The 72,089-nt window shown below is 46.1% G+C and overlaps 2 protein-coding genes and 2 pseudogenes across 2 annotated transcripts; 1 reads left to right on the forward strand and 3 right to left on the reverse strand.

Moving 5' to 3' along the window:
- The first annotated feature begins 13,619 nt into the window (after positions 1 to 13,619).
- On the forward strand, positions 13,620 to 15,054 carry LOC136467817 (E3 ubiquitin-protein ligase RZF1-like; annotated as a pseudogene).
- Positions 15,055 to 15,259: 205 nt separating this feature from the next.
- LOC136467819 (uncharacterized) lies at positions 15,260 to 21,604 on the reverse strand. The gene is made up of 12 exons (XM_066466609.1): positions 21,446 to 21,604; positions 20,966 to 21,025; positions 20,821 to 20,874; positions 20,678 to 20,738; positions 20,524 to 20,600; positions 19,905 to 19,954; positions 19,460 to 19,542; positions 18,307 to 18,377; positions 18,085 to 18,229; positions 16,414 to 16,556; positions 16,245 to 16,337; positions 15,260 to 15,628 (listed from the first exon to the last, which is right to left on the reverse strand). The coding sequence occupies exons 1-12, from the start codon at positions 21,482 to 21,484 to the stop codon at positions 15,548 to 15,550; spliced, it is 957 nt and encodes a 318-aa protein (XP_066322706.1). The 5' UTR covers positions 21,485 to 21,604; the 3' UTR covers positions 15,260 to 15,547.
- A 1,071-nt stretch (positions 21,605 to 22,675) lies between these two features.
- LOC136466178 (uncharacterized) lies at positions 22,676 to 32,181 on the reverse strand (annotated as a pseudogene).
- A 3,755-nt stretch (positions 32,182 to 35,936) lies between these two features.
- Positions 35,937 to 37,215, reverse strand: LOC136467820 (ethylene-responsive transcription factor ERF014). The gene has a single exon (XM_066466610.1). The coding sequence runs from the start codon at positions 37,053 to 37,055 to the stop codon at positions 36,312 to 36,314; it is 744 nt and encodes a 247-aa protein (XP_066322707.1). The 5' UTR covers positions 37,056 to 37,215; the 3' UTR covers positions 35,937 to 36,311.
- Positions 37,216 to 72,089: the final 34,874 nt, after the last annotated feature.

The raw sequence follows: 72,089 nt of genomic DNA on the forward strand, positions 1-72,089 counted from the left end.
CCCGAGACGGATCTCAAGCTAGCCATTTTCTCGAGTTGCTTCGGAATAGCGGTTCTGGGCCACCCTCCACTCTCGGAGAAAGCGCCGGGCATCGTCGCCATTGTACGAGTTGGAGGAGTCCGATGACGAGGCCGATAAAAGGTCCTTGTTTGGTTTTGGTAATTGAGTGACAACTTAGGTGGACTAATTGTGTTTATGTGAGATACACAGGTGATTAGTCCACAGGTACATGTGTGTGAGCAACATATGCCATGAAGGTGAAAATGGCTTGGAGATGTTGCAAAGCTCACATATGTGATGATGAAGGAGCTTATTGCACATGAGACATGACATTGAGTCATGTGATCAAGGTGGAGAAGATCAAGACAAGACTTGGCTTGATGGACCGGTTGCAAGCGTGAAGGGCAAGTCGAAGGCTTTGGAGTGATGGACCACGTGGCGGTGAAGCTTGAGCAAGACTTGGCGCCGATGGACGATGGCAACGGCAAAGAGCAAGTAGAGTCAAGATCGATGAACCAATATGATCATGTGATGATATGAAGTGGATCATATCATTGTTGATCGTGTTGGTGCATGTGTTGCATCGACATTGGAGGAGATGGAATGGAATGCGCAAGGCAAAGGTATAACCTAGGGCATTTCATTTCACCGGTCATAGGTGTATAGAGAAGTTTATGGCCAGGTTTAGGATAGATGGCCGTACTATCAAGAGGGGCAAACTTGTTTGCATATCGGTCATCTAGTGCCACTCGAGTGATCTAACTTTGCATTGTCGCTAGGATCGAGTGGCGTGGCAAGTTGAGTGGATAACATCCTTTAGGAAATGATTGTGAAAATGCTAACACACATACACATGGTGATGTACACTTGGTGGTGTTGGCATATTTACAAAGGCGGTGGTGTTTGCAGGGTTGAGATGGGTTTGGGGATTCGGCGCTTTCGGGAAAATAGAATGTCTATTTTCTATTACACTGGATGCAAATTCTGGTGGTTAGCACATTGGTGCAAGGGTGAAGAAGTTAGAGTTGAAAACGAGTTGGTCGCGAAGATGCTGGTGTCGGTCAACTGACCGGACGCTGGATCTGAATGCACCGAACGCTGGAAGGCTGCATCTAGTCAGGCTGACGTACGGTGACGCAGTAGCTGGAGTGTGACCGGACGCTGGCTGCGTCCGATCGCGTTTGACCGGACGCGTCCGGTCATGCTCGGGAGCTTACTGGAAATGACCGGACGCTGGGGGTTCAGCGTCCGGTCAGTTGAAGTTGCTGCGTCCGGTCAAGTCAAGTGACCGTTGGAACCGGGACACGTGGTCATCTACGAGCGACCAGACGCTGAGGTCCAGCGTCCGGTCAACACGACCGGAGCGTCCGGTCGGCCCGACCGTTGCCCAGTGAAGGGGTAACGGCTAGTTTAGCCCTTGGGGCTATAAATAGAAGTGGCCTTCAGCCATGGCTGGTGCTGAGCACCTCAAGGGACTTAGTGTCCATGCTTGTGAGTGCTTGGGAGCCCTCCATCACACATATACTTGATAGTGATCATTCGATTGTGTGAGTGAGCGATTCTAGTGCGATTGCATCATGAGGTTGCATCAAGTGGCACTAGGTGATCGAGTTGCAAGCCGGTGGTGCTTGTTACTCTTGGAGGTTGCCACCTCCTAGACGGCTTGGTTGTGGTCTCCGTCGAAGCGCGCAAGAAGCTTGTGTGGCGCTCTGGAGAAGTGCTTGTGAGGGGCATTATGCTCGCCACGCAGGAGCCGCGAAGAGCAACTCTAGTAAAGCGTGTCATTGAGCTACCCTCACTCAAGGGGTAGGTTCTTGCGGCGCCCAACGTGCGGGCTTAGTGGGTGATGCTAATTAGCCGCCGAACCACCAAGTGAGCGGTCGACATAACGGGGACTAGCGTGTTGACAAACACGTGAACCTCGGGAGAAAAATCATCATGTCAACCTTGTTCTTCCCGTTGGTTTGCATCCCCATTACACAAGCTTGCAATTATTTTTATACATATTAAGCTTGTGTAGTTGCTCTTGTAATTAGATAGCTTGTGTAGCTTGCTAATTACCTTCTTGCTTGTGTAGCATAGAAGTAGCTCCCTTACGTGGCTAATTTGGTTTTAGTAACCTTGTTAGTCACATTACTTAGTTTGTGTAGCTAAGTAATTGCGCTCTCTAATTTGGCATTGGTCGCCTTGTTATTGAGCATTGCTAGTGAGCTTAGTTAGCTTTGTGCTTTTGCTTACTAGCATGTGTAGGAGCTCCCTTGTTGCTTAAAGTACTAGCGGCATAGGTTTGTGTGACCTTGCTTCTAGAATTGGTTAGGAGAGCTCTATCTAGCCCGGCACCATTGTTGCATAATTGTTATCTTTGCAAGGTGCTAGTGAACATATATAGTGGGGTATAGTCTTGGCTAGACCGATAGTTTTAATTCCGTATTTGTATCGGTTAGCCGACGCGATTAAGTTTTAGAAAAGGCTATTCACCCCCCCTCTAGTCGCCATCTCGACCCTTCAGCCGACGCGAAAGATACAGCGTCAAAGGGCCCACTGGACCTAGGAAGAGGACGAAGAGTGTCATTCACAACAAACCTGTAGGTGAGTCAGAATAGTTCATCATCATAAACGGGAAATATCAACCTCACCTCATGCGTCAGAGACGCTGATTCATCAGCATATTCCCCTCTGGGAGCTCCTCTGCTGCTCGCTTGCCACGGTTATCCTTGCCGACCATGTATTTGACTGGATCTACAAGAAGGGAAGGGAACCGCTATAGTGTTTTGGAAGGCAAAGAAGTGCAAAAGAACAATTGCAAGTGGAGATGTGTTCGAGGCTAAAACCATCGGCTGGTATTTGAAGCCACGAAGCGAAGAGGTGAACACCTTGGGAAGTGCGGTAGACAACCACAATTAAAAGAAGGTGAATCATCGCCTCACTAATGCCAAAGAGAATACGGTGTTGCGCGACTGAAGGCAGAAAATCGAAGGGTTCCCTTAATGAAAGTCATGTTTTCAGACTCAATTGGAATAAGATCAGAAGTCTGAGATCGGCTATTTTAAATCGGCTCTTTAGCCAAAAAAGAAGATACAACGAGATAGCATGAAAGTATGGTTATCGTAAGTTTTACAAAGATACATATGTTAACCTATGGATTACAAGTTCAAAACATCCTGGATAATTTTCAATATTTCTAGCCGGACAACATCAACTTCTGCAATCTTTTGCTCATATTCTTTGGTTGTTCTAGGAATGTTCTCAGGACTACTATGGATGGCTCTACTTCCTTTTACTTTGGCAAACAGTTCATGTTTCTTCTGTTTGATGGCATCAGGTATTTGGGCCAGAGTAGACTTGCGATGATCAATAGCAGCCTTCATGTTTTCCAGTTCCTTCTCAAGTTCAGCACGTCTGATTTCTAGTTGGAAAGCTCTAGGTCGGTCCTGAGGGAAGAATTTTTCAAATCATCAATCAGTCGCATCAACTCTTTAGCCTCTTGCCTGTTAGAGTTATCCTTGGCCATCAGAGCTTCACGATTGGACTGGTTCCTCTAAGTCTTTTTCACCTTCAGGGCTTGATCTTCAAAGGTAGACAAATATGACAAGACTCTGGAGAGGGCTGGAGATGGATTGCCCTTTATAGCCAAAAAGACTCTCTGCATTGAATTAGTATCTTAGACCAAATCAGCAACGTTCTTCTCAACCAAGGGACATTGACAGTATGCACTGGTTCATTCTTTAGTAATTGAGCAGCCACCTGGTACATTAGATGATAAGCAGCCCCTAGCAGATATTTTCTAAGAGGGATATCCTTGCCTAATGCTAGGTGCTCTGCCATAAGTTTGTGATTATAGGTTGGACCACAAGATGACCCGTAGAAAATAAATTTTTCCAACCATATGTTCAGAAAAGCCACGTATTCCCTTTCACTTACAGCTGACCCATCTTCAACATGGTTTAGAATGTAACCGGTCCATCCTGTGTTATCTACTATTTTGGCTAATTTCTTGGAGCCAGCACTCAAGTACTTGTAAGGCTGCATTGGTCCGGTTATTCTGAGGCCGGTCAACATGTAAACATCGGCCAGGGTAATAGTCATTGGGCCATGTCCAAAGATGAAAGCATTCAGGGCATTGGACAAGAAATAAAATGCAGCAATAAGAAGTGAGTTATTCCTCTCCATCCTAGACAATAAAAGAGTCAAGCATTGATTCAGATCATAAAGTTCCCAATCTGCACCCTTTTTCCCACACATCCCGCAGAACCAATTTCTCCATCCCTTAAGCGTCTTTGGCCAATTTCTGAAGAAAGTTTTGGTATTCTAAGAAGACAAATCACTATAGAATGTTTGAAGGGGATTTGGTTAGTTTCTTGGCAAATGAAATCGGATGGGTCAGGATCACCCATAGGCCCAAGAAAATAGATGTTGGGGGAAACGACTGATGGAATCAAAATTTTGTTCCTCATTTCCTAAGAAATCAGACAAAATAAGTTCGAGGAGAAAAGAAATACAAAGTAGTGCCCGATAATTGGAGAATGGAAACTTGGAGACATACCTCAGGGACGTGGTCGATGGTCTCCATCATGATAAAAAATTGGTTTAAATCTGGCGAGGATCGCCTGGATGATGGCTTGTTAGAATATGTTGTTTGCTAGGGTTTGGGGCCTTGGCGATGACGACATCGGCTGTTAAAGTTGGCTTAAGGAAGAAGGAGAAAGCGAGCAGGCCGAGTAGGTTACAAAATATACTGTTGGGATGATTATATAAAACTCGGGCCAAAAAATCAGGAGACATGCATATATCTCGGTATAGTACAGTTGTGGCATGGTGAACCGATGAACTGGAATTTTGGGATAAAATGATTTTATCCCAAAATTGGGGGGCATGTGTTTATACCAAAATTTGGGAGAAGAGCGCGGGAACTACAGGCTTCCAAGATTGTGCTAATCAAGAAATCAATTGAGTAGGGATTGATATCTGCCGGGTCGAATGTGACACTGGGATCGGTTCTCTCCAAATGACGTCAGTAGATAACGATGACGAGATATGATTGGCATCGAGAAGATACATATCGAACTCTACAAAAGGGCAAGATTAGAGTCCAAATTACCTTAAAATAGGAATGTTCTCTTTGTATCAAAAATTGTACTGAGTCATACTCAAGTAGGATTCGTTTTTAGGCTCTGGGTATAAATACCAAACCCCAGCTATTGTAAAAGATAACAATCAATCCAATATACAAGTCATTTACTTTTTTGGGTTCGACCACCCCTTAGGAGTAGGAGTAGAGTAGATCTCAACGAGTTCTTTAGCAAGTACGACTGCATCGATCCGGTCGACCTCTACTGCTTGTTGTAAGTACCATCATGGCTTATACCTTTGTTCATACGGCTGCATCGATCCAGTTGACCTCCATTGTGACTCTGGTATAAGTTAGTTATCGATTCCTACCTAGTTCAAGTATGGCTGCATCGATCCGGTCGACCCCCACTACATGAACTAGATCAAGGTCAAGTTATCGGCTCTACCTTAGAATGACAGTCTTTGGTAGATTAATTAAGTTACTGATATTGCTTATTGCTTTCATTATTTATCTAAATTACAACAATATCTCTCTGCCCGATTGGAATTGATTTAGATCAGCCTTATATCCTTTTTAGCCCATCATTTGTTAATTTAGAACTGATCTAATCTGTACATTAAATGATAAGTTATGTTTTATCGGTTGTGTTTACATCAATCTTGATCGTGCATAGCGTGCGGTTAAAGCATGTCGCGTCTTGAGTAGATTTATTGGCTAACGAAAACTGTTCCATGTCCTGTTATCACGGTCTGTGTGATTCTGCCTCACACCCTACTGTTAGCACCATGGAGTGGGGATCGTTATTCGGTAGGTCTATTCTGGATAAGGCATGATTTTAACTATGCGCTATACCTGAATCGGCTGTTTTAGCCAATATCGAGTGCTTTCATGAGCAGTTCGCATCACGAGACCATTGAAGTAAAGATAGGTTGAAAGATGTGTTAGCCCCATGATCTTATTATTGTATTACGGCCTACATGATTCTGCCTTGTGCCCCACTGATATTTGTAATGAGTTAGGGTCATTGAGTCTATTGTTATTTCTATGGCCTACACGATTCTGCTCATGCCCCACTAGTCATAGCGATAGATGAGATCTAACATGTTTATTAGATTTATCTTTATTAAACGGTTAAATGGTGTTGAATTGTTTCTTTATATAAAAGGGGTTCGGTTGCTTGCAATCATTGGCTCAGCATAAATCAATCATTGTTGACATCTTATTGCCATTGATTAGTATCTGCTCAAATAACGACATTTATCTTGAATGATAACCGATTCTTCTTATACAACCCAATGAGCTTTAACTGATTTATTCTCATGAATATGCTGGAATCGACTATTTAGTCGATCTCCTTTCATATCGGCTCACAGAGCCACACATTTGGGACTGTCTGGAAACACCGATAAGTTCCGTCCTTAATTACTGATAAGCTTTCTCTCCTTATCAATTACAGGGTTAAATTGACTGCACATCTCGGGAGGAGTGCATAGGATCGACCATCCTCGTGCTGAAGCTAGACGGATCTACAGCTCCATCGAGCAGACCCTTCTGGCTTGCTGCATGTGTCCTTGGCACGGAACAAAAATTCTATGTCGATAGCTCCGAATTATTCATAATTTCAACACTATTGGAGCCACGGAATCCATCTCCATAGTGCACTTGCACAGCAACAGGGGGCATATCCACATTATCAGGAATATCTCCTGCAACATAAGTAGAAAAAATGAGGAAAGAATGAAAAAATGGATGTAAGGAAGGGGTAAGCTCCCAATGACCATGCGGATAAGACACTTATTCGAATGATTCTGTGTTAAAGGGATCTCATGAGAAAGATCTGCCACAACATCATGAGTCTAACAAGCATCTCCAACTAGCTCATTAGGGGCAGATTGACCATCGGGAACCATAGGTGCAACCTGCACATCCATATCAGGTTTTGGGACAGGAGGGTCAAAGTGTGTCTACCGACCCATTGGTGGGAAAAAACATGAGGGATGAGATCAACTAACACCCGACGCACAACCACGTCCAAACTTTAGAACTGGCACTTCATAGCCGATCTCATATAGTTCTCCCACTAGTCTGCACACCCAATTGGGATCATCTTCCTAAGGATATTGGGAGGAAAACCTAGGTGAAGTACACCCTCAATTGCGATGCCATCATCATGGCAATATAGCTCCTCCTGAGTCCTTGTAACCAAATCACTAAATGAAGGCTTCTCATTGAATAACACAGGCACGCTTTGCATGTCAACAAACTCAACATATCCGTAGCGATCTCTTTCCACGGTGCCTCCATGATATATGCTCACTAGGTTGTCCATCTATTTCATACACAAATCCAAACACATTTTGTTTAGTCCAAATTACGTGCGAACAACTACATACTAGGTAACTGCTAGCTTTGCAAATAACATAATATCTAGCTCCATACATGTCCAACAACTAGGTTATCACCTTATTATCACTACATCACCAACTGATTAAACTAAATAGGTTATCATAACTAACTAAGTAGATAGCTAACTAAGTAAATAGTCTAACTAGGTTATCACCTAATCTCTAGATCACCAACTAATTAAACTTAATAGGTTATCACATTACCATCTTAAGTACATGAATAAACTAACTACTACACCACAATTCAACCTCACTATCTAACTACATTGCATATACATGAAATTTACCTATCCAACGATGGTAGTGCACGACGCGGTGGAGAGCAAGAGGAGGTGTCGGGCGTGGTGGAGGGCCATGGGACGAGGTGGCGGAGAATGACCTACATGTCCGGCCGGACATGGAGGACGGAGAGGCAGCAGTGCCTGGCCTAGCACCGCGGGACGGGCAGGGCTCAGTGGCTGCAGCAGGGAGGCCGCCTCGAGCGAGGCGCGGCGACGGCTGGGGCGGTGGGGCAGTCGGCCAGCGTAGCGCGGCCGGGATGGGGGTACGGGACGCGGTCGTCGGGCCAAGTGGCTATGGGTAGAGCGGTGGATTAGTCGGCCGGCGCAGCGAGGCCAGGACGGGGGCGCGGGCACGGACGCGGCGACCGGGACAGGGACGTGGGGCACGGTGGTGGGAGGCGTCGAGTGAGAGAGAAGAAAGAAAGAGAGGAAAAGGAAAGGAAGGAAGAGAGAAAGAAAAAGGACCCACCTGTAAGGCCGGCTCGGCGCCAGGATCTGTGGTGCCAAACTCGACGCCAAGCTTGGCACCAAGATCCACGACGCCGAGGTGGCTGCCATGTCATCCCCGGCTCTACTTTGATGCCAACGTGGCCCCCCGACCTAGGTGCTAAACCCTTTGGCGCCAAGACATGTAAACTCGGCGCCACCATCGATGATGCCGAGCTAAGGGTCCATTTTTTGAAAGCATACCTCTAATGACATATTTGTGATTTTTAAAAAAAAAAGAGGGCCAAAAAATAAAAAATTCAAGGCGCGGGCGTGGGCTAGATGCCTCTATGGCCCTCCCAGTAGATCGGGCCGCCTGATTGATCGACCATTCGACCAACACTCCAACAGTCAGGTCCATGGCCAATTTGTGCGTCGGTCAATCATCTCCTACAACTAAAAAGAATAAAGCATGGACACTTTTTAGTGCGACGTTTGTTTTGGGTCTGCCCCTCTCCGTACGATCCCATGACATCTCCCACATGCTGTGTCCTTTTGGTGCGATCCCGCACCCCTCGCTCTATCCCGTCCACCCTCACTGCGCCACCGCCGCACGCGCCCGCCCGGCTCCTATGCCCGATCGCAACTTTCTTCGTGCCCGTGCGTTGATGCAGTTGCTACGGGATACATCGGTGACGAGGTCGGCTCCCTCCACACGCGCCTCACTAACGTTGATCCAGGACGCCCGCGCCAACGCCCATGCCTCCAATATCTTCATGGGCCACCGCACCGCTTGGATGGATGCCGAGCATCGTCTCTAGGTTCACGCCGCCACCACCGCCGCCTCCCTCCACGCGCGCCTCGTCGACGATGAGGCCACACCATGCATCCTACCTACGTCGCACAACACCAGGCTCAAAACCAAGGTACACACTGTGTCACATTCCCCGCGTTCAACAAAAATATCCAATCAATTCGCCCATCTCAGCTCAACCCTATATGAATCGCAGACTAATTATGCTTCTGTTTCCAATTGCCCAAGCAGAATCGCTGATCGAGATGTTACAGAAGCCACGGAGCTTGAGCCTCCACGCGCGACCAGCGACTGTAGTTGCGGTGGAGTGACGGCCCCCTCCCAATCCCCCGCCCCCCACCTTGGTCGTGCGTGCTTGCATCCTTCTCTTCTTCAGCGAGACGAGCCAGCGCCGGTCGGCTAGCCACCAGTAAGGTTCATGAGCGGTCGCTTGAGGAGGACATTGTTGCGACAAGGTGATGCGTTCTTTCTCTCAGCTCGCCTATTTTCCTTGCCAGTCTTCATCTGGGCGTTCAGTGCAATCGGTTGCTCAGTTATGTGTGTTCTTTTTTACATCGGTGCTGGTGGTATTGCAGAATAGTGTATTTGAATGTTCGACCATGCAAATCAGAGAATCACTAACTAATGAAACATTACGCATCTGACACTATGTTTTGGGGGTTGAGATACAAAATAAGGTTGGGCACTTAATTATGGATCAATGGTACCCAGCTTATATATTTCTGAATCTAAATTGTAGGTTCATATGTCAGTGTCATGAAATTGAAAACTGATAGTTGTAGCATAGGAGTAGGCAGGATCATTTTCTGACTTTTCTGCTGCTATAGGTCACTTGATTATTTTTCCGTGGCATTATCCGGGCATAGATATTTATTTATTGGTTTCATTTTTGCCATGTAGGTAGATTGATGGCAATGGAGGGGACCTGTTTTATGCCGTCCTTCGATGCAAGCGGAACGGCCTGCTGCTGTGGTGATCAACAACTCCCTGACCAAATCTGGGCAGTTTGGGACTGCATTATTTGGTGCTATTTCAAAATATAGAAACATTTCTAGATTCATTTCTCCCATCACAGCCATCTACAAAGAACATAGGTCCATGTTGGAGCTTTAGCTCGTCTTTCTGATGACAATGGATACATGGCTGGGAACTTTAGCGAGAGTGATGAAGATTTGTTAATTCTATTGTGCTAGAAGCAGGTAATTCTTCACACAAGGTGGTCTGCTTTTATATGGAGAATGCCATGCTACATTCAAGTTTTACTTAGGATTTGTTTATTTGTTATGCTAGACTTAATTTTCTGATGTGATCAGTTGTTTGACTTCTATGTTCTGCTTGATTAGCACAAGTATCTTACTATGTGAATAAAAAATCTGGCTTTCCATTGTAGTTTGTAGTTTATATTATAACTATACTGAAATTTGAAGCCATTTTTTTATTGGTTTGTATTTCAAAACCCACTATTTTTTTCTCAAGAGTTGGAAATGACAAATGTATTTGAGCTGGATTTGGAATTCACAAATTTGGATATGGCAAGGACTCAATTCGTTCGGATATGGCCTATCCGATTCTTTATTTGGTGTCCTTTCTAGATGCGGCAGATACCAAACCAATAGAACACTAATTTTAGAAAGAACGATTGGAGTAGTCAGTCAAACACAAATATTTTACCACCTAGATTTAACATGGTGATTCAGCTAACTCAAAAAAAGCCTGACAATTGATGATTCCTATATTGCTGATGGTCTACAACTATTCAATAGGAGTACATCATTTTCTTTAACTACTCTGTATCAGCCATCTCAAATATCACTAAGGCACTAGTCACCACTCACCAGTATTTGATCTCTGAAACTATTGCCTTTCAGACTGCAAATGGAAGGCACAAGCATGGAACATTTGTGTTAGGTCATTCTTTTTTTAAGACCACAAGACATGTCATTCAACTGCAAGTGCAGTGAGTTATATTAGGATGTACTCCTCTGTCCCAAAATAGATGACAATTGTCTAGATTGTAGATTCATAGCTAAAGTGTCATCTATTTTGAGATGGAGCGAGTAACTTAGTTGTCTGGTAGCTTGCACTTGAGTTTAAACTATACTTTGCAAGTATCATGAGGGCATGTTTCAAAAAACTAACATGTCATTGTTTCTGAATTACAGGCTACTCCCAGGGCTGAGGATGACCATGCAGTTTCTTTGCACCCATACAACTTCCATAAAGCAGTGAGGTCCTAGGATCGTGCGACTGGAAGGTCATATAGTGTGGAGGGGATGATCAAGGAGCAGAGCTTGTTTACGAGGGGGGTGGTCGAGCATGGGATGATGCTTTGATGATGTTGAAAACTTTAGACATGTAGAGGTTCACTGGAACTGGATGGTGGTCGGGAGGTAGTAAACTTGACAGCCATCAACCTCAATGAAGAGTTGATTCTTTTCTTTGCCAAGCAAATTTAAAACCTATGTTATAAGGTGGACAAAACTTGATTTTATGGTTTCATGAGAAGATAGTTTTCCTTGTGATATGGTTTGAAGTTTACCCCAGAAAATTTCCGCTGAAATGGCATTATTTACTTTACATGTGCGTTTATTTCCATGTGTATTAACATTTGCTTCTATTTTTATTATAATCCATTTATCTGAACAATGTTTGAGGTGAGGGCACGGTTATAGTTTTTAGTAGCTTTGCGATATTGTCCGAAGCTATGAGATGATTGATGGTTTGCAATGATCCTTTCATTAATTTATTTTTCTATCTATGTTTAATTGTTTATTCAGTCTATTTTATAGGCACGCCGGTAGATAATGGATGACAAAATTCAAGCATCTATAATTTATCTCTTTGACTTTGAGCATGAGTTTTGTTTTATTTTTTAATTGATATATTGTCCTTTTGTTTTTACCATAGCGTTAGCACAGACATGTATGAAAAATAAAGATGTCTTTACACTGCATAAATCTTTCAAGAACAACATGCATAGATTATTCTTGCATTGAATATTATATATATACAATCACCTAAATATTCTAATTAAACTACAAAATTTTGAATTATGAAACGAGGCAAGACATGCAAACAGATATTTCAAAACTACCTGTAGAGTCCAAAGAACTTAATAAATAAATCCTTCTAGAGGCTATGCAAATCTCTCTAATCTTTCATTTGGTGTAGTTAGTGTTATCATAGTACCTGCATGTATTCATGAAAAATAAATCATATTATTAGGACAGTACAAGGCTTCCTTCAAAGATCAGGCAACTCCTTCAACCCTAGAAATTATATTAACTGATTGCTGAAGAGAACGATGTAAGATAGAGATGCTAATATCCTTGAGGTAGATCACATAAAGGATGAGAGTCCCTCTATGAGATTGCTCATAAAAGACTCAAACTTATATGTGATCATAGTAATGTTGAATTGCTTCGCATCAAAAGCATCAACAATGATAAACGGGACGTAGATTTTAGTATGCATAGTGGAGAAAAACTCAACCTTGGCCTTCTCAGTAGCTTTTTCTGAGCCTTTACAGTGCTAACTTGTCTTTACTCAGATAGTCAAAAGGTACACCGTAAAATTATGCACCACTAAGAAAAGTATCACTATTGGTTGCCTTGACCTGAAAAATATGTCAAAATTAAGAATTACAACACCTAATTCAATATCTTGGATCAGACACTCAAGTGGATACCTTATTCTATAATATATGTCTATGTGTAATAGTCCTAAAGCCACACATATTTATACGGTGAGTATAACATACTTTGTTTTAAGATTTTATGAGAGATTTTTTAAGGCACGCAGTATTATCCATATGACAGGCACTAATATTTATATATATACTTGAACATGTGTCTACATGATTATATAGAGATGCAGCGGAACTTATTCATAGATTTATTGGCGTATGAAAGAAATAGATATCAGAGAATTCTTTCTGCCGATATAAAATATTATCTTAGTCATATCACGGGAAAGTCTATACAGTAGAGTTTGTAAGTCTACGACGTCGAGCTCTCTGTGACTGTGTTAATTTCACAAACTTTGCTTTTTGAATTAAATGTCACTATAACGTTGGTATTTAATTTTACAGTATTGTTATCTTATCGTACGATCCGTGTGTTTTTAATATAAAAAATTTAATTATCTCGTAGCAACGCACGTACACGCTAAATTGCGCCCTATTGCGACTCAGCAAAAAGCAGGAGAGAACATCAAGCGTTGCTTTAGGAGGTGTGCAGATTGCAACGAACCCCTAAGCTGAGTGGACCTTTTCCAGCCCAAACTTGATTATCTGAGAGTCCACCAAAAAAAAATGGCCGAAACTGCTTCGGCCCTATAACTCCTGCTCGGGCCAGGCCCATCACCTGTTCTTCGTGGCTTCCCTCCAACGCCCAAACCAGCCGCCGTCCACCGTTACTTTCCCCTTCGCGCCACTTGCCCGCCTGGCCGCCTCCATCACCTCCTGGCCGGCAAGCAACCCGCCCTTTGGCGCCACGCACAAGTCACCGTCGCCAAACACCGCACGCCCCCTACGTACTCACCTCACCTCATCTCATCTCAACTCGCCACAGAATCGCTTTCGTCCTCCCGCGAAGCATTCCTTTCCCACCCGTGCCTCAATTTCCGCGTCCCAAACAATCAAACCTGCATTCGCTTTAAAACCAGCGTCGTCCCATGCAAACTTCCAGAGGCGATCCTCCGAGAGCTACAGCTGCTCAGGACGCAGGCACCAACAAACCAACCCGACGCAAGGAACCGAACCAACCACCGTCCCGCCGATGTCGGCGACGACGGCGCACGCGCGCCACCGGACGTGCCGCATGTACTGGTGCTACCAGTGCGGCCGCGCGCTCCGCATCATCTCCTACCCGTCCACCGACGTCTTCTGCCCGCGCTGCTTCGGCCGCTTCCTCCACGAGATCGACCCGCCAGCGCGGCCCGCGTTCCCGCCTCCGCACTTCCTCCCGCACCCGTTCCACCCGCAGCACCAGTACGACGGCCACCCACGCCGCTGGGTCATATACGGCGGGGAGCCGACGACGACGGTACCAGGCCGCGCGTTCCGCCAGCCTGCGCCGGCGCAGGCACCTGCCACGCCTCCTGCTCCGGCACCTGCGGCGCCGGTTCGACGGCGCGTGCCCTCCCCGCCGCCAGTGCCGCGGCGGCCGTCCACGCCCCCGGCTATCGACCCCGGGAACTACTTCACGGGGCCAAACCTGAACAACCTCATCGAGGAGCTAACGCAGAACGACCGGCCGGGGCCGGCGCCGCCGTCGGCCATCGACTCGCTGCCGACGGTGCGGATCACCGGGGCGCACCTGTCGGACGGCTCGCAGTGCCCCGTGTGCAAGGAGGACTTCGAGCTCGGGGAGGCCGCGCGGCAGCTGCCGTGCAAGCACGTCTACCACTCCGACTGCATCGTGCCGTGGCTCCGCCTGCACAACTCCTGCCCGGTCTGCCGGTACCAGCTGCCGGGAGCCGGGTCCAACGACAGCAGCCTGCAGGCCGCACCTCGCGGCGGAAGCAACGGCAACAACGGGGAGAGGGAGAGAGAGCCCGCGACGTTGGTGCGGTGGGGGCCATTCTCGTGGCTGTTTCCACCGCGCGGGATGGACGACCCCGACGACGCGTGGGAGCACGGGCGGCGCGGCAGGCACGACGCGGCCGACACCGGCGGTAATGACATGACGGCCCTCCAGTCCTTTGTTCTTGTGGCAACCTGCGTTTTCTTCTTCTCGTTCATGATCTGAAAAAAAAACTGGGCGATGTACGAAGACGACATATCGAAGGAACATGCCAAGTTGTGCATAAATTTAGCTTGCTGTTTAATCAACTTCGCCTTTTTCTAAGCCGTTTCTCATCTATCATTTGCTTTCAGCATTCTACGCTTGGTGGCGCTCTCTGTTTCTCATATAGATGTTCTCGTGGAGTCCTTATCGTATCCAGAGAAGAGCGCCTCCTACCCAGTTAAGTGATGTGATCAAATTCTTCTCTTCCAGTCTTCCTACTTCAAATTCAGAAACCTAACAGCAAACTACAGGTAACTATGGCGCCGTTCTGCCAGTTCAATGTCAACGGTGGAAGATTGGTGGAAGCCTGATGCGAAGATGTAGACCTGCTCTTGTAAAAATGAAATCGCGTCCACTGAGTAAATCACGCATCGTAAAAGGAGCGTGCAAAATTAAAAGGCAGGCTCCATGTAAAGCGAGTAAATCACACATCGTAAAAGAAGCGTGCCAAATTAAAAGGCAGGCTCCATGTAAAGCGAATGTCTGGATGATATATCATGTTAACAGTAATTTCTGAAACGGACCGAAGACATTTCTATGTGAATGTCTGATGCTGGCAGAGCTAGTAGCAGAATCTCGTAAGTACATGTTCTATGGGACACTGAACTTCTCAGTGAAAAAAAGGCAAATCCAAAAACAAAAATGGGAGCATTGACGTCATAGATAGAACGGGAGCATCAAAATAATATGTTGACTTCATTCAATATGTAAATCAGATTCCTGTTTCTTGTATCAAACCATTCGATTTAGACCCAAGTGGGTCAGCCATTTAAACCACGATGCAGCATGGTTTTGAAACCAGCGTGAAACCCATTGGTATATGATGCATTCTTCAGAGTCATCTGCAATGAAAACATCCACATTAGTTATGCATAGACCTTGATGGCGCAGGTCCCGTGTGTTAAAAAAATGGCTTCTCACTGCTTATTATTGGTGGGTATGTAGAAGCAAATGTAAAATACAACTGCACATATATCATCAAATAATCAGTTCTATACTATTGTATTGGACCAACATTGTTCACAATTATGTGTTTAAATGCATGATGAGGTTTTACAGACAGGTTAAAAATTTCTTGTCCCGATCAGGCCATTTCCATTCAAGCGTGGCACAGTAAATTTTAATTTTCTCTAATTCTTAGGCATGGGGTAATGACCCAGCACGAATGTTCCAGGTGACTCTCGGGAATCAAGACTTAATAAGATATTGCCATTAGCCTATTATTAAATGTTGATGAATTGCCTTTATGCTGAATTGCATGACTAATAAATTCAACTTTACTTGGAAGAATTCACAGGAAGAAGGAAATACAGGGGAAGGCCCAACTTTCTACTTTGGGTTGCCCTTTTCTCAGCATACATCGTTAAACACAGTTTAGGAAAAGGATTTGAAAAGGTGTTGTATCATGTATGAAATAATTCGAGTAGGTCTTCTAAAAACAGCATTCCAGAAACTAACCGCTATACTCTTCAAATCTGGATCTGCCCGTCCCCTCAGGCCATCTAAGATCGAAGAAAGCTCTTCCTTCTTAATGTCCAATTTCTTCAATTCCTGCATGGCAATATTTATCAACATAAAGAACAGGTGTTGTAAAAGAAGGCTATCATAGATAAGCTCACTGGATTACCTCAGACAATAACGGGGAGATGATGTCAAACACATCATTTACAAATTTGTCAACACCGGTATTGGTAGTAGGTTTATCTAGTTTGCTCGATGTTTCTGCACCCTTGCTCTGAACTTTGGAAATTGTCATGATAGCCTTCACTTCTAATAATGGACGGATTGTCATGATTGACTATTGAAACTTAAGAAATCATAAATGAACTCAGGAAAAGTTGCAAACAAAATGCAAATATATAAGTATAGTCCAACAGTAAGCAACATAAAGTGTTGCAACCTCCTTTGAAATATGATGTATGTGAGCTAAGGACAAAGAATAGAAACTAATCAGTTCCAGAAATGATCATTGAATCTATGTACTTCAACACCAACAGTTCATGACAATATTCAAAGGTACATAAGATAGTGCATGTCAAGTACTACACAATAGCCACATATTCACCCAAGATCACAATTCACAATTGACCACTTCAATGGCATATGAGGTGGCATCTGCATAGCAAACTGTTTGTATGGATGGGAGTGGGGTGGTGGAGGTGGATTGTATAGAGGTGGGTATGGGTCTGTTATCAGAGGTCCCCCCACCCCCATCCCCACCCCCCTGTCTGGCATGGACTGGTTAGCTATATATGACCCACAGTGCCCTTCCTAAACTGACAAACATTTGTATCTTGAACTGATCCATACCAGAAGCCATCGAGGATCGTTGGATACTGAATTACTGATACCAAGTTGTCATGATCATGAGGCAGTGACTGGATAGGATAGCTGTGGGAGGTCTCTGGCCATTCTGCTGCTGGTTTCCAGCCGATGCCGTCGAGGCACTGAGCAAGAAGATTAGAGAGAAGGGAGATGACAGATGAGAGAACAGAATGATTTATTGCTCAGCCCAAAACCAAACAGCTATTCCACCAGGAATGGACCGGTGAGAAAAGGTCTAAAGGGCGTACCCAATGCAGAGAGCTCCCGCTCTGTGCGGGGTCTGGGGAAGGGTGTCAGTAGCAAGCCTTACCCTCGTCTGTGCAATGCGAGGAGACCGCGACTCGAACCCGGGACCTTCCGGTCACAGGCGGTAAGACTCTACCGGTCTAATTTGCTATTTCCAAAGCCAATATACAAACACTGGATTAAATTTAACCTACCCCTCATCACATTTCCCAACCCCATTCCTCAAATCCAAATGGTGCCTTAGGTGAATGAGAAACGCTAAAACATTAACTCATGACAGCTGCTACATGATTTGCTATGTTTGTGTTGGCCGACATTGTGTGGACCAAAGGTCACAAGCTTAGTGTTAGTTTGCTCTGATGGCAGTGATAAACATTTGTGTTACTCATAAGAAATCCCATACCTACTTTCGAACCATATTAAAGTACAGAGCTCTTGCCAGCCATGACCATGAGAGCATGATGTAGAAGCATAATTCAGATTCACAAAGAAGGGCATGCTAATTCTACCAAACACTTCTCTTACCCTGTCATATATATGGTATAATAAGTGCATACTAAAGAAAAAACTTTTCTCGACTAGCCAGTGATCCAAACAAATGTGGGCCATGCACAGGAAGGTCACCAAATCATGTGAATTTTGTTGATACAACAGAACTGCCATCATGGTCTATAGATAGAGGATAAAGCAAATCTTAAACAAAGTATGGCATGCATGAATAGCTGACCTGTCTCTTTGGGCACATTATTTTGATGATGAGGAACATTAGTATGTGATGCATTCTCAACTGGTTGTTCTGAGGAATTTGGCACACCAGATGGAACCAAATGTGCTAGATCAGGAGGATTATCCTTACCCACAGCTGGTGCAGCCTGTACCGCAGCAGTGATATAAAACATCTCTACAATACAAAAATGAAAGAATACGTAGACAATCCATCCAGCATTACCTCCAAGTCCACATATGCAGGTTGCTTCCCAGTGGAGACGAGAAACTTGTCAAGGTTGCTTGAGCTAAGAGCTGGATGAAGTAAATTAGAAATCAACTATCAAACAAAATAATATATCAGGTAAATTGCATCCAAGGTCACCAAACTTATCTTGTATGTGCAAATAGGTCACTGAACTATAAAATGAGACAAACCCATCACTAAACTCTAAACTTTCTAAGCGGATCATCCAAGGACACCGTGTTAGTGCCAGCACGACAATGGGTTCACATTGAAGTCGTGGGAGAATAGTTTATGATCCTTGCATTGAACCCATCACATTCTAATCATGTTAAGAACTAATATATCCGCATGCTAACTCATTCAGACATTACTCAACTCTAATGATAGTAGGGCTTTATGAGATCTTCAGTGACCAGAGTGACATGCTTGGAACACAGTGATGAGTGCGTAGATAATTTTTGGAGACACCATGTCACTGATTTGCTTCAGAAGCATGCCCACATGCCACACGAAAGTGATGCCCAGCATGCAGCACTGCCGCAGGACATGATGAACAGCAGGAGGGACTGCCACAAGCCCACAATGGGGCAAGCGCACAACGTAGAATTGGAGGCTCTGTTTTCGATATGGCATGCCCACGAGTTTACCAGCTAGCAGAAAAGTGGCCGGCAGCGCAATTGGCACCTGCATTGGGTGGATGAAAAATAGTATACTATACTACTAGTTGCATGCATGAGGCTAGAAAAACATATAAGGGGCATATGGATTTAAAATGAAGTTAATGGTTTTTGCAAAAAAAAAAAAAAAGGATCATGTTCTTTTATGCGACTGTAATGTCCATGTCACTGTGAAATAGATGAGTTGCCGCATCAGGGACCTTATAGACGATCAAATCAGAAAGTTTAGTGATAATACTTCAATTTCGAGCAATTCATTACCTATTTGCACATGCAAGAGAAGTTTAGTGACCTCCAATGCAACTTGCATATATAACATTAGCCAGGTCAGGATATATTATCTGCGCAACTTCACAGAAGCGTAACACCTAATATACAGTTTGCATTTCGGAATACCAGTAGTTATGTATTATCGATAGTTAAAGCAATGGAACGCCATCAGTAAAAAGAAGTGTTGTTATTCTGAACCATACCAATTGTCACATCATTTGTCAGTGGATGGAAGTAGCAAATCTGTTTAGACTTGAAACCTTGATCAAGTAAAAGTGAAACAGCACTGCACACAAAAAGCATAATTGTATGAATTTGTTAAACCATTAATTTAAAAGGCATAGAAAAATAGCAAGCATTACTTCAGAGTACAGAACTGCAGATCAATATAAGCAGAAGTGCAAGAGAACAAAGCATTTTCAAAAAGAAAACAAGATTTAAAGATCTCAAGCAGTCTATCCTTCATCAGTGAGGTATTTCTATCTAGGTGTCAGAAATATGACTCACAAATTGAAGAGCCAAATTCCTGCTACTATATCACAGTTGGAACAAATTTATGGTTGTAATAGCTTTCCATTAATCAAGGATATCATAATTTATAAAGATACGAGACAGAGTCAATCATAAAGTCAAAGCAAGACCCCATACCTTGCGGACTCATTTATTAACGCAAAAGGAGTAACACACCCTAAGGGCACCTGGATATAATAAGAAAGTAAAACAGATTAGCAAGTATTTTAAGGAAAAAAGGAACTATTCGTTTAGATTCCGAATAAAACAAGCATGCACCTAAGCTCAAGTAATCTCCTCACTGAAAAGAAAAGAACAAGAAGAAACACGGAGTAACTTCTATTTGTGTGTTCAAGCAATTAAATAGTAATAAGAAACTTTGTCATCTGGAGAAGCCTTCACCTCAAACAGTTCTATTTAACTATGAAGTAAAACCTACAACGAAATAAACCACGTGAATAGCACACCATTGGTAAAGGTGGAGATTTCTACATAAAAACATAGGAGTCCCTGACACCACTAGCGTGACCATTATAAATAGCACACCATTGGTAAAGAATAAAGATAGAATCAAGCTTTCTTGATGTTCAATGAAACTGGTAAACTAGATGACACCACTTGTGTGACCATATGTGCAGGAATAATGGAACCGAAAGATGCACTGTGTTCTTTTTTTTTTCATTGCTCCTATGTTTTTCTAAGGTTAGATTAGAAAAATAAATAGCTGAAAGTTTTCAACATCGTATAAATGGCCAACCTGAAGTACTTCTAGAAGATTTTCTTCCGGAGCCATTCGTAGACCACCTTTTCCCAACCCAAGACGTTGAGAAAGAACTAGAAGTTCAAGGAAAACAAGATTAATTAACAGAAAACAAGCAACAATAAGATGTAATCATAGCAAAGTTACCTACTTTTCATGTCAACTTTGGTGCCAGCAAGGGCAGAAATAACATATAACCGATGCTTCTTGTCCTGAAATTCAGAATTCAGAAACATTAACATGACGACAAGTGCTCCAGTCAGAACTACATTCCACCAGTAGCCACAGATTTACCTTCAAGAGTAAATTTTTACTCAAAGCACCTCCTAAATGGCCAACATGTTTGGCCTGGCATAGCCAAATAAGAAGTAAATTAGCACTCATGATAAATCAATGGAGACCATTGCAGAACAAAGTATGAACTCCTTGGTCCACTCACCTGTTCCTCCACTGTCAACACAACAGGGTGATCATAGCACGTGAAATAAATCTTAAGCTCCTGCAGAAGACAAGAGCACCAAATTGAGCCCCGGCTAGCGAGTTCCATAATGATGCTAGGAAGCAAAGTGTGTTTGGGATGCAATATCCAGAACCCAGACATCTAGGTATAAGTATTCGCACTTCAATTTATGCACATCTACGGAGAAACCCTTTTTCCTTCTATAACACCGCACGAGTAAGTTCCGATGCAACCACGCCTTTTAACGCTAGGATAGGATTTACAACTACCCAAATCCTGAGAAAATCAAGCGCGACGGAAGCATCTCGATGGTGACACAGGCAGGGGCACTGGCGTGGCCACCGGCGCCAATCTAGTCGATCTCCAAGGCACGGCAGCGAGGAAGCAAATCCGAGAAGGCTGGTAGCTAGAGAAGGATGGTGCCGAGCTGCGGAGGTGGTAGAGAGTGGTGGTACTGACCTGGAGGCGCGCGAGAAGCTGGTCCTTCGTGTACCCCATGGCTGGCGAGTGGCGACGTCGGGCGGCGGCGGCGGTCGACGAGCTGGGAAGGGACGTCGGGGTCGGGGTTGAAGCCACAGGCGTGCAATCGGCTGAATCGACCGTCCACCAAATCCAACGGTTCTCGTGGGTGGTGTCTCGGACTCTCGGATGCGGATGCGGATGCGGATGCGGATGCGATGCGAGGAAGACCAACCAGCAGGTTGCGTGGGAGACGGGGTTGGGTGCGGCCGTGCGGGAACGAGTTGTATGGGTGTGTTTAGCCCGTTCACAAACGGGCCCAATCCAAAGTGTCTTTTTTCTTCTTCGGTAATATACGGACCGGACGTCCGTCCTTGCGGCGGCTCCGATGCTGGCCCACGACCCGCCTAAGGCCAGTCTTAATGCTTAGTTTCACTGCACGATTTCTAAAACGCCACATCAGCTTGAGCAGGATGAAACAATGAATGAAACTATACTTCACAATACAGCGTTTCATTTCACCAATTCCAAAACTAAGTAAAGCATTTAATTGCTGTAAAATGATGGGATCATATGCATCGATTGATTATGTAGCCATCCACACACAGAAGCATCCATACAGTAGTAATCCCCAAGATGTCCTTTGTAAGCGATCAGTATACCAGTCACATCTACGGTGATCAAGCGTAACTTCGAGAGGAGAGACATGCTTGATAATGATCTGAGCCGCAGCCTTTATATACAATCTATCTGCAAAGTCACTGTGAAAATTAGGACCAAACCAACCATTTTTACAGAACCAGCAAAATGAGAGTTATAAATATGGCATGCTTTCAGTATTTTAAAAATTACCTATACATATAGAGTGCCTGAGCTTACATATCATTTCAACTAATGCTTTTTGCAGCAGGAAAACATAGAATTTAAGTCAAAAGGGGCAATCTGCTATAATACAAAAATGAGCTTTACTGAAGACTGAAGTAACGACACAGATTTACCGGCTGAAATGACAAGAACTATATCTCATTATAAAAGAGAAACATTTGGAAAACATGGCAAATGGGGAATTGAATGAAAAGGAGCAATTCTGGGCAATCTGCTATAATACAAAAATGAATGTTTTTTATGACTAAAGTAAATCAATGACACAAAATCTACCAGCTGAAATGACAAGAACTGTATCTCACTATAAAAAGAGGAACATCTGGAAAACATGACTGAGAACTAACCTTAGTCAGTAAATAACTTTTCCTCAAGCTTACGTAATGCCTTCTCTCGGTTAGCCTTTTGATCTTCAGACATGTGACTTGTATCTTGATTAAGGAATTGTAGACCTCAAACATCCTTGCTTCCTTTTGCTCCTTTGCTGCCTTCAAATTTGTGTTTGATATCTGAATTTGTGCTTCCGTAACCTTTGCGCACTCCACCTTCCGATCTTGCTGCACCTTGATAATTTTCTCAATATTGTTTCCAAGGATGACAATTCCTTCCATAACATTATCCTTCTTGCGCTTTCCACTACGCTCAGCCTTTGCTGCTTCTCTACCAATAGGACGTGACTGTTCTTCTGGAACATCAACTATCTCAGTCTTGCCTTTCTTTTTTTCCTCAAATTGTGCACACCATTTGGGCTCCTCTTTTAATATCTTCCACCAATGCACCAACGAAAAACGCTTTCCAAACCTGCTTTCATATATCTTCTGTGCCTCTTCCTCTAGCATGTCGTCGGAGTATCCGCTTGTATGCATTTGAGTTACCTTAGTCCAAGCGTCATTGAAATCAGTGATGGATGACTTCAGGCGTGACCAGTGAACCTTCAATTGGTTTATTTCCCTTCTACAGTTCCCATTCCCTTTCCTGTTAAACTCCTCAGTGATTTCCTTCCAAATTGATCGAATTTCTTATCATTACCCCTAACTGGGTCTTTTGAAACATTCAACCAAGCACTGGCCTACAAAATATGAAATAAAAAAAATATGAACAAATCAAGTATATTGGGTTACCAGCCTCGTTACAAACCAAGGAAAATAAAAAACTGATCAGTTACCAGCCTCGTTTCTTCGTCATGAGTCCAATATCTTTTCTTTACTGTCCTATTTGCCTCACTATTCTCTCCTTCCTCAATGTCAATAGTCACCGTCTCGTTTGTTGAAGTTCCTTGTTTCACAGCTTGGAGTGTTAATGTTCCATAGGCACTTGGTGGTGGTGGTGGAGATATTGGGTTCACGTTAATAGTCTGACCAACAAAATGAAAATTTTCTCCTGCCATGTGTGGGTGCGGCGAATAGTATGGTTGTTGAAGGAAATTTAAAAAACCACCAGGTGGATAGACCCTGAAGTATGGTTGTTGCAGGCATATTCATCAAAACAAAAAAATACTAAATGTCAGCACAGCAAATACAGTATAGTTAACTGCTATATTACATAAGAAAGCATAGTTTCCACATTACAGCTGGGCATCTCTGGCTACTGCTTATCTAATGTTAAAGGTCAAGCAGGTATGCAGGCAGCACTTCCCAATCACAGAAGGAAGAGAACCCAATTGGACAGAAAATACACTACACATGTAGTTCAGAAGCATCCAAAGTTTCAGACAGAAAAGGACACAACGCGATTTTCACATCAACTAGGCCATGATACTAGACTTCACATATACAGAGACAATCTAGAGGTCAATGCTGATGGACACACACAAGCTCTGCAGGGCTATGGAAGTATGGATCTATGGCAAGTCAGATACATACATTTCTATTTGTATGCAGGTTGCACTTTCTACATTACTAAAGTTATGGAAATCTACAAATTCAATGAGAGCTGAGCTTGAAACATCAGCATTAGAATGTGCAAAATTACAATTATCATTCTGAGATATAACAGATTCACATATGAGCGCCATACCAATCACCAACTGAATCCAGCAATGGCTTCATATGTTCATAACACCATTGCATCTCACCACAAATATGATATGACAAGCAAATCTAGCATGTTTACACACCAACAAGACAACCAAATATTAGACCCCGTGATCAAATCCAACTGCTAAGCATGGTAATTACAAAGAAACATCAAATCCAACTGCTAAGCATGGTAATCAAAAAGAATTCGTGTGACAGTATGGACATGATTTCCTGCTGCTTTCAAGATCCGGGCCTATGGAATTCACAAGAGAACCAAACCATACAAGAGATCCGGACATCTCTACACATCGAAATCATTGAAATCACCGTGGATCTAGGGCTTACCGCGGACTAGGGAAGGACGAAGGCGTTGGCTCTAGGGCGGACAGTGCTGGCGGACCTAGTGGTGGCGCTGGGGTGGACGGTGGTGGCGCAGCAGGTGCCGGCGGAGAAGAAGCTGGAGGGGCCGGTGGCGTAGGAGACAACGCCATCTTCATTCCAAGGCAGCTGCCTCCGCGCCGAATCCCTCCTTTGACTCGCCGCCCAGAGCTATGCGCTGCATCCATGGCGTGCACGGGGAAGGAGGTGCGCGTGGGGAAGGAGGTGGGAGGCAGGAGGAATCGTGCGTGCGGGGAAGGAGGCGGGAGGAATCACGCGCGTGCGGGGGGAAGGAGGCAGGAGGATTGGATCTTGGCGCTTGGAGCACGGGATCTTCGCGCGGGGCGGGTGGATGAAACTATCCCTCTCAATGCGGGTGTCGTGGAGTTACCGAGACCTTGGAAACGGAGCTAGCGAGTGTCATGGCCATGAAACGAATTTGTTCTCTCTCCTCACCATTTCATGCAAAAAGTGTTCCCATGCTGATGTGTCACCCTAATTAATGTGCATGACACTCCCATGACATCCCCATTGAGACTGGCCTTATGCGAAGATCCACTCGCAAGAAAGAGCGATGTACTTCTCGAGCGTGCCGAGGAGCAATTGGCCGAAGGGAATAGACACCCGGCCACCGCCACAGCCTAAGGAGGAAAACGTCAACATCTTGTCGAAGAGTCCATCCCTAGTGTCAGAGAAAATTCGGGGGAAGAGGGCAGCGGTAGACGAGCTAGCCCGGAAGAAGAGAAAGACGACGGGTACCGCTCCCCTCAAGTCAGGCGACATCTCGATTGGTGGTGACCAGACCACTCAAACGCAAAGGACCGCGGTGTTCGATTGGTCGGATGACAGCGATGTTCTGGTGGCTCCTCCACCGAGCACAAAGGTGCCTCCATGCAGCGCGTGCGTGGAGGAACAGTCAATGGGAGGGGAGGAAGTTCCCCAACAATGAGCGACAAAAGTCCTCGAGCAGTAGGCAAGGGGAGCCCCAGAGCAGCGGGCAGAGGAAAGGCCAATGATAGAGACCACGAGACCTCCACCCCAAGACGTAGGTGTCGACCCCAAGGCCATGGCTGGGGGCTCTGGTAGGCAACGCAGGTTCAAGAAATTATACCGGCAGACCAAACCGTAAGTATCCTTGTCTTGGAGTTACTTTGCCATCGTTCCTTAGCTTTTTGGCGACTAACGAGCTGAACTAATGCAGTGCAAGGCGTGCGGAGGATCCGACCCCACCTGTATAGACTGTGGAGCAACCAAAGGTTGGTCCTGGGGCAGAGGAGGTGGTAGTAGACCCCATTCTGGAGTCCCCGGGTGCTCAGTGGTTTGCGGAGGAGTCAGCTGCCGCTACTGGTGAACTTGATGGCGGTGAACAATTGGCGCCGATGGCGGACGAGTTGGCAACGGTGCCTGGGGCAACGGTAGAAGCCGCCAGGTCTTTAGCGGCGAGTGCGAGAGATGTTGATGCTGCACCTGAGTTTGGGGCAGCGAGGCTAGTCATGCCTGAGGAGCAGATGGCACCCCTCGAGGCATCACAGAGCGTGGTCGGACCCACTATCCGGCCACGAAACCTTCCGATGGTGCCTCTAGCCATGGAGGAGGAGGACGAGGTGGAAGTGATTGAACATGAGGAGTCTTAACCCCAGGCCATCTGAATCCTCCACAAATGCACCGATGAGGTGGTGGTTGTCGAGGAGGAGGACACCACTAGGGAGATGAGGAGACTGAAGAACGCCCTTGCAGGAGTGATGAAGCAAATCAAGGTCAGTACCGCAACTGGGATCCTCATCTTTGACATTGGAGATTGTAGTTTGTCATAACCATTATGCGCTTGTAGGGGATAACTCAAACTGCCGAGCAGCACCACCAGCTGATCAAAAGGATGGAGCCTCTCGTCGAGGAGAATGAAAAACTTAAGGAGACGATGAACCTTATGGAGAAAAACATCCAGAGGGCCTAGCGTGAGCAAGACCTTGCTGAGTGTAACGCGTGGGACCTAGAGTACCAGAAAGGTGTCCTATCCGAGTAGCTGGTGGCTGCATCCGAACAGCTGCGTGGCAAGTGTGAGCAGCTGGCAAGTGCTTCCACGAAACTAGAGCAGAAGTCTGAGCATCTTAGAAGCGTATCTGAGCAAAAAACATGTATTGTAGATCGACGAATGTGCTTTGTATTGCTGAATAGTTATATCTTTGGTGATGACTATTGTGCTCATAGAGCAAGATGCAGAGCTTGGCCAGCTATGTCAAGCCATCGAACAACTCCGAGAGGAGAAGACAAAGAAGACGGGGTGAGTAGACAAACTGGCCGATGAGCTGAACAGTGAGCACTTTCTGGTCGGAGTTACTGCTGAAGTAGTTTTCTTACTTGATGGAACCTTGTAATGCTTGTAGACTACCGTCGGAGGGTCAAGGCACAATTTGATGTGCTGATGTAGGAGGCCAGGACCCAATGGGAGAAGTTCGACGCCGTAGTCACTGGGGGTTAAATCGGTGCTTGACTACATCGACCTAGAGGCAGCTCCTCAACCCGACGGTAGGCCGCCGTGTTCAGACACTATCATCTAGAGGTGCAAGGCGGTGTGGGAGAGCTTCAACTGTGATGACGTTGTTACCGCCATTACGCATGCCCTTATGGTGGTTCGGTCCCACTATCAATCCGTTGACCTTCAGGCAATAGGGGCCAGATTCGCTGAAGTCATGGGTGAGGCAGAGACCTAGCAGCTAGAGGATGAGGTGGAGGACGTGGCAAAAAAGCTGGTAGGCGATACAGACCTGTTCGGCGAGATGGACGACGATGATAGAGCTCGGTGATCTACTCGAAGAGTATTATCTGTAACATCTAGAGAGGGTAGTTAGGGCGCGCGAGAGCGTAGAAAACATTTATGTATTTGTATAAATGTTATAAAGTGTATGTTTATGTAGCTTGCTCATATTTGTGGCGAAAAATCATTGTAGTAATAACCCTCATGCAATTATACGTAGTATAAGTAGCATCCGAGCAGTTAGTTCATTACTAAACTCTTTGGCCTTAGCTAGCCCATAGTCCATAACGTCGAGCACAGAGCCCGTGCATGTCTAGGAGGAATAGGCGTCACTAAGGAACCGCAGCTGACCACCCATAACACAGAGTGTGGAGCCCATAGCACGTGTAGGGAGAGATCAGAGACTAGGTCTTCTCCATAGAGCATAGAGCGGAACATGTGCTGCTCGGTGGTTGGCAAAATAACTTGGAGATAAACATAGTATAAGTGGCGTCCGGGCAGTTAGTTCTTTACTGAGCTCTCGGCCTTGGCTAGCCCATAGTCCATAACATCGAGCACGGAGCCCATGCACGAGTAGGAGGAACAGGCGTGACCAAGGAACCGTAGTCAACCACCCAGAACGCAGAGCGCGGAGCCTATAACACATGTAGGGAGAGATCAGAGACTAGGTCTTTTCCATAGATAATAGAATAGAACGTATGCTGCCCGCTACTCGGCGAAATTTCTTGGAGATCTGGAGAAAAATGTTCGGCGATTTGGAGAAACATGTTTGGCGAAATATGTTGGTGATTTGGAGAAAACGTGTTCGATGATTGGGAGAAAACATGTTCTGTGATTGGGAGAAAAATCGTTCGACAGAATACATTGGAGATTTAGAGAAACATGGTCGGCGATTTGGAGAAACTCGTTCGGCAAAAACGTTGGAGATTTTGAGAAATGTGGTTGGCGTAGTTATGGCGATTTCGTACTGGAGTTTGTTATGGAGTAGCTGAAAGCTCAGCGACCATAAGTGGAGATTAAACCATAATGGAGAAATAATGGAGATAAATTATGGAGACCAAAACTTCATTCATCATGAAGTGGAGAGTACATATCTGGAGCGTTTCAAGGATAGAAATGTATAAGGTGCTCAATGTGCCATGAATTGGGGACATCGATTCCATCTACGTCACATAGGCGATAAGACCCTAGTCGGGTAACCTCTTTGACAATGTAAGGCCCTTCCCATGGGGAGGAGAGCTTGTGCATCCCTTTAGTTTTTTGTTTTCTACGGAGAACAAGGTCACCGATAGCAAATGAATGACCTTTGATGTTGCGGTTGTAGTACCTCCGCAAGCCTTCTAGATACTTGGCTATGCGAATGCAAGTGATTAGGCGTTCTTCCTCGGCCCTGTCGATGTCCTCTATCCAAACAGCTGTGGCTTGCTCTTCATCATAATTTTCCACCCTAGGTGCTCGGAAGGCAATATCTGCTAGTAGTATGGCTTCTGAGCCATAGACCAAGAAATATGGAGACACACTAGTGCTGTGACTAGCTTGAGTACGCAGTCCATAGACTACAGCTGGTAGCTCCTTGAGCCATCTGCCCAAATGCTTTTCTTCTTTCTGATATAGCCTCTTTTTTAGGGCATCAAGGATCATGCCGCTCGCCCATTCGACCTAGCCATTGGCTCTAGGATGGGCAACAGAGACATATTTGATGAAGATGCACCGGTCTTCGTAGAAGTCCCAAAAGTGATGGCTAGTAAATGTAGTTCTGAGGTCGGTGATGATGCTGTGCGAGAGACCAAATCTGTAGATGATATCTTCAAAGAGCTCGACTACTTTCTTTGCAGTAGCCGAGACGAGGGGTTTATACTTGATCCACTTAGAGAACTTGTCGATGGTGATGTATACGTACCGAAAACCACCTGGCACTGGCTTTAAAGGCCCAATCATATCCAATCCCCAGCATGCGAAGGGCTAGGAAGCTAGGATGGTCTGTAGCTCTTGTGCCAGCATGTGTATTTGCTTGACAAAAAATTGGCATCCTTCACAACGTTGAATAAGGTCTTCTACATCGGAGATGGCCGTGGGCCAGTAAAAACTAGCTCAGAAAGCTTTACCGACCAGTGTTCTCGAGGCCGCGTGGTTGCCGTAGGAACCAGAGTGAATTTTGAGAAGTAGCTTCACTCCATCTTCTTAGATGATGTATTTTTGTAGTATCCCTACCTTGGCACTTTTTCTCATCAAGTTGCCATCAACTAGCACGTAATGCTTGCTTTGATGGATTAGGCGTTCGGTTTCAGTCTTATTGGCGAGTACTTCGGTGCTAGAGAGGTATTTGATGAACTGTTCCCTTCAATCGGCGACCGGCGAAGGTACCGTAAGTACCAGCTGCTCGCCGGGGGGGGGGGGGACTTCCTGAATTTCCTTATCTTCCTTAATGGATGGCGCCAGAAGATCTTGAACGAAGACCCCCAGCGGAATCGCGGTGCGAGAGGAGCCTAACTTGGATAAGTGGTCAGCGAGCTGATTTTGATCATGTACCACATGGTGGTACTTGATACCATAGAATTTCCCTTCAAGCTTTCTGATTTTGGCGCAATATGCATCCATCTTCTCACTGGAGCAAGACCAGTCTTTATTGAGCTAGTTGATGACCAGCGCATAGTCCCCGTATACCATGACATGTTTAACACCAAGCTCAATGGCTATATGGAGTCCATGGAGACATGCTTCATATTCGGCGGCGTTGTTGGAGGCTAGAAAGTGTATCCAGAGAACGTATCGGAGCTTATCATTGGTCAGCGTAATGAACAGAATGCCCGCACTAGCACCGTTGATGTTAAGGGCGCTGTCGAAGTATATCACCCAGTGCTCGAGGCAAGTGGCAGCGATGGGCTCTTGGATCTCGGTCCACTCAGCGACAAAATCAGCAAGCGCCTGAGATTTAATGGTAGGCCTGCTTCTCAATTCAATGGAGTAAGTGCTGAGCTCGACAGCCCACTTGATGATACGACCGTTGGCCTCTTTGTTGTGGAGGATGTCCCCCAGAGGGAACTCGGTGACCATGGCGATCTTGTAATACTCGAAGTAGTGGCGGAGCTTGCGTGATGTAATCAGAATGGTGTATAGCAGCTTCTAGACCTAAGGATAATGAGTCTTAGGCTCATTGGAACCTCGCTGATGAAATATACTGGATGTTGCACCTTATAGGCGTGCCCGGCCTCCTCGCGTTCGACCATAATGGTTGTGCTGACGACACAAGAAGTAGAAGTGATGTAGATTAGGAGAGTTTTGTCTGGTCATGGTGCCATCATGATCGAAGACTTTGTTATAAACAACTTGAGCTGCTCGAAGGTTGTGTCTGCCTCTTCTGACCAGGAAAAGCGCTCAGAGGCCTTGAGGAGTTTGAGGAACGGTAGCCCTTTTTCGCTGAGGCGCGATATGAAGCGGCTTAAAGCAGCCATGCAGCTTGTAAGCTTCTGTATATCCTTGACTCATGTTGGCCATTTCATGTTGGTGATGGCAGAGACCTTGTCAGGGTTGGGCTCAATGCCTTGTGCGCTGACAATGTAGCCTAGGAGTGTACTGGATGGAACTCCAAAGATGCACTTTAAAGGGTTTAGCTTCCATCGATACCTTTTCAGGTTGGCGAACATTTCCTCGAGGTCAGCGATAAGAATGTCGACGGTCTTAGACTTGACGACTACCTCATCGATGTAAGCTTCGACATTGCGGTCAATCTGTTGATCGAGGCACATCTAGATGGCCCTTTGATAGGTCGCCCCGGCGTTCTTGAGTCCAAAGGACATGGTGGTGTAGCAGTACGCACCGAAGGGTGTGATGAACAACGTCTTGATCTGGTCTTCTTCCTTGAGGGAGATCTGGTGATAGCTGGAGTAATAGTCAAGGAAGGAGAGCAGTTTGCTGCCAGCGATGGAGTCTACAACCTCGTCTATCTGAGGCAGACCGAAGGGGTCTTTAGGGCAGTGTTTGTTAAGATCAGTGTAATCAGCGCACATTCTCCATTCTTTATTCTTTTTTAAAATGAGAATAGGGTTTGCTAACCACTTAGGATGATACACTTCTTCTATGAATCTGGCAGCTAAGAGCCATTTTATTTCTACCCTAATAGCCTCCTTCTTATCTGGCGCGAATCGGTGGAGTTTCTACTTGATCGGTTTGATGGTCGGCTAGACATTCAAGGAGTGCTCAATCTTCTCCCGCATTACCCCTGGCATGTCTATAGGTTTCTAAGCAAACACGTCGGTGTTGGCACGTAGGAAGGAGATAAGCGCGCTTTCCTATTTGGGGTTGAGGTGAGCCTCAATCTTCACGGTCTTAGAGGGGTCATCGAGGCCAAGGCCGACCTCCTTTATTTCCTTGGACTTGGCGGAGGCACGAGGAGGCTCTAGCTTTGGGATCTCCATGTTGTCGGTGGGCACCGTCTTGGTTTTGATGACCACGCTAGCCATCTGGATGGAGAGGTCGGTAGCTTCGGTGAGAGCGAGACTCTCTGTCTCACAGGCGTAGGTGATGGAGAGGTTGGCCCGCAAGGCCAAGACTCCTACAGATGAAGGCATCTTCAGCACCAGATAGGCGTAGTGCGGTACAGCCATGAACTTGGCTAGAGCTGGCCGACCAAGTATGGCGTGGTAGGCGGTGTTGAAGTCGGCGACGTAGAAGTTGATGTGCTCGATGCGGTAGTTGCTTGTCATGCCGAACTATATTGGTAGGGTGATCTCTCCAAGCGGTTTGGATGCCCTGCCAGGTACCACACCCCAGAAGGAGGATTCTAAGGGTGTGAGATCTGCTATCCCGAGGCCCAACTCCTTTAGGGCTCCGGCAAAGAGGAGATTCAGAGCGCTCTCACTGTCGACGAGCACTTTTCTGAAAAGCACTTTCTGGACGGTTGCATCGAGGACGAGGGGGAAATAAACTATGTAGGGGATGTCCACCCACTGATCAGCCCTGCTGAAGGTGATTGGGACCTCAGACCATGGGCGATAGCTGGGGTTGATGGCAGCATCTTTTGAAGTGACGGCGAGCATCCATCGTGCGGCAAGCTTCCGTTCTCTTCTACTCTCAGTGGAGGTGAGGCCTTCGAAGATGGTGGCGACCACCTTATCGTGGTCCTAGAAGGCATTTGTTATTGCCCCTAGGTGGTCGGCCCCTCTCTAGCTCTATCGTTGGTGTCGTCATCCAGCTTCTTGTCCTAGAACTCCTTAGCCAAGCTAAGGCAGTCCTTCATCCTATGTTTGGCGTTCTTATGGAGGGGACACAGGCTATTGAGGATCTTCTTGTATTGCTCATTGTAGTTGTGCTTGGCACGAGGTTCATTGACGGCGGCGATGATGTGGTCAGGCCAGCGTTGGCGATTTTGACCAGACTTAGGTCCTTTTGGCCGATCACGACCACTATCACGATGGTAACTGCGGTCATCGTAACGGTGTTCATTGTGGCGTCGATCGTTGGGGCGGTTGTCGTAGTAGCGTGTTGGGCGATGAGTGCCCGCATCCTCGTTGAAGCGCACCTCGGCTTCCTTGGCGTTGACGTACTGGTTGGCGGTCGTGATCATCTCACCAATCCCTATGGGCGGCTTGTGGTTGAACTTGGAGTGAAGCTCGCGGTGATGGAGTCCTCTGATGAAGGCGGTGATGACCTTTGCTTCTAGGATGTTGGGAATAGAATTCCTCATCTCGGAAAAGCGTCTGATGTAGCTGTGGAGGAGCTCAGATGGCTTCTGGTTGATGCGGTTGAGATCGTGCTTGGTGCTCGACTGAGTACACGTAGCCATATAGTTATCGATGAAGACCTTTTTTAGCTCTTCCTAGGATCCGATGGAGTTCGAGGCAAGGCTTATAAACCAGCTCATGGCGGCTGGCGTGAGTATGATGGGAAGATAGTTCACCATGATGCTGGTGTCTCCTCTAGTGATGCAGACAGCAGTGGCGTAAGCCTATAGCCACTGTGTCGGGTTCATCCTTCCTTCGTAGGGCTCAACCCCAGTGATTTTGAAACCATAAGGCCACTGAAGTGTTTGGAGCGTCCTTGTGAATGCTAGGGGCCCTTCGGGGTTGTCGGCGCCATCGTCTACAGCGTTGCTAGCGGCGAGCGGCTCGAGTGTTGAGTCCCAGTTACCGTACTCTTGCTCGTACTCCTGGCGGCGGCGTACTTCTTCTTCATGGCGACCGAAGCGGCATTTGTCGAAACACCATCGTGCATCTCGAAGATTGTTGAGGTGCACTCGGACGTCCTGGTTGACCTCCTGGTCATGTTGGCGGTGATGTTTGTTGTAGTTGCCCCTAGCTCCACCCTAGAGAAGTTGCCTGTCGTTGCGGTGGTGGTCGGTGAAGCAACTTTGGCGATGATCGGTTCTTATCGCGGCTGATCGGCGAATCAAGGTTGTGGAGTATGAAGGCCTCTGATCCTGGTAGATCTCATTGACCTGATAGTGTGTTGCTTTAAGCATGGCGGCAACCTTGGTGACCTCGGGTGTTTGCGGGAGCCGAGCGTGCTTGTTGGCGGCCACTGCGAGATTGGTGCTTGGGGTTTTGTAGACGTCATGGCCGTCAACACGGACAAACTCGTCGTCGAGGTTGCATTAGAGTGGCCTTCCATGCGAGTCAAGTTGCTACTCGACCGTCGCGAGAGCAATCTCGTTTGTGCGGAGCTACGCACGGTTGACATTTTGGTTCTCGCGGGCGGCGCGTTCCTCCTCAGTTTCACTGTTCCAAGGGGGGCTATTGATGCTGACATTGAAGATTGCGTCACCATGGGACAGAGGGGGAAGAAGTAGCTCGGTGGTCGTTTCGGCGACACTCTCCGTAGAGCCCTAGGACTCGAAGTCCGGATTCTCCCCCGGTATGGTCTAGAGGGATGCTCCGAAGCGTCGACCGACGTGGAGCATGTTGACGACCGACGAAGGCTGGTCGACGATCTGGTCGGTGGGAGGATGGACATCTCCAACCTAGTCGGCGAATCTGCCCCTTAGGGCTTCTTGGTAAGCGGCGACAGCGTTGGTGAACCCAAAGGGTAGGGCTGTAGACCCTAGAGTTTTCTGAGCAGCCTCCGATAGATCTAGATCGAAGGGTGGTCGGCACTGAACCAGAGTGTCCAGAGCCGATTCGGTAATGGAGAGGCAATTGATGAGCTTTAGACCAACCTGATCGATAGATGCGATCAGATCATCATTGTTGATCTGCCTCCTCTAGTAGTGAGGAAGCGAGCGATGAGTTATCGATGAAGGCAACCTCGGAGGTGGTTCTAAGATCGGATATACAGTCGTAGGTGCGGGGGTGATCGGCGTAGAATTGATCGGCACCGGCTCGAGGAGCTCTTCGACTCCATCAGCGTTGATGATCCACGAGATCGATCCGACCGTGAACATCTAGTCGGGTTGTGGGAGGGATGAAGAGCCTGTGGAAAAAGCCATTTTGTTCGACAAGGAAACATCAAGCAGACCCCTACTTGGCGCGCCAACTGTCGGCAGAATATCGTCGGTAGTCCTCCAAGGGGTATCCCATGAGAAGGTAGATTGATCGGTAGAGAAGCGTGTGATCAAGAAGAAGAAGGCAACAGAGACACACGAGTTAGACAGGTTCATGCCGTCAGTATGACGTAATACCCTACTCCTGTGGTCTGTTGGTTTGTATTAGCTATCATATGATATTGCGTGAGTTTGCAGGGGGTCCCTGCCCGCCTTATATAGTCCAGGAGCAGGGTTACAAGTCGGTTAGATCTGAGAGATAACCGAAAAGTAATAACGGATTACATAAATCTTGGGATCATACACATCCTAACAGATCTCGTAGTATCTTCAGGATATCTTCCCGATGTCCTGCGGGAGACGCCGAGCAGAGTCGTGCTCCACAAGGCTTCGTCTTGTGGGCTCGGCCGCCCCTAGGGGCACGCCCCATGTGGTCTGCCAACAACAGAGCATCTTTCCGGGGGCATAACTCCTTCATCCGGACACCGAATTGGATGTTTCATATATGTTTTTTTACCATCTCGATGAGAGTAATGTAATGGTGAAGTCCATTTCACATTTTGATAACTTCACAAAATGAACAATTTTGGTTGCCAACCATTTTTCTAATATAATCAAAATTTTTATTTCTAGCTAGGATCAAATCAAGTTATTTTCCCTCGTTAACACTGGGGCCAAATCCTCTTTGTTTCTGTTTGCGGCCGAGGGAGCAAATCCTTGAACTGATGTGGCAGCAGCTCAATAGGGATTAAGAAAAAAATCTCACAGTTGAGGTCCAGGTTTAATAAGAGAATGAGAGGTACTGTCACTGTGTATCGGTAAGCACAAATAAAGGCATATAGCAGTCATATATGGCCCACACAAAATTTTCAGTCACAAAGATCCCAGAAATCCTGCATCTACTTAGATACGACTCCGTAGAGTAGTATAATATCGTCCAATGACTGAAATAGAAAAGGATGATGCTTTGGACACAAGTAGGGGTACATCATCATAATTCATAATTCATTACTTGCACTTGCAGAAAACACAGCTTCTACACATAGCTGGGCATGCAACTGAGAGGAGGTTGACTCCATGGAAAGCTGCCTTAAAACATGTAGCTCCATGAGAGCTCCCCCACATTGCACAATTAGCCTTGCACTAGTAGTATATAGTAGTACAATAATTAACTAATAGTAAGAATAAAATAATCCTTAATCGCGTATATATATAATGCTTATTTATACCGCGACCAATTCTTGATCACGTAGGCTGCAGTCGTAATTAATCAGTCAGTGTTGGGTTGATGATGAATGATGATCACTTGAGGCTTGACCTCCGAACTGATGTCTGGTGGAGGAGCTGATGATGGATCGATCAGTTGAGGGACGAGAAGCTCCAGAGGTTGATCTCACCTTCCTCCTCCCACTCGTTGGCCGCGTCCGTCGCCATGGGCACTGGTGCGAAGAACGTGCTGCATGGGTCCATCATGCCGTACTCCATGCACTTGGGCGACTGGAAGAAGGCCTCCATGTCCGCGAGCGCGGCGAAGTCGGCGTCGCCCGCCATGTCCATGCCGTCGTAGCACAGGTCAGTGTTCCCGGTCTCCGGTGAGCTCACGCCCGACGACGCGTCGCCGTAGTAGCTGCACGGAGGCGTGGCGCCGTCGTTGGCGGCCGTGGAGGCCGAGTAGGGCGCCGCCGCCGCGGTGGAGGCGCCGGCCTGCAGCGGGCTGCAGGTGGCATTGGCGGCGGCCGCGGCGGCGACGCGCTGGATGGACTTGGGCGACATGGCGGCGGCGGGGATGTGGAACGGGAGGTGCAAGGGGAAGTTGAGGTCGGCGGCGGAGCCCTTGAGGCAGAGCAGGGCGGCATCGTAGGCGCGCGCGGCGGCCTCGGCGGTGGAGTAGGAGCCGAGCCAAATCCTGGTCTTCTGGTTGGGCGCCCGGATCTCCGACACCCAGGAGCCCCAGCTCCGCATCCGCACGCCCTTGTACTGCCTCCTGCCGCCGCCGCCGCCGCTGCCGCAGCCCGCGCCCGCGCCGGCGCCCTGCCTCGCCGCCACCGCATTGCGGGCGGCGCCGTCGACCGCCGCGTCCTGAAGCTGCGCGCCCTTCACCATGTCGCGAACCTGTCGTGCGCCGCGCTAGCTGCTCCTGGCTCTGATGCTCTGGCTGCTAGAAAGGTCGATGCGTGATGTCGATGGTTAGGAGTGCAAGAGCTCGATCAAGAAGGCAACTATGCAAGATAGCTGGGGGTAGGTCAGTAGTTGTGTGTGGCTAGTGTCTACCGGCTGCTGCGAAGTGCGGCGTCCAGTGGCTTATTTATAGGACACAGCCGCATCCGACTGTGCACACACGTATTATTTGTCTCGCCTATACTCACACCACGCTGCTGTGCGTGTGATGCGCATTTTTCTAACGACTATACTCACACCACGCTGATATTGCCAGCATTTGTTTTTCCGTCCAATACAGCATCGATATTCGACCGTACTTCATCAGTACCAGTACTGCATTCTCTGCAATAATTCAGAGGAAATACAAAGATCCTCTTTGGTTCCTTAGACGTTTCTAAAATTACTGTCACATCAAATGTTTGGACACATGCATAGAGTATTAAATATAGATTAATTACAAAACTAATTATACAACTTGCGACTAATTTGCGAGATGAATCTTTTAAGCCTAATTAGTCCATGATTTGACATAAGGGTGCTACAGTAAACATGTGCTAATAACATATTTGTTAGGCTTAAAAAAATCGTCTCGCAAGTTAGCCTCCATCTATGTAATTGGTTTTGTAATTAATCTATATTTTATACTCCTTATTAGTATCTAAATATTTGATGTGACATAAATTTTAGGAGCGACTAAATAAAACACCCCCTACGACATGGATGGAGGGATGAAGGATCCTACTAAGGCTGTGTTTAGTTGGGTGAAATTTGGGAATTTGGCTACTATATCACTTTCGTTTTTATTTGGCAATTAGTATTCAATCATAGACTAATTACACTCAAAACGTTCGTCTCGCGATTTCCAACCAAACTGTGTAATTAGTTTTTTTCATCTACATTTAATGTTCTATGCACATATCGTAAGATTCGATGTAATGGCTACTGTAGTATTTTTTGGGAAAACTTTTTAAAACTAAACCAGCCTAATTCCGACGTACTCCTACGCAGCATGTCAGCGACCATCGAGCAGCGGCGACAGGCTGTATGCTTCAAGTTTACTCGATGGAGCGTGGATAAGCAGCTGCAGAGCACTCCAGCAGCCCCATCGGCATGCATGCATTACATGATAAGTGTAATTAGTGCTGGCGTGCCGTGCCGTGGCTTGCTCGATGGATCATAACTCATAAGGGAAGAAGAATCTCAAATCGATCGATCATCATTTTGTGTTGTACACATGTACAAACTGGACTGGCCTGGCCATTTTACCGCTATTGCGTGGTTGGTGTAATGGTGCCAGACCAAACGTTCGATCGTAGATGTGCTCGAGCTAGCTCTCTAGCAGCTAGGTGCAGGAATGATATAGAAGGTTTTTTTATACCATTGGAATGTTTTTTTTTCTGAGTTATGAATGTAATTGTTTCTGAGCCCTTGTTTAGTTGGAAAAATTTGGATTTTGGAGCTACTTTAGCACGTTTGTTTTTATTTGGCAAATAGTGTTCAAATATGGACTAATTAGGCTCAAAACGTTCGTCTCGCAATTTTCCACCAAACTGTGTAATTAGTTTTTCTTTTCGTCTATATTTAATGCTTCATGCACGAACCGTAAATATTCGATGTGACAGATACTGTAGCAACTTTTTGGAAGTTGGGGTGAAACTAAACAAGGGCTGAAGCGATGAACGTAGTTAATTTCGAAACAAGGAACGTTGGCACGTTTCATGTGTTCCCGGCTGCTGTGAGAAGTTTCGAAGCTTGATCTGTACACTGATTTCCTGACAATTTACTGATCTACGCATAGAGGTGAGAGTACTCACTACTAGCTAGCTAATACGTCATCTCCTTGCACTAACAGCGTCCAAATCGATAAGCACGTTCAGTTCATTTGGTGACTAGCTACACGACACATCGTCGACGTCTGTGTACATGGTCACGCCAGCTAGCTATACGCAAGACAACCTGAGGAAAAAGTCTACACACCTTACATTCTAGAGCGAACATGTGCACCCATCAGGGCCATCATCACCGAGGGTCTTAGTTAACCATGTGCTAATTACTTTCGACCGTGAACGAACAGCCGGCGAGTTGACCACGCACAGGAACGCGCACTGTGCACCGCCCATCCCTCTCCGTTCCGTTCCACACAAAAGGATAGGCAGCCACAGCCAGGCACATGCACATGCACCTCAACCCCAAAAAGATTCACTTATTCAGCAAAACAAAACAATGGACATGCCGGATTCCACCACCGAGCTCGCTCGCAGTCGTCCCCGGCCGTACGACACGAGCGGCGAGACCGCGATCATTGCAAGGCTGCAAACGCACGACGGGCGCGCGCGGCTGCAGCTCCAATGCAACTGCTCGCGGCGCAGTTGGCAGTCCGGTCGGTCCGCGCGCACGGTACAGTAGTGAGAAACCACGCCGATCCAGCGGAGCCGGTTGCCAGGTGCCGCGCCACCGTACCCAGTACCATGCGCGGCGGGGGTTGCCGCGCCTTCGCGCGCAGCTTCGTCCGAGATGCAGCCAGCGGCACGGTGGGGGCGGGGCAGGGCGTGACGGCGACTCGATCGCTTCGCCCGACGGAGCGGGCGGGATCGGAGGACGCATGCGTGCGTTGCGCGGCGTCAGCAGACGGAGGAGAGGGGCGTTCTGGCGTGACCAGGCACAAGCACACCAACCAACCGGCGCCGTACGGAGGTGGGCCGTGGGGGTCAGGGCTGTGTGTGCTGGTGGGTTCCGCTAGCGTTTTGGCCTCTGCCTCTGGTCAGCCGCGCGGCAGGCAGGGGGTGAGGGGAGCGAGAGCGAGCCTGCTTGCTAGCTGGAGTCGAACTGGCCTCCGACCGCCAAACCGCGTCGAGCTGATGCGGACGGAGAGATGCATGACCGAGACAGATGGTGAGAGGGATATGGCCTCGAGATAGATCAGCATGTCCGTGGGCGCGACTACCTAGCCCCCTGGTGGTTTCCTGCTGGTGGGATTCCGGGATAGCGACGCTTCCATCCATCATCCATGCTTTGGTTCTCGCTGCTGACGTTGCTCTGCGTAGGACGGACACGGACTATCTGGGCCTCTGTGGGGGCATCGTTCAGTACGTGATCGGCTGGCACTGGCACTGCCTCTGGCAGCCGTGGGATCGACTGTACGACGTGAGACTCGAGCACATGTTTACCGTACCATCAGACTCATGCATACGCATTGCATCCACGGACGGGACCACAAGAATGTGTCGTTGCAGAGTACAGCCGACGGCGCCAGCGCAAAGCCTTGTTTGAGATAAGATAAGATGCTCGAAAAGTTCGATCAGCCTGTGTGTTTGAACGCAAAACTATCGTCGATGATGAACACAGATGCCTGGCTTTTTGGCGATGCGCAGGCTGTTCGCTCGGTCGTATTTGATTTATAAGCCATGGCTTATCAGCCAACGAATAATATTTTTTCTCACACTAAATTTATCAATAATACTTTGAGCCATGACTTATAAACTAAATCAGCCCAAACAACCAGGGCGGTGGTTCACGTACTGATGCAATGCAACAAACAATGAATGAGCTCGCAGCCGCGCATTGGACCTCAGCTACCAGTCAGCAATTGAATGATCCGATCCATGACCATCAGCTTCATCGCAATTGTGAAAAAATGAAATGAATGCGGTGTCTAGCTAAGCTAGGGCTTGTTTAGATTGTAAGTTTTTTCACTCTCTCTTCATCACAACAAATCTTTAGACATATGTATGGAGTATTAAATGTAGATAAAAAATAACTAATTACACAGTTTGATTGTAAATTACGAGACGAATCTTTTAAGCCTAGTTATGCCATAATTGGACAATAATTATCAAATATAAACGAAAGTGCTACAGTAACAAATACTGATTCCTAACCCCAATCTAAACGAGACCCTAACTGCTAACCAAGGCTCTGAAGCTCCGTCCAGATTACCAATAGGCATAACAAATGATCATTTTAGCCTGCATCACTCCATTCCATTCCACACGGTGCCAGCCAGCCGGCATTCAGTCAGTGGTCCTACAGTAACCCGTACACAGTAAGCATAAACAAATGGTCATTTTAGTCCAGATCGAAAAGCTTGGTCGGTTAGTCCAACTCCGGTGGCCCCCGGCAAGGCATGCCGCCGCCGCCGCCCGGTTCCAGGCCGCCAGCTGCCGCCCTCCCGATCCCAACCCCACCTCGTGCACGATCTTGACTTGGGGTGTCCTCTCCATGTCCTCTGCCCTTGCCCTTCCCCTTCCTCCGTACACACCGCGCATGCCATGCCTGATGCCATCATGCCCTCGGCCCTGCCTGTGCTCGATCCGATTCCGACTGCCATGCCCATGCATGCTGCTGCCATTGTCGTCGCCGTTGAACTGAACCTGGAGTAGCTAGTAGTAGTAGCAGCCAGCTCGATCAGGCAGCAGCCACAGAGCACACAGAAAATCAAAATCTCATGCTTAGCTAGCTGGTCTCCGTGTGCCTATGTCATGTGATTGGTGGTTTAAGGAAGCTACCGCTGCACTGCTTGATTCTAGTAGTAGTAAAACAATATGGTTTCCCCATGACCTGCTTAGGATGAGCTTGTTTATTGAATGTATATACTAGTCATTTAATCGGGCGATGTTTATTTGCAACGCATTCGTTGGGATGGCTGGGGTTCTGTTGGTCCAGGGGGCAGGTAGAGTATCTAATTACCGACCAGGACATTGCTTAGGCCCTGTTTGGTTGGGCTTTTGGCTTTGGCTTTTGGCCCCAAAAGTCAAAAGCCCAACCAAAGGGGCTGTTTTTGGAGGGCGCTTTTTCAGAAGCAGCTGCTTTTCCGTAGTTCATTTTTGAAAGCTAGGTTGACCCTGCTTTTGGCTTTTGGCTTTCTGCTTTTCAAAATTGGTGGAATAAAAAGCTCTTCCATAGTTGTTTCAAGAGAGATAAAGATAAAAGGTATATTTTATACTTGTTTAACCAAACAGCTTTCAGCTTTTCTACAGCTCACAACCCACAGCAGCTTTTCCACAGCTCACAGCTCACAGCAGCTTTTTTCCACAGCCACAGCTCAACCAAACAGGGCCTTAGTCAAAGTAGGATGCATAGGGCCCTGGGCTTTCTTTCTTTCTTGGCCTCTATACTAGAAAGAAAGAAAAGGATATATTTTGGCAAATGGCGTCCAGGCATGATTGTAACTTTGTAAGATTGTGCCGTCTCCCTCAGTCAGTGAAGGTTGGTGCTTGTTATATATATATATATATATATATATATATATATATATATATATAGGGAGATGCTATTCAGTATATATAGGGAGAGGCTATTCAGTAGCCAGCTACAGAATAAGTTATTCTGTAGCCACCTCCATTTACCATAATTTTATATACTAATTTACGATAATGTCAATATATATTTACTATAGTTGGGTTACTATAACACATAGGGATATTTACCATAACGTTATAGTAAACCACTTAGTAAGGAGTTACTATAATCTTATAAATTAACATAGTAATTATAGTAACTCAAGGTGGCTACAGAATAGGTTATTTTGTAGCCAGCTATAGAGTAGTTGTTCTATATATATATATATATATATATATATATATATATATACTACACTGTAACGGGCTACAAAATAACTTATTCTGTAGCCACTTTGAGTTACGATAATTACTATGTTAATTTACGAGATTATAGTAACTCCTTACTAAGTGGTTTACTATAACGTTATGGTAAATATCTCTATGTGTTATAGTAACCTAACTATCATAAATATGTATTGACATTATCGTAAATTAGTATATAAAATTATCGTAAATGGAGGTGACTACATAATAACTTATTTTATAGCTGGCTACTGAATATACTCTCTTCACATTATGATGTTTGATGTATATGCTAAAGCTAAAATTAATAAAGCACCGATTATAAATGGCGAAGACAGCTAAAAATTATGATTAGAAATTGTCTTCTGAAAAAGAATGCCAACTGTTTACTTCCTCTGTTCCAAATTACAGTTCGCTTTAGTTTGTCCTAAGTTAGATTTGTCTAACATTTACCAAGTTATGTGTATTGATCACATGCTGTCGTGTACGTAGTTTTTTTTAAGTCAAGCTTATATAACTCTGACAATGTTTGTTGTAATTATGTTCACATAAGATGTTTGAAATACATATATAGCCAAGCTAAAAACAATAAATGTACTAAAAAACGGGGTAAGGAAGCTCAAAATTATGATTTGATATTGCCTTATCAAAATATATAATCCCAACCGTGAGACTAATACTGTTGTAGCATTTTCATGAAGGAAATTTACCTTTGCATAGTCTGAACTTTGGTAATATTATCTTGCTACCTAAAAAAAGCGATGCTAGGACTATTCAACAATACAAACCAATCTGTTTGTTGAATGTCTCTTTTAAGATTTTTACCAAAATTGCGACCAACAGATTAAACACTATTGCTCAAAAAATAATTAGACCATCACAAACAACGTTTCTACCAGGGAGAAATATTATGGAAGGTGCAGTAGTTCTCCACGAAACGATTCATGAAATGCATACCAAAAAATTGGATGCAATTATTTTTAAGATAGATTTTGAAAAGGCATATGATAAGGTAGATTGGAAATTTCTACAGCAGACGCTAAGAATTAAAGGTTTCTCACAAAAATGGTGCTCTTGGGTGAAGCATTTCACACAAGGAGGTAATGTAAATATTAAGGTAAATGACCAGCTTGGACCTTACTTCCAAACAAAAAAAGGCTTAAGGCAAGGTGATCCGATGTCTCCGATACTTTTTAATATAGTAGTTGATATGCTTGCTATACTAATTGCCAGAGCTAAGGAAGTTGGTCAGATTGAAGGGGTTATTCCTCATCTTGTTCAAGATGGTTTATCGATTTTACAATATGCGGATGATACGGTGATTTTTTTGGGTCATGATGTTGACAAAGCACTGAACTTAAAATTAATTTTAAGTACCTTTGAACAACTATCTGGACTCAAAATAAATTTTCACAAAAGTGAAATCTTTTGTTTCGGTAGAGCAAAAGAACACCGAGAATTTTATTCGCAGTTGTTTGGGTGTGAGGTGGGTAACTATCCTTTCCGGTATTTGGGTTTACCCATGCACACCAGGAAACTAAGTAATAAGGATTGGCTGGATATAGAGAAAAGAATTGAGAAGAAACTTAGTGGTTGGAAGGGTAAGATGCTCTCAGTAGGGGGGTGTAACACCTCGGGTGTTAGCCTTGCATAACTTGACTTGCATAACATGAGCATGATCATCACGCATTCATAAACAAGCATTTACAAATGAGACATTGATTTGAAACATATGCAACGTTGCTTGTTATTGCATGTTTCTTTGTACTTATGCAACTGATCATGAATGTAAACATGTACTTGGTAGATTTGAGTCACCAAAAATATTTGGCAATGCTTAGGTTCACAAATGGAACATGGATCATGAATGTCATTTTTCATGGTCAAGTCTTTAAGGCATATTTCATGTGATTACTTTCAATAGCTCTATGAGTGACTACTACATAAAATGCTTGGATGGCCTTGCAAATTGCTTAAACATGCTTAGGATATCATTAGGAACAACTTTGGTATTTAGTGCTAGGGCTAGTTTGGTCATTAAGCCATGCTTTGATGTGTTTCCTCTTTTACAAGTGACATGTTTGACCAATTTGGAACTAGGTGTTAGGGACCTTGCATGGAGGAGTTCACTAAAGCAATGTTGTAGTGTTTGACATAAGGAACAACTTTGATTTTTGGGCCTTTGACTGATTCAGCTCATAACATGTGTGAAATTGGATTTCAAAAATCATCAAATCACTGATTTCAGCACTTAGCAAATTTTGCTAAGTCATGATCACTGACCGACTGACAGGCTCACTTTGGGGATGATTTTACTCAGTTTACGTTGAGAATTGGAACACGATCATTGAACAACATTTGTAACTGGTACTTAGGTCTGCAAAGTTGGTTTAGTAACCTAGCGCTAATTCGTCACGGATTGGAAGATCAATCATCACCAAAACTCGTCGTTAGGCCGGCTTCGCTTAACTGATTAAGCTGAATCGGCCATTCGATTCAGTCATCAGTGGCCGACACCGGCAGGACAGAGCCGCCGCGTGTCCGCGGCGACGGCCGCGCGTCGCCAACGCCCTGACCGCGCAGGCCACAACGCGCCTGGGCGCGCCTTCATCACGCCAGCGCCCGCCCGCACTCAGCCGTGCTCCATTCTCGCTTCGCCACGGCCTTTCTTCCTCGCAGCAGCAGCCGCCGAGCTCTCGCAGCTTTGCCGTCGCCATAGCCGCGCACAGCTCGCGCCTAGCCACTCCAGCACCACCGCCATAGCTCCACCGTCTCCCTAGCACCCCACTGCTTCTTCCCGTGCCCGCCATTCGAGTTCGGTAAGCGTCAGCGCCGTGCAAATGCTCACCGGAGCTCCACCGCCGACTCCATCGTCGTGGCCACGCCGCCACAGTCCTCCTCCCGCTCCGTTAGCTAGCGCGCTAGGTCCCCCAGCATTCATAGATGCTTGTCCGCACCTTAGGTCGAGCCACCGTAGCCCACACCGGCGTACCGCCGTGGTCCATCCCCGCCGTTCCACCATGGCCACCGCCGTCAGCTCTAGGGTCGGCAATAGGTCCGGCCAAGTGGCTCAGTAGGTTCGCCAGGTCACGTAGGTCATACCATGATGACGTCACCACCGGCGGATTCGCCGTCGACGAGCTGTGGCCACGTGAGCTTGCTCTGCGCCGCCGGCTCTGTTTTGGTCTCACTGACCGATGGGTCCAACCGACGCGTGGGTCCCTGCTGTCAGCGACTCTAGGTTTTAAGGATAGTTCAAAAATTCCAGATTCAAGTGTGTTTTGTTATTTTCATATCTTCAGTTTGGTAGCTCCTAAATTTGTGAAATAAATATGGTTGTGTTCCTTAGAAAGTGTAGTATTTAGGAAAAATATGTTCTTAGCTTCAACAGTAGAAATTTCTGGAGATTTAAATAGGGATTTGAAAGGTGCTTTTGAATGCATTTAAATTTGTTTATTTTATATCTAGAGTTCCTGTGCTCCAAAAATTTTGAAATTTTTGTTGTAAGCTAGTCTTAGCATATATGAGCTTTGGTAAAAATTTGAGGACCAGTGCATGGGTAGATTTATAGTTATAGATTTTTCTTTTATGGATAGTCAATCCTTGCATGAATTTTCATAAATTAATTATGAGTCCAAAATTCATGAAATTTATTGGCGGTAATCCTAGTACCTTATGTATGTTAAGAAAAATAGGAAATCTATTGCTTGACACTTTTCAATAGGATTTTCCATTTATGCTATTTCAAGCCTTGCTGCCTTATCATTTTTGTACAGAATGTTCTACTTAGTAAAATGACATGAAATTTTTATAGTAGTCCTTTTATATCATTAGTAAGGCACTGTAAATTTTTAAGAATTTAATAAGTATGTCTGATATAGGTTTAGTATTTAACCTAGATATCTAAATAAAATAATAAAAGGTAATTAAATAAAAAGTTTGGGCTTCACCATTATATTATCTTAACTGTATTTGGTATGCTTAAACTGGTGGTAGAGTCTATGTTGTCAAATTTTGAATGATTACATGAAGTAGAAGTATTATTACTTTATATTGCATGTTAAATAGTTTTCGGACTGATTCTAGAGTGTGATGAGTTGCATGTTGAAACTGATGTGTACTGTAAAAATGGTTAATAACAAAGTTGTAGAGAATTTGATAAGCTTTCCAGAAAGTCTAGGATCACTGTTTTTGGATTTGTAGAACTCCAGTTACGAGTGAAACAAGTAGCTACTGTTTGTGGCATAGTCGATGCATTGTAGAAGTAGTTAAGTAATAATCGAGAAGAGATATGCACCTACTCAAACAACGTGATGCACTTGTTAACATATATGCATTCGTAATACTTATACCATACTCATGCATCTAGGATCGGAGGAAGAGATCACGTTGCTGGAATTCAAAGAAGCAGAGGAAGGAAACCCGCAGGAGGATCCGCAAGCCGCAGCTCCCGAAGGCGTGGAGCAGAACCCTGAAGAGCTTCCGGAGTGTCCTGACCATCGCTCTACTTCCTTTCTACGAGGCAAGCCCTGGAGCATTATAAGTCTCCCAGTAATTTACAAATGTTTACTTACGTATTTATGATTGACGCATTAGGTTATAAGAGTTGAATGAAACCACTTGATGCATATACATTCCTTGTCCAGATATTACACCTTTAACCGGTATAGGTCCAGGATCGAATATATATGCTTAGCTATGCTTAGACCGGTAGAAGTCGGGTGATGTCCTATCACCTGCGAGATGTAGGTGGATACCAGAGCACGGTTGGCTATATCTGCTATCGTGGAACAGAACCCTGAGGTAAAAGTAAATTGAGACCGGACGGGAAGTCGATAGAGAAGCAACAAGACATGGAGGTCTTGGGTGTGGACTTATCCCCGTCTGTGTCGATTAAGGACCGTACCGTTGTTGGCGCTTCTGACAAGATTGAACGCATGCCTCTCACTTAGCTGGCCGGATAACTCGTTCCGACCGTGAAGCCGAGTAATTCAACTTAGGCCGGGAACCGTTCTGTTGTGCGCTCCTTCCGGGGAACGATCAGACTGAGCCCAAGGGCAGGTTTGGCCTGAGCATCCTGGCATCTGGTGTTTCAGATTGTGCGGCGCGGTACGGACTCGCGAAATGTGTACCTGAGTTGTACCAAAGGTGACCTAAGACTATCGTGGCTGGTAGATCTGGGTTTGTGTTAGGAATAAATTCCCAGCTGGTTGAAATCGATTCGAATCGCCGTCTCTCCCGGATAGTGAGAAACTTGGCTAGTCCCAACATCGTAGCAACTATATTATGAAACATGAGGGTTCAGATGAATATGGAATTACAATACCTGCTATGGTTACTATTGTATGCTTCTAAATGATATACCACATGTTTGGCACAGGATAGTTGCAAATCTAGAAATGGATAGTTATAATTAACTTGATAAAGGAATCATAATTGTACAACGGGTAAATTGCCTTTTACGCAAAATGTTGTCAAGTTATGTCCACTTATACAGCCTTGCATGAACCTTGGAGTCATTTTATTTCTGGTTCATGACGGGTAAGTCTAGCTGAGTACCTTCTCGTACTCAGGGTTTATTTTCCCATTGTTACAGATGGCACTGTGTATCATGGTTATTGCAAGAGTTGCTTCTATCCCGCTGTGGATGAGGAGTAAGCCTTGGGCAGGCTTCTTTAGTAATTCCTATCTTTGCTTTTGTGGACCGTGATCTGGTCTAGCACTGTATCAAACTATGTTGGAAACTTTATCTTCAAACTTATTTGCTTCCGCTTTATTTACCAAACTCGGTTTGTAATAACTTTTATTCGTACTCTGATGATGAAAAGTATCTGTGAACTTTATGTAACATGTGGCATGTATGTTGAATCCTATACGATCTTGGTTGTTGTAAATCGTTTATCGAGACCCGTCGTGGTACTCGACGGACTACCGGGTTTATATGGGTTCAAGTATGACAGTGCGACCGCTTGCGGATTGCCATTGTACTTGTATTCTTATAAATTGGTCGGTTCTGCGACAGGGGGCGGTTGGTTCTAATAAACACGATGCTCTCTAGTTTACCAATGTTTATGTTATCCTTCTTTGAAATACCGAAAGAAGTTTTAGAAAAAATAGACTGCTTTAGATCAAGATTTTATTGGCAAAGTGATCAACATAAGCGAAAATATAGGTTGGCCAAGTGGGAGTTAATGTGCCAACCCAAAAATCCAAGGGGGTTTAGGCATACATAATTTGGAGCTACAAAATAAATGTTTGTTGAGTAAATGGCTATATAAATTGTTAAATAAGGAAGGTCTTTGGCAACAACTTTTGAGAAATAAGTACCTAAAAGATAAACCACTTGGGAGCTGTACAAAAAAACCATCAGATTCACATTTCTGGAAAGGTCTGATGAAAATTAAAGATACCTTTATGAGTTTCGGCACTTTCAAGGTGTTAGATGGGTCCCAAATCCGCTTCTGGTTTGATACCTGGTTAGGTAATAAACCGTTGAAGGATAAGTTTCCCGCGTTGTTTAATATAGCGAGAAGAAAACAGGATTCTGGGGGCAACTGTTCTTGCAACGGTCCCTTTAAATATTTCCTTCCGACGAAATTTAGTGGATAGGAATTTAAGAGATTGGCACAGGATTGTAGTTTCTCTACAAGATATAAACTTACAGGGGGAAATGGACAAATTTTGTTGGACACTTAATTCATCATGTACCTTTTCAGTGAGATCTATGTATGCTGCGTTAATTAACAATGGGGTAAGGGTGTCACAAGATATTTGGCAGGTTAAGATCCCATCAAAGATTAGAATTTTTGTGGTATTTAAAGAGAGGTGTGATTTTAACTAAGGATAACCTTGCTAGATGTAACTGGAATGGTGATAAAAGTTGTGCTTTTTGCCATTGTCCAGAAACGATCCAACATCTCTTTTTCTACTGTACATTTGCTAAATTCTTATGGCGCGCTGTTCATCTCATGTTTGGATTACCACCCCCATTGAGTATAGATGATCTTTTTGTTAATTGGTCAAAACGGGGTAGTAAGCTTTACAATTTATTGTTTTTAACTGCAGCTTCAGCTTTATGTTGGACCATTTGGATAACAAGAAATGAGGTAGTCTTTGAGAAGTGCAGACCAAAATTTTTTTTACTGGTTCTATTCCGGGAAACTTACTGGCTGCGGCAATGGGCAAAGCTGCAGCGGCGTGAGGAGCTTCGTCTTCAACTTCTTCTTGCGGGCAACGTTTAGAGACATCCGCGCTTCACTTCTTTAGTTCCAATGGATGGTTATCGAACAGATTTATTGGTTAGCGTTTGTCAGGATCTCTTCGGTGTCAACTTTGTTATCCTTTTGGATGTTTTGTCTCACTCTCTTTGGTGCACATTGTGTGAAAGGCAAAACCTGCCGACGGATATATATAGCGCTTGGCATATCAAATTCAGTCCTAGCACTCTCAACTATCAAGGAAAAAGATGCAGTGAACATGCTGCTTAGGATGATGTCATGATCCAGCCTGACCATGACCATTCTGTAGTTTAGTGCCGGTAATGTTCGACTACCTGTTTGCCACGATATATGTATAAGAAAAAAAAATACTTATATACTAGATAACAAGGGAGAGAAAAAGTCGGTCTTCTGTAACTCCGATGGACAAACCTGAAATCCAGGAGGGTCAAAAAGACAGGAAGGCAAGCTAGCGACCAAAACCCGCCCCAATTTTCAAACGAAATTAACATCACATCGTGATCAGATACTATACTCGATCGCTAGCACTACATTCATTTGGACAACATTGCTTTCAGATCTCCCCCCCTTTATCGCGCTACAAATGCAGCAGACGTCCACCTCAGACAGGTGTCCCGCGGAGAGGAGGATGAAGAACAGGTCTCTGAGAGGTCAGCAAACTGCTCATAAATAAGCGCAAGCCAACGGATCAGCTGCCGTCACAGGCCCACGGCGACGCGGTTTAACAGCCTAGCTCGCAGAAGAAGAAGAAAATGCCCCCGACATGATGCGATCGCTTTACGAGCCATCCGTCCATCTATCAGCTCGTGTTTTTTCTTTTCTTTTTGGGTTCGTCGGAATGGATGGATTGTCAAAGAGGAGAGAAATGGACAGCAGGAGTGGTTAACCCTTGCAGGCGTATCTTTCAGGCCTCGCGGCAAGGAGCTGGACTGCATTAGGAGCAGGGGACAGCAATGGGCACGGGGGAAGCTTCCTGTTACGTGCGAGTCTGCAAGATGATTCGCGTCTTGCCTTTTGGGCGATCGGTTTTCTTATTGCGCATGTGAGGGGACGGTGTTCAGTGTTAACCTGGCTAGCTAAAGTGGCAGAGAATTCTGCCGGCTGGAGGACTTGCAGGGTATCGATTACCTACTTGCTTGCCTAACAGTGTTGGGATCCCTGGAGCAAGCCAGGCGTTGCGTTTCTGTAGCTTCGTTTAGGTTTCAGATCTCCTGCCCAACTTTGTAAAGTTACTATTTCCAGATATGCATGCATGTGTTGGTAGTTCGTAGTTGCTGTTAGGATGTTGGAAACAAATCTTCTATTTACCTGTTCAGAAAAAGAGTTATGCCAGAAATAGATTGCAACTCTTCTAGCTCCAGATATGTATGTGTTGGTGCCTTGGTGGTTTGTAGTTGCTGTTAGTATTGCAGACTTCTTCCACTTGTGTGTGTGTGCTCCCTGACCAATGCTCAACGATAAATTTTGCCAAAGAGGAGCAGGCATTTTGCTGGAGTCAAGATTCAATTGATCATCGTTTACAACATCCATCTAGATCCAGAATCTGAAACGCTAGAATTTTGGGCTCTTTTGTACTTTTGAGCCTAATATATCACATCAACCGACAACAGTATTCAAGACCATTTCAAAGGTCTTACAGACAATTAAACAAGGCTATGTTTCAAGAAGAATTAAAAATAGATAATGAATATGGGCTGCAAAATTTCAGGAATTAGCGACAGCTTTCCTGCAAAAACTTTTTCATAAAGTGATTCCAACTAGTACCTACTTTTACAATCAAACTACCTAGAATTAGTGCTTGCAATTATCACACGAGTGATATGACTTTTTACAGTCACTAAATACTGGTGCTAACGAGTCCCTCTCCACCATGATATGGGCCACAAAACTACAATCCATGGGCACAGATCAATCTACCTAGTCTAGTATTTCTAACTTTTTTTTCTTAGATATTCCATGATGAATTTGTTCGAAAGATGACTATATTGTAAACTAGGACTAGCAGTACTAAAACCAAACTGTTTACAAAACCTCATGGTGTAAAGTTACAATATAGTATTACCCAGATATTGTGGTAAAAGAGGGTCTTATATAAGTAAGGATGTGATACTGGTACCTGCATGTTTTTTTGAGCAGTGCAGCTATCCGCCTATCCCCCTCATGGTGCGTTGATAGTGCTTAACAGCAGATGGATTGCTGCTAGTATATATTCTGCAATCTCCAAAAGATAGTGAAAAGTAACACTGCATTCATACATTTAACAGAATGATATAGACAATTCTAATTCAAAAACTACAAAATAGTTCTATATTTACTAAGTCATATAGACACTATGTATATGTAAATCATATTCCTAACAAATGGTTTATTCAAATTATTTTTTATCCAATCACGTGATTTTTCTCTCCTAACATCTATCTATCACATCTTTTCATATATATTTTTTTTTAGATTTTTAGAATTACACAGTACAACGCAGATACGCACAACACACACGCACACTCACCCTATGACACATGTACGTAAACTCTGTGGCAGAACCGCCCGAAATAACACATCTTCGGAGGCGCTCGTCTTCTACTAGACACTAAACGCCCCGAAAGCAAGCTACATCGGGCGGATTCCATCGAGCACACCCTAAGGGAGAACTCGAATAATCCACGTTTTTTCTTCAGGATCCAATAATGAGAACGAGTTTACAATACTTAGTCCATTTCATACGACCAGAGTTTTTAGAAATACATTATTACAGTATCAAGTTCAGAGTGCGGAATTTAAACAGCGGAATTACAATAAACGTCTATCGATAATATACAAATATTCGTATGTGCCCACCAGAAGAATCCTTCACACAACAGCTACTCCTCAAGCTGCACCTGCAACAAGGGTAAATAAACCCTAAGTACACAATATACTCGCAAGACTTACCCGACCAGTGGGAATAATTTCTCGACTCCCAAGGATATGATAAGCTTTATGATTTGCTGGGTTTTCTTTTTGCTAAAAGCAATACTAGTAGTGAATCCTTATGTATATTTCTTATTAGCAGTCATGATTAGTTCATTATCTAACCATTCTAGGTAAACACCTATTCTATTTTCAAGCAAGAGTTGAGCAAATAGATCTATTTTACCATCTTTTATCTTTCAGTTCTTACTACGGTGCTAGATTGCAGACAAGTCGTACTGGATTACTCGGTGATTCGCGAATCAATATGCCCACCTGGGTACCCTAAAACACACGTCCCGCTTGTACCCTAGGCACAAGCAGGACCAACCCACCACTCTCCTGTCAAGAGGTCCAGGTCCCCGTCCAAACTTGGACTCTAAGACCCCACACCTGAGTCTCGGACTTAGTGTGGTGCTTAGACCTCCACCATCCCCGCCTCCGATTAGTCGGTCCGAAAAGAGCCGGAACCCACGACAAGAGAGCAACGAGTATTCCCTGCTCCCATAAACAAGTATGTGCTCAGGATAATAAGTCTGTGACCTGACTAGAATCCAATGCAACGGTCGGTCCTTAACCGACACGGACAGGAAAAACAGTGTAACCAAGCTATGCCCCGTTGGCCGCGAGACACAACCTCTTACACCCACCAATACCCATACCATATCCCTGTCTGGTCTCTATTTTTTCTTTCATGTTTTTATCATAATAGTGATAATAATAATCACCTATTGTGAGTAACGGCAGGTTACTCACGCTACCGAAAATCCTAAGCATAGCAGCTACTCGACCTATGCTAGTAGAACTCATAGATAGGTATATCTATGCATGTAGTTTTCATAAAATGCCTGTAACATAAATACACATCACACACACACACACATATATATATATATACAATGATCATTCAAAATAAAGGTTATACACCAGGGCTTGCCTTAGGTAGGCATGGAGTCAGCAAAATCAGTAGTTGGTGGCTCCGGGGCTCCCTCCTGGATGAGGATCTCCTCCTCGTACTCTTCGATTATCTCCTCGTACTCTGGCTCGCCCACGGTCACAAACTCTACCAACTCTTATCTACCTACATAAAATGATGACGCAACACTTAGTAATACAGCAACAGCAACTCTTAAAATAAGAATACATCTATCAAGCTACTAAGCTAGCTCTAATGACTAATACGCTAAGTGTCGATGTTTCGAACAAACACCGGCTAGTAAATTTATAATTGTTGCACGTTAGGCCCGGATGGTGCACTAAAGGACATAAGGTTTATACTGGTTCGGGCTGAATGTCCCTACGTCTAGTCTGCTACTGCTCGTGTTATCAGTACCGAAAAAGATTCACAGTAGGGGGTACAAACGGTCGAAAGAGGGGAAGGTCCCAAGTCTCTGATGAAATGTTCGAAAGGACGCCAAGAGCTCGGTCGCTGCTTGGATGTGTGTGTGTGATGTGTTGAACTGATCCCACTTTCGTGGGGTGTCTTGCCCTCCCTTTTATAGACCAAGGGGGAGCAGGGGTTACAGATGATAGAAAGAGGAAAAAAACCAAAGGCAGAGAAAGTCCTTTGAGGGCGCCGGGTTTTCCTTTTCCCTTGAGCCTGCCCTGCTGACATGGCAGACCACGCCAGGGATAGCATGTTCCACCGATCCTGATAGGGCTAGGCTCTGTCTTTGTTTTAGCGAGTGGTCATATCCCATCCTCCCCTGGGGGATGGTGCGGTGCGGTGCGTCAAGGCACCGAGCCATGACTCTGCAGGGAGTAGACGAGGAAATGACTATATGCCTATCACTGTAGATGATGTGAGTTCTTCCTTGGATTATAGCAATTGTCGTATGCCTATGTTAGTATCCATGCCCGAGGGCTGATGGTGGCACCTATAACACTGTGGGACAAAAATCGGTGCCTACAACACTATTCGAGCATTGTTAGGTCGGAAAGGGCTTAAAGCGCTCGTTCCATCGTATCCTGACGGTACTTTCCTGCAGGCATGCAGGGCATGGTCCTCGGTACTATGATTGACTCAAATGTCCTGTCGTACCCTGTGTTTGTTAGTATAAAGGAGTAGGGTGTAATCATCGGGCGAGGCAGAGCCAGCCCTAAGTCGTCAGGCGAGACAGAGCCTACCCTCGGACATCGGGCGAGTCAGAACTAGCCCTCAGACGTTGGGCAGGGCAGAGCCAGCCCTCAGCCATCGGGTGGGGCGGAGCCTGTCCTCCGAGGTCAGGCAAGGCGAAGCCCGCCCTCGGATGTTGGGCGAGGCAGAGTGTAGCCCTCAGGGGTCAGGCGAGGAGGAACCAATCTTCTATCATTCGGGCAAGAAGCGTAGTAGCGTTCTTGTCTGACCGGAAGCATCAACGCTCGATGGTTATTAGTTCCACCTCATTGGGTACCCCGGTATTAGGTCCCCGATAGTAGCCCCCGAACCCTCAGGTGATTCGGATAGAATCGCCCGGGGGGTATTTTGACTTGCTAAAGGGTGCGCGCGAGCGCACCCGATGGGTGTAGCCCCCGAGCCCCCGGGTGATTCGAATAGAATCGCCTAGGGGTAATTTCGAACCCTTCGCGAGTAAGGCTATGAGATTCAGTTTTTGTCAGCTGGATAGTTTTAAGGGAACCCTGGTATCTCGTTCGTAGGGATCTTGTCTAGGGTCAGCCTAGCTAGGACTCGATTGTGGATCGAGGCTCCCCTGATGCTCATGTACCTGAGTCCTAGTCGCTTGTGGGCCCATCCCTTGTTGGGGCGGCCGTCGAGACTATTGGGCCAGCCCTTGGACTCCTAGGCCCAGGTGGGCCAGAGAAGAAGCTTTTTAACTCGTATCCCCTCTGTGGGAAAAGAGTCCGATTTGCTCAGGAAGGCGAACCGTCCGGTGTGATTCTGGTGGGAAAGGATAGGGATCACGGGCGCATATCCCACGACGTGACGTGGTAGTGTGTCATGGCAGGTTCAGAGATCGAGGTGAACGGTTGCCCTTCTCGCATTCGTTGCCCCTATAAAACTACGGGGTTCACCCCCAGGGTTCCGTACTTCATCTCCTTGCCTTCGCATCTACAATTCCATTGCCAATCACCTGAGCCTCCCGCACCCATATTGCTGTCATTGTCCAGCTCGCTTCCACATCACAGCCGCCATCGAGCTCGTGTCCACCCCCTTTCTCATTGTTTCAATGGAGCCATGGTGCAGATCCAACATTACCCCTTAGCGCCTAGAGGGCCTCATCCGCCATGGCCTCCTTCGCCCATTGTCCACTATCGAGGAGTGGCGGCTGCCTAGTGATGAGGACAAGCCATCACCACCCGAAGGGTATGTTGTGTCCTTTGCTCTCTTCCACGAGTGGGGATTCGCCGTACCTACACATAAGTTCCTTCGGGGGCTGCTAGAGTACTACCAGGTGGAGCTGCAACACCTTAATCCCAATGGAATCTAGCATATTACGGTGTTTGTCGCCCTGTGTGAGGGATTCCTGGGGATTAGTCCCCACTTTGATCTATGGTAGTATTTCTTTGTCGTCAACCTATCGAAGAAGCAGGTCGGAAAGCGAGAGCTGAGCGTGCCGATGGGATGTGCCAGCTTCACCTATGCAACAACTGGACGAACGACTATCCATTGATGCATCTGTCAACCTCCAACAAGGGGTGTCATTCGTAGTGGTTTTACGTCAAGGATGACGTGGCCGCCCCCTTACCGGTGTACTCCAGGCGCCTCATCGAAGAGATCCCGAGGTCATGGAAGTGGGGTGTCCCAGACAAGGACAAGAAAAGGATCAAGGACCATCTCGTCACCCTCCAAATTATGAAGGAGAGGGTTGTTAAGGGATCTAGGATCATCGGTGCCTACCACACACGGAGGGTGGTGCCGCTGATGAGCTGCGCGCTCCCCCTGTGCCTAATGGTGCCTAGGACATCGCTTGAAGGGACGACGCTCGCCGACGAAGCACTCCCCCCACTGAAGTGGCGTAGTGGATCAAGGAGGCGATGGAGCCTTCGAAGGACACCACCGGCTTTGTCCTTGACTTCGTATATCCGGTGCCGAGACATCCTCTAATGTGGCCAGAATCGGGGTTCATTGATTTCGTAAGTTCCCCTTTCTCGTGCCTTTTCTTTACTTGAATTTCCAACCCCTTGACGCTAACCTCAGGATAGCGAGACCAGCCAAAGAGACTCATCCTCGGGGATAGCCTGGCTCTGCTGCCGAAGGACTAGATCTTGGCGACAGCGAATCACACCATGGTCGCATGGGATAAGAGGACAAGGGAGCTCAAGAAGAAGGAGATGCTATGGAAGTAGCAAACACAGGATTGAGGAGAGGAGATAGGAAGTGACGACGACGACAATGACGAGTTTGATCAGGTAGTTGCCGATGTGGATTGGGATGTCCTGGAGGGTGAAGATTCACTGATAGGCACCCAATTATCCACGTACGGACCCTTCCCGTTCCACATGGGGGAAGTGAGTCCGTGAGGCCGGTAGAGGTGGGCCAAACCATTGGCCCGTCCTCAAGGCTAGTGGGAGCCGGTGTTTCCGCCGCTACACCCGAGGTGTCGACAGAGGATTGGTGGATGGGGGGAGGCAGATCTGCCGCCACCCCTAAGGTGCTGATGGAGGGGGGCAGCTCCGCTGTCGTGCCCCATGAGCTGATGGGGGCGGGTGGATTTGCCACCACGCCCAAGGTATCAATAGAGAGGGATGGCTCCATTGCTGCGCCCTCGATGATAAGGGAGATGAGCCCCCCTTCCTAGGAGCAGGGGGCAGGCTCGAAATGGTCCCGCCTAGACAAGTTGGAGCAGGTATCTGGGGGTTCATCCCCAAAATGTTCCCGCCGCCCAAAAGCACCAGAGTAGGAAACCAATTCCCCTATTTTCCCCCTTCTTTTTTTTGTTTTTCTGTTCTTACTTTATGCCTTTTACCTCTTGCAGATTCTTGCGACGGGGCCATTCTTTGGTGCTGGCACCCAAGAAGAGCATTGCTCTTTAGGCAGGAGGGACGCCGTCGCTCGACGTCACCCCTATTTTGGGCAGGAGTAGAACTGATGTTGCGGCCTCATTGGCCGGTCAGGTTGAAAGGTCCTAATGGCTAGAGGGGGGGTGAATAGCCTAATAAAAATTTCTACAACAACACTTAACCAAATGGTTAGACAATTATGAGGCGAAGCAAGTGTTGCGCTAGCCTACTCAAAATACAAGCCACCTACCACAATTCTAGTTTAGATAGTGTCAATTCACATAAGAGCAATGACACTACCCTATGTTAGTGTGCTCTCAAAGGCTAACTAATGCGCCACACCAACCAAGCATGCAAGCTCTCACAACTAGCTACACTAAAGAGCTTGTCAACTAGTTTGCGGTAAAGTAAAGAGAGTGATCAAGAGGGTTATACCGCCATATAGATGAATGAACCAATCAATCACGAAGATGAATAACAATGATGACCAATCACCTCGGAATCAATGATGAACACAATGATTTTTACCGAGGTTCACTTGCTTGTCGGCAAGCTAATCCTCGTTGTGGCGATTCACTCACTTGGAGGTTCACGCGCTAATTGGCTTCACACGCCAAACCCTCAATAGGGTGCCGCACAACCAACACAAGATGAGGATCACACAAGCCACGAGCAATCCACTAGAGTACCTTTTGGCGCTCCGCCGGGGAAAGGTCAAGAACCCCTCACAATCACCACGATCGGAGCTGGAGACAATCACCACCTCCGCTCGACGATCCTCGCTGCTCCAAGCCGTCTAGGTGGCGGCAACCACCAAGAGTAACAAGCGAAACTCGCAGTGAAACACGATCACTAAGTGCCTCTAGATGCAATCACTCAAGCAATGCACTTGGATCACTCCCAATCTCACTATGATGATGAATCAATGATGTAGATGAGTGGGAGGGCTTTGGCTTAGCTCACAAGGTTGCTATGTCAATGAAAATGGCCAAAGATGTTAGCCACAGCCGGCCATGGGGCTATAAATAGAGCCCCCATCAAATAGAGCCATTATACCCCTTCACTGGGCAAAACGCGCTCTGACCGGACGCTCCGGTCATACTGATCGGATGCTGGCCCTCAGCATCTGGTCGCCCGATGGATGCCACGCGTCATTAGCTTCAAACGCTGTATGCCAGATTCCAACGGCTACGAAGCTGACCGGACGCTCCGGTCAAAACTGACCGGACGCTGAAGCCCCAGCGTCCGATCGTTTCCAGTAAGCTCCCCGAGGCATGTTTTTCCGACCGAACGCGTCCGGTCCACCTTGACCGGACGTAGACCAGCGTCCGGTGCTCAACCCTAGCCTACTGTGCCGTCTGACAGCTCAACCGAACGTAGCCTTTCAGCGTCCGGTCGCTGAGTGACCCAGCGTCCGATCAGTAGACCGATGTCAGCATCATTTCGACCAACTCCATTTCAACTCTAACTTCTTCACCCTTGCTCCAATGTGCCAACCACCAAGAATTTTGCATCCGGCGCAATAGAAAATAGATATTTCATTTTTCCAAAAGTGCCGATCTTCAACCCTACAAACCCAAATCTATCTCAACCCTACAAACACCTTGTGCACATGTGTTAGCATATTTTCACAAATATTTTCAAGGGTGTTAGCACTCCACTAGATCCTAAATGCATATGCAATGAGTTAGAGCATCTAGTGGCACTTTGATAACCGCATTCTGATACGAGTTTCACCCCTCTTAATAGTATGGCTATCAAACCTAAATGTGATCACACTCTCTAAGTGTCTTGATTACCAAAACAAAATAGCTCCTATGGTTTATACCTTTGCCTTGAGCTTTTTGTTTTTCTCTTTCTTCATTTCAAGTTTAAGCCCTTGATCATCGCCATGCCATCACCATTGTCATGCTATGATCTTCATTAGCTTCTTCTACTTGAAGTGTGCTACCTATGTCATGATCACTTAATAAACTAGGTTAGCACTTAGGGTTTCATCAATTCACCAAAACCAAACTAGAGCTTTCACAGGTGCCGCCTATGGTGGCGCCCGTGCCCTCGGCGGGTCAAGCAGGCGCTAGGGCTGAAGAGGCGCCCTCGTGGGTTGCCGAGTAGATGACGGTGGATGTGACACCGCTACCTATGTTGGAGCAGATGAGGCTGCCGCCTGCACTTGTGGTGCCCTCTATGGTGGGCACAGCGTCGCAAGCCGAGGCCCCGGCGTCACAAGTGGAGGTGGCCATGACCGTGCCAAGTCAGGAGTAGCCAGATGTGGTCATGGTGGTGTGCGAGGAGGAAGCGCAATCTACGCCTCCGGTGGCCTAGGCGACGGAGCCTGAGGCAAGTCGGACAGAGGGGGACACGGCCAAAGGGTCCTCTAGCGCCGTGGTGGTGGTGGAGAGGACCAACGGGGGGGTCATCCTTGGCCCTGATGTCGGGGGGCAGTCGCTCGCCCTCGTGGGGTGAGCCGCTACTCTAATGGATGGCTCCTCAAGACGCAACGATGACTCTCTTCTCGCTCGACAATGCTGCCGAGAGCATAGAGCGGGAGAGTCTTGACATTGGGTTCTCAGCTATGATGGATGCCTTGAGCTAGGCTAGGGGAGTCCTGCATGATGTCATCATTCCCAATGGCTGGGTATCTGCTTGATCTTCTCCCTTGCTTTCTTCTTTCTCCACATGTTTTTGTATTTTCATATTTTTGATACCGGTCTTCTTGTCAGTCCCTCATTGCTCGTAGCCAGGACAAGTCCTAGTTCCTCGGTGAGCAAAAGGTGGAATGGGACCACCTCGTCAAGGAGGCCTGGCTGCGAGGAGATGTGGGCGTGCAGCTTGCTGCTGCCTAGCAGCGAGAAGCTGAGGCGCGTCGGGACATGGAGGAGATCCATGAGATGTTTGAGGATCTGTCGGCGAGGGTGAAGCAGGACAAAGAGGTGGCCGCCAGGGTCCAAAAGGAGTGGGACGAGCTACTCTAGAAGGACATCGATGCCAGCCAGCGGACCATCGAGCTCCTGGCGGAGCTAGAGATGGAGCGAGATCTCAAGCTGAAAGCTAAGGACAGGTCTACGGCGCTGCAGCGGAGGGTGGATCAGGATACCAAGGTGATTGCCTGACTGCATAGGGAGCGAGATGAGCTGCTCTAGACTATAGAAAGGCTCTACTTGGAGCATGACATGATCCATGAGGAGCGCGACCAGGCCGTTCGAGAGCGTGACGAGGCGTATTAGGTGTCAACTCCCTCTGGGCGGATCTTGGAGTTGAGGTGACCCGAAGGTTGGAGGCTGAGAGCATCTCTGCTGAGCTGGGTAAGGAGCTCGCCAAAGTGTGGGGGATTCTTTAGGCCAAGAGTGATGAGCATGATCTTCTACACACCGCCATCGGGGTGGTCTTTGATGATGTGGGGGTGGCACAGCCGGAGGAAACCAGCTCTCTTGCGGCTCATGCCGCGGGTATCATGACATGGGTGGGCCAGCTCGAGGAGGATGCCTTTCATATTGAGATCACCCAAGCCTTCACTGTTGTCTGCTCTCATTATGATTAGGAGATCAATTTGGAGGTAATGAGCCTCGGCTTTGCGCCTAGCTATGAAGACTCCGAGCTAGATGAGATTGAGAAGGCGGTGACTCCCATTGCGTAGAACCTGGTGAACTGGCTGAAAGACATGGTTCTCCCTTCGAGGAAGTAGTTAGTTGAATAAGTTTGATAAACATTTAACTGTAATATGTGGACAAGTGACGGTACTTTCATGTCTAAAAATAGATTCGTGATTTTGTTTTGCAATTTTGTTTCATTCATTTGAGCTTACTTTTTCCCCTTTTGCATTCAAAAAAAGGTTTATGCGATCCAATCTTTCCGTTTGTTAAGACTTGTAGGGCCCAAGGTGTTTAGGAGGAAATTTTGATTGTGCTGGTGAGCAAAATTACCGTAGCTGTCTGGGCATGGGCTTTTTGCTGTCTTATTTATCTGTTCCTCCAAACCTTGCCACCAGTCTCGACACGAGGAAAAGGTCTGATGTAATGACTATTTCGAACAAAGAAAGGAGGTATTCGTACCTTTATCTGCCCCCAAGTGAGATCCGGCCCCTTGCAGTTGCTAGGGCCGGATGTTACTAGAGACCGAAGCGAGGGTAGCGAACTTACTCTTGCATTCATGCGCACCCCTTACTTAGGATTTTTGCGATCGCTGCATGACCGTGCGTTTGGTCTCATTACTGGCCTGACCTTCCCTAAGCCTCCGCGAGCGATGGGGGTTCGGTAAGGGTTAGCTTGTTTGGTGATTGTCGCCCCATCCATGGTTTCCACAACTCGAGGGGTTAAGGCGACGTCGCTTGCCTCGATGGCTCAAGTGATGCACTTTATGAGCTCGCTAATGGGGATGTTTGGATAGAATCCGATCCTGTTGCTTTGCAATAGGGTTGGCAAAGCCTCCGAGTGGCATTCCGTTGCTCCTTGGCTCGCCTTCCAACAGATTCCCCCTCAATGGGGATTCTATGGGCTCGGCTAGAGGCTGGATTGAACTAGAAGGTTGAGATGACCCTATCTGCTTCAATGCAGGTTAGGCAAAGGCCACTGAGGCTCATCTACGTTTTCTCCCCTAGCTCCGGTTTGACGCGAGGTGGGCCCAGACCCTTCGCGGGTCAGCTTTCAAACCTCGGTCTCTTGATCTTGGATCGAGCAGCTAGAGCCCCCGAGCCCATTAGGGTCTAATAGGGGTCGGTCGTGTTTCACGCGTTACCCCATCCTTGGTTTTCGTCACCGAAGGGGCTGAGTTGACGACACTTGCCTCGACGGCTCGAGTGTCGCGCTCAATGAGCTCACTAACAGGTATGTTCATGTTGAATCTGGGTCCATCATTCGCTGACGGGGTCGGCAGAGCCCTCATGTGGTATTCCACTATTTCTTAACCCGCCTCCTAACAGATTCTCGAGCCGTTTGGTAGGCTCAGGTGGCCTGTTGGCCTCTCCTCGACGGAGATTCTGTGGGTTTGGTTCGGGGTTAGAATCAAACGAGAAAGGTCGAGACGTCCCTATCCACTTTTGAGCGGGGTCGGGCAAGGCCGCTGGGGCTCATCACGGTTTTTCTCCCCTGGCTCTGTTTGACACAAGGCGGCCTCGAGCCCTTTGCAGGCTGGCCTTCGAACTTCAGTCAGTTCCCACTCATATCGAATGAGGCAGGTGCCGCTTCATGGCGCGACACGAAGTGTTGAGATGCGAAGATCGCATATGCAATGTTTGGATGATGGGATTAATGTGCGATTTAATTGAAATGAAAGCGGGGGTCGGTAACATTACCTTAGTGGTACGAGTGATGAGAAGCTCTTACTGGACATGTCCGTGCGGGTTTCGAGTCTAGCGTTTGCAATGGGGCCGGCATGACCTACACGAGCACTGTGATTTTCCATTTCTGTCTCTCGATGGCGATTCGAGCCATTCGATTGACTTTTAAGCGACCTGACAGTTTCTCCTTGAAGGAGTTTCTGCAGGCGAACCCCTCTAGAGAAGGCAGATATAGGAGCTTAGAGTATGGGGAACTGTGAATTCGATTATGCTAGTGAACCTAAACACCATAGCCGCCGGGAGCGGTTCGTCTAGTTCTTACTCAAAGTTCTACACCCACACCCCGCGTCACTGGTTTTTTAAATGTAAGGAGGGGTCATGCGATGAGGATGTCTAAACCAGTAGACACCCTTGGCAGCCCTCGTGCAATGTTCGTGCCCCTACTGTTGTCGGGGCTGGACGCTCGGTAATGAAATTAACACGCAAAGTAAGTGAATAGAAGGTCTTATCTTTTCAGCGGTCATTCGTTCATCATTTTACCTAGGCCATCCAATCGACCCAGGAGGCCCGTTAGGCCCCCCTAGACAGGGGTTCCATTGTTGGATCATTTCGTGGTCCTGCCTAGGGAAGCAGAGAGTCGCCTACATGTGGGTGCGGCTTGATTCTCATGCCCGGCGTGCGGTAGTGGTGGGGCATGCCCAGGCAACGTCCTGTTTGACCAAGCGATGTCTCGTTGACCAGATCGTGTCCCATCGGTCCAGGCGCATCCCCTCAAATTCCTACCAGCATTGATTTCCCCTCTGCATTGAATAGGGGAAGGAAGAGAGTTTTTCGTCCCAACCTTTCGCCTTTCCTTAGCTACTATGCCTCTTCCTTAATTAGGGAGGGGAGGGGAGTTTTCGTCCCACTCCTTCGCCTGCTTATGAGCCACTACCTCTTCTTCTTCCTTTCCACCGAATGCATTCACGCTTCGCGCCGATTCCTAGGTGAGAGAGGGTAATGCCAGGGAGAGAAAAACTCATGGATCCACTCATGAATCAGGAGCATGATGTCAAGCTGGAGGTTATCCAACATAGATGAGATGGCGTCGACCGCCTTTGTCAAGAAAGGGCCACCTCCGCCGATGGAGGAGGTGGACTGGAGGGTGCTGAGCATCGTCGGCTTTACCATCATTCGTGGTGGCCATTCTTCGGTGGGAAACGCCCCCCACGTAGACACTGTTGTCAGGGTTGTGGCTGATGATGATGGCATAGTCCCTGGACGCTCCAGCGGAGGTGCTGTTGTTAGGGTTGCGGCTGATGACGATGGCGTAGTCCCTGGATGCCCTAGTGGAGGCACCACAGTCGCCGACATGGTGCTTGACATTGCACATGATGGCGCCCTCGAGGAGCCTACGGAGTGGTAGGATGTCACCGATGGAGAGCGTGGCACGGCGACTGTAGTAGTACTCATAGTAGGGCTGGTCAGAAACTATAACTATAATCGAATAAGTTTGTGGGGGATCCCCCGAGTAAATAGCCTTTTGTATTGATGAATACATTAGTCCTTTTTGTGATGAAATTACTTTGTAACCGATGAATTTATGCAAAAAATGAATGAGTTTTCAACTTTCACTACGACAAACAGCTTTTTGGCCTTTCTCCCTCTTTTTGTAAAAGAGATTTTGGTGCCTTCCGACCCTTCCCATAGTTAAGGTCGCAAAAACTCGGTGTGTGGGAGCGCCAACTCTGATCACGCTGGTGACCAAGGAGGCCATAGCCATGGGGGCGTGGGTTTCCCGCAGTCCTACCAGTTGTACTCAGATTTTGTTCTCGAAATCCTAGCCTTTAGGACTTACCATGAGAAAAAGGTGGAAAACACAGGAATGTTTTGCAAAGATAACACAGAGAGTGTTTGCAAGATAAACGTACTTATATCAGCCCCCGAGTGAGGTCCGACCCCTCGCTCTTTGTAGGGGTCAGAAGTCACTAAAGATTGGGGATTTTTGGAGATAAAACTGATAAGAAAGAGTATGCATTTATTTAAGGGTAAAAATGACATAGCTACTCAATGTTTTAGGCGTTGGTGAAGACCTCGCCGTCGATGGTTTTCAACTTGTAGGCGCCTAGCCGGAGTATTTCCACGATGACATAGGGCCCTTCCCAAGGTGGGGAGAGCTTGTGACGGTCCTTGTTGCTCTGTACGAGGCGGAGAACCAAGTCTCCGATGTTGAAGGCTCGGTCCCGCACCCGTCGGCTGTGGTACCGATGCAGCGCCTACTGATACTTGGCCGAACGGAGGAGGGCAATGTCACGGGCTTTGTCTAGCTGCTCCGTGGCATCTTTGTGAGATGCCTTGGCTCCCTGTTCGTCGTATGCTTTGATTCTTAGCGCTTCATAGTCGAGGTCCATCGGGAGGATGGCCTTGGAACCGTAGACTATGAAGAAAGGTGTGTAGCCGGTGGCTCGGCTGGGAGTTGTCCTTAGGCTCCAGAGCACCACAGGAAGCTCGGTGACCCAGCGTGAGCCGCACTTGTTCAATCGGATGAAGATCCTGGGCTTGAGGCCCTGTAGGAGCATGTCGTTTGCGCGCTCGACCTACCCGTTCGTTCAGGGGGGTGCGACGGTAGCTTAATTGACTCGGATGTGTTGTTCATCGCAAAATCGAATGAATTTCTTGCCGGTGAACTGTGTGCCATTGTCTGTGATGATGGAGTTTGGTACTCTAAAGCAATGGATGATGTCAAGGAAGAATAGCACAGCTTGCTTGGATTTGATTGCGGAGATTGGCCGAGCTTTCATCCATTTTGTGAACTTGTCTATGGTGACAAGCAGGTGGGTGTAGCCCTCGGGCGCCTTTTTGAGAGGCCCAACCAGATTGAGCCCCCAAACCATGAAGGGCCACGTGATGGGGATCATCTGGAGTGCCTGGTCCGGGAGGTGAGTTTGCCGAGCGTAGTACTAGTACCTTTCGTAGGTGCATACAATTTGCTCAGCGTCGGCTACTGTAGTGGGCCGATAGAAGCCCTATCGGAATGCGTTACCAACCAAGGTCCTAGGCGCGATGTGGTGACCGTAGACCCCACCGTAGATGTCGCCCAGCAGAAGCTTCCCCTGTTTGGTGGGGATACAGAGCTGCAAGATCCCGGTGTGGCTCTGTTTGTAGAGTTCGCCTTCTACAAGAACGAAGGACTTGGCATGACGTGCGAGCCATCAAGGTTTCATCTTATCCGTCGACAGCATGTCACAGAAGAGGTAGTCGAGGTAGAGTGTTCTCTACTTGTCCAGAGGGTCGGGCTCTGTCGCTGGATCCTCTTCAAGCTCCATGACACCAGGGCTGGGTGAAGCCATTGTTTGGTCAACCCCCAGGGCTGGATTAGATGGGCCATCGTTGACCTGCTTTGACCCTTCGTAGCGCACCGAGGGTTTGCGTTGGTCGCTGGCGAAGATGCCCATCGACATCGGTTCTCGACCAGACACTGCTTTTGTGAGTGCATCGGCTGCCTCATTGAGGAGCCTTGGGATGTGATTGAGTTTGAGGCCATCGAATTTGTCCTCCAGCCATCGGACCTCTTGGTAGTACGCAACCATCTTGGCATCATGGTAGCTCGACTCCTTCATGACTTGGTTGATGATCAGCTGGGAGTCCCAATGCCATTGAAAAAGATCATGAATGATGGCACCTATTCATATGTTGCTCTAGAAGATGTTGAAGTGATTATGCATCAAAACCCATGTGAGAATGAGAGCCACATAGCCAAATTGAGTGCGAATGAAAATAAAAGTGAGATGTGTGATTCCACCAAAAGTGAGGTTGAGAGCATCAACAAAAGGAGTGTGAGGGATACACCACACAAAAAAGAGAGAGAGCTTCATTGCAAAACATGTGAGGATGATTTAAACACAAACCCACTAATGTCTACTCCTAGTGTTGTTTCTCAAAATATGCAGGTGTGCAAGGGAAATAAGGAAGAGATTGTTGATCATAACACCACCATACTTGTCAACATAAGTGAGAAGGTAGTCACTATTGATAACTAATTCTTTGCTACCCCAAATTTGAATCATGACAATGATGGAGGTAAAAAAATCAGAGATACAATCCACCGTTCATGCACCATCATCAAACCTGAAAGGTAATGAAAATAATTTAAATATGAATTTACAAAATAAATCAGTGAAAAATTGTGATGATCCATTTGTTTCAAGTGGAATTGAGCATACATAAACTCTCTATGATGACTTGATAGATTCATATATTAATACAAGTGCTGAAAATTTACAAGTTGATAACCATTGCTCAATCATGAAAGATCATTGCTATGCTTTGACTGATATAGGTGATACTTTACATGCCAATAATGTGGACCATGTGAAATTGCTTACTCATGCTAAATTTTTCATAAGAACATCTCCTACTGAATGTGTGTGCTATGTCATGCTTGATGAATTTGTTGAGATTGATAAAATGCTTGAAAATGTTCTTGACATATCATCTATGAAATCCTTCAGTAGTGCATATGGCTACAGGTTCACGTTTAACATCATTGGACATCATGCTATAAATCAATTTAATGTTTGTGCCCTTTGCATAACATGGGACAAGTTTGCTGAATTGAAGTTGAATAGAATGAGTAGTACATCTTGTGAACCATATTTTTATAAAATTGAGATGAATAGATTATTTAATGCTTATTGTTCAGAATTACCAATGTTATTCCATTGTTCATATTTTTCATCCAAAGAAAGAAATCTTGTGCAAACATGTTCTATTCATTTACCCAAACTTTTTCCATCTACGTCTGGAACCATGGAGTTTGAAAGTTACATCTCTAAATATTTGAATACATTGTGCCATATGAATCTTTATAATGCCATGAATGTTTCACTCCCATCATTTGATATGATTGATCTTTCTATGATGAAACATGATAACATGAATAAAATAACCGGGTTTGGAAGAAATTGTTGTGCTACCATTTTCAAAGCTAATTTCAGGTTCACAAAATTTGAGAAACTATTTCTCTCATCAGAAAAGAAATAATGTGCATATAAATTGTGAAGAAGGCAATGAACAATCTTCATTAAGTGATCATAACAATTGGCATATGCATCCACTCTCTATATTCTTTTGGTTGTTTTCAGGAGAACAAAAGCCGAAGATGGCTTTTCTTAAAGTGAGGGAGGATGATATGGCCATGCCAAGGACATCAACATTCACTCTTAATTCTAAGCATCCATTCAAGGTGAAAACTAAACTTGATTCTAAATCCTTTTGGTTTCCACCTACAAGACTACTAGGTTTATATGATTATAGATTCAAACACCATGTTGTGATGGAAGAAGAATGTAACAGAAACATAGCATCTAGCCCTGTTGGTCTAGCACAATTATTGGGATTAGACAGATTAGAGTCGAGGACGACTCCTTTTCAAGAGGGGGAGGATGATATGACCATGCCATCAACCAACATGTTACAACCTCCAATTCAAGTAACACCAACTCAAGTATCATCTACATCGACACTAGCCCAAGCCTTTGGTGGCCCGATTACACGTAGTCGAGCAAAGAAGCTACAACAAGAGGTGAACACGCTACTTTATGAAGTTCAATTTAATATTAATGAGAATTATATACTGCCTAAGTTGTGCACATTGTTGTTGCTCAGGTTCACCAAGGAGAATGGTAAGAACACACAAGGCGAGGACTACAGATCAGAACCACACTCGAACTAGGCCAGTCCTGCAGAACAGTCGGAAAGAAATATTCAGAACTTTTGATTTCCAGAGGCTATGAAGGTGAAAGAGCATATTTTGGAAAGCTTGTCAAGTCTACTTTCCAATGATGCTAATGCCGACCAGTTTGGACTTCTAACTAATAAAATCCGACCAGCTTAGTACATACTGGTTAGACCTCTTGAAACTGATAGAACTGTCAAGAAGAAAATAACATAACTTTTTATTCCCGAAGGCTATGGAGGTCAATGAGGACTTTTTGGAAAGCTTGTGAAATCTAGTTTCTAATGCTTCAAGGCCGACCAGATCCAACCAGTTTTAGTGCAGATCTAACCAGTTTTAGTACAGACTACTCAGAGGGTTAACAGTCTTCTCAGGACATGATATTGGTACAACTTCTCATATTAAACTGTACCATTCTACAATGTTTCGTGGTGCATGCTATACATGGTGTGAAATCTTATCAAGTTAGCTTTCCAACGCAACTAACAACACATCATTTGGATTTTTCAAGATGGAGTTATTGCCAAAACACTGAAAACTGCGCAGAAGACCAATAGCCACGCGAAAACTACTTAGAAACTCATTTCGTAGAAGCTTGTTCACATAGCCTACCCTTTCTTTTCCTTTTCGTGTTTATACCTATCTAGAAGGGTTGTTCCTAGTATAAATATCCATGTACTTCTAAGCAAAAGAAGATCCAACCAGTTTTAGTGCAGATCTAACCAGTTTTAGTGCAGACTACTCAGAGGGTTAATAGTCTTCTCAGGACATGATATTGGTACAACTTCTCATATTAAACTGTACCATTCTATAATGTTTCATGGTGCATGCTATACATGGTGTGAAATCTTATCAAGTTAGCTTTCCAACGCAACCAACAACATGTCATTTGGATTTTTCAAGATGGAGTTATTGCCAAAACACTGAAGACTGCGTAGAAGACCAATAGCCACGCGGAAACTACTCAGAAACTCATTTCATGGAAGCTTGTCCACATAGCCTACCCTTTCTTTTCCTTTTCATGTTTATACCTATCTAGGAGGGTTGTTCCTAGTATAAATATCCATGTACTTCTAAGCAAAAGAAAGACTTTTGATAATCAAAATACAGAACCCTCCTTTGTTCAGCTGTGTGCTAACAAATATTGAGAGTGATCTCTACCCCTTTGCTCTTGTGATTTCCTTCGCGGGATTTACAGAAGCGGCGGCTTCATCCGCTCCCAATTGGTGCTCCTACTCCCTTCGAGGTTTACCTTGATTGATTGTGGGTTGTTTTGGTTGGTTTCTTGAGAGTGTGGTTGGGCGAATCCTTGATTCAGGTTATCGGTTAAAGATGGTGGTTGGCTTCGAGTTTTATTTGCCAGGTTGCACTAGTTATCACTGCCTGCAGCAAGTTATCTGGCTGTTCTTTAGCTAGTTATCTGCTGATTGATCCTACATCGAGAAGATCAGGACCTCGCATCGTATCAGGTCGGGTGCATAGAGGTGGGCAGGGGAGAAACAAAGGACGAGAGGCGGTGAGGACATGGTGGGTAGCTGGTGAGTGCACCTTGGCGTGATGCGACTAGCACAATTAGTGTGGCCCACGGTCGGTGCTAGCTGACAGCACACGCACGAGGTTGGTGTGGCTCGCGCGTCGTAGTGCCATAAATGGCATGGCGACTGTGGTCTGGACCCACGCACACAGCGCCTAGGCGAACTAGAGATGCAGCGCGGTGCAGCGGCAGGCGAGAGTGGGATGGTGACTCGATGGCAGCTACAGTGGGCGGTGGGGCAGCAAGTTGGCATGTAGCTTGGTGATGGGACGGCGGCGGCACAAAGGCACAGGAGAACACGACAGCAATGTGCTGTGGCGTGGGACTGGGGCGGGGCAGGCACACGCTAGGGCTGTTGGCCATAGCAGCCAGCCGAGCATGGCCAGGCATGTGTGCGCGCGGCCGACGCATCAACGTTGTGGCACAGGGGTGCGGTGACCGCGCCTACATGAGGAAACCGACCGAGGTCATGCCATGCACGCTTTTTAAAGTGTCCAAATCAACTAATCGGTTGGCTAGACACCCCAAACCATCTTTGTTATACCTAAGGGGGTATATTAAGCTACTAAAACAAGCCATAATACAACACCACTCCTTAACCCAATTTCTCTACAAAAATTACCAAACATAGCTTTGTCAATCTATTTTCATACTTAAGAAATTGACCAAGTATTGTGTTGCATTTGCTTCAAATTTGATTTCCAAACTATTAGAAATGTTAGCTAGTGACATTATTTTTTGACCATAGGTATTTCATCATCACCTACAAAGTTCATACTTCAAACTTTATTCAAATATCACATACATGTTCTATAACATTTTTGCTTAATAAAAATTGGTTTTAAACCCTAAGTGATATAACATGACTATGGAATTAACTTTCATTTCGCACCTCCGTTGATCGTTTTGAGTAACAAAAATTGATCTACACTCTTTATTACATGCATTAACACATTAACCTAGTGCTCATGACATGTTTTAGCAAATGATTTACCATGTAACACCGAGGGTGTTACAAATCTACCCCCATAAACAAAATCTCGTCCTGAGATTTCATGTGCCTAGTGTGGGAAAAGAGATAAGAAATACATTTCGATGTAAACAACTACCTCGATGAACCAGAAAGAAGGTGGGGATAATGCTTTAAGATATAACTTTCTTGCTCCCATGTTGCTTCATCCTCCGAGTGATTTTACCACTAAACTTTATAGAACTTCACCACACTGTTTCTAGTCACTCTTTCTTTTTTGTCCAAGATCTTGATAGGATGCTCAATATAAGACAAGTCGGGCTGGGGGGAAGTCCTTCAATTTCCACCGCTTCATCGGGGACGCACAAGCATTTATTCAACTAGGAAACATGGAAGACATTATGTACTGCTGACAAAATATCCGGGAGCTGGATACGGTAGGCAGCAGAACCACACTGGGCCAAAATCTTGTAAGGTCCAACATAACGAGGGGCTAGCTTCCCACGAACACCAAATCGATGTACACCTCCCATGGGAGATACCTTGAGATACATGTGATCACCAACTTCAAATTGCAAGGGCCTTCTTCGCTTGTCCGTATAAGTTTTCTGATGACTTTGAGCTACATTCAAATGGCTCTAAATAATACTGACTTGCTCTCGAGTTTCTTTGATAAAATCAGGCCCAAAATATCCACGATCACCTACTTCAACCTAATTAAGTGGTGTCCTACATTTTATTCCATACAGAGCTTCAAAGGGTGCCATATGAATGC

This window comes from Miscanthus floridulus, chromosome 7 (assembly GCF_019320115.1).
Source record: "Miscanthus floridulus cultivar M001 chromosome 7, ASM1932011v1, whole genome shotgun sequence".
NCBI classification, from domain to species: Eukaryota; Viridiplantae; Streptophyta; class Magnoliopsida; order Poales; family Poaceae; genus Miscanthus; species Miscanthus floridulus.

Bases quoted from the DNA above. Each gene is read 5' to 3' on its own strand.
- LOC136467820 (XM_066466610.1), bottom strand. From the start codon at position 37,055: ATGGTGAAGGGCGCGCAGCTTCAGGACGCGGCGGTCGACGGCGCCGCC.
- LOC136467819 (XM_066466609.1), bottom strand. From the start codon at position 21,484: ATGGGGTACACGAAGGACCAGCTTCTCGCGCGCCTCCAG. The intron at 20,601-20,677 runs GTAGGTAACTTT...TTGAACTTCTAG, and splicing joins CACCAAAGTTGACATGAAAA to TTCTTTCTCAACGTCTTGGG. The intron at 19,543-19,904 runs GTATGGGGTCTT...TTTTGTGTGCAG, and splicing joins TTAATAAATGAGTCCGCAAG to TGCTGTTTCACTTTTACTTG.